A 69,683-nucleotide genomic window follows, 5' to 3' on the forward strand; every position below is an offset into this window, starting at 1 on the left:
TTCTGGATTGACACACAACGGCTATGAGCCTTTTCATCCAAACCACTTGTGTTATTCAAATTGCTTTATTTCATTCATGCTCACCTTTGGATCGGATCTAAATTAACACGCATTCTGAAACAGAAAAGTAGTTTGTCCTCCAAGCCATCAAACTGAAATTTAGCATTCTATCAGAAGAAACAAAATCTCACTGCCCACTCTCCATCCACGATAAATTATCCCACCAGCATTTGGGCCAATCATTAGTCAATGCTGTAATGGGCCACCATTGAGTACAGAGTCCCTTCGGCGGGCTTGCAAGTTCATTTATTACCTGCTTTCCTCTATGTATACACACCTACAGTAAGTCTAATCTTAGGATAAAGTCAATGAATTTAAGCTTTAAAAAAAATAATAAAAACTTGTATAACAAGTTAACAGGTATACAATATATATAATTTTTAAACTTATTCATTTTACGTTAATGATGTAGGTAATGTTTAAACTTATTTATTTAATTTTAAATATTATTTAATTTTTATTTTTATTTTATTTTTTATTTAAAATATAAAAATATTATTCTTTTTAATATTAACATTATATTTAACTAATTTAATTTAATTAAATTTATTATTATGACTTGTTATGTTAAATCTCACACATTTATATCAATATTTTAATAATACTTGTTCCAACTTTATAATTTTTTACATTAATTCTTTTAATTTTATGTTGAGATTTTTCAGTTACAAATTTACACTATAATTATTTTTATCTTTTTTATTATTCATTTATAGATTAAAATTTGTAATCCATTAAATACTTTTAACTCTAAAATATAAATTTAAATATTTATTTTTATTAAAATTAGATTTTTTTTACTTAATTGACTTTTTACGTTAATTCTTACACATTTATGTTAGAATTTTAAATTTAATTGTTCTATCTTCATAAGTTTTCACGTCAACTCTTACAACTTTACATCAAAGACTTTTCAATGAAAACTTTTAACTATAATTATTTTTATACTTATTATTCTTTATTTTAAAATTAAAATTTGTAAATCGTTAAATACTTTTAACCTAAAAATATAAATTTAACTATTTATTTTTCATTAAAATTAGAATTTTTTTAATTAGTTCACTTGTTACTTTAACTCTTACACATTTATGTTTTTACGTCAAGGTTTTTCAATGGTAACTTATAATTATAATTGTTTTTATCCTTATTATTATTTATTCAAAATTAAAATTTGTATACTATTAATTACTTTTAGACCGAGAATATAAATATAAATTTTTATTTTTTATTAAAATTATATTTATTTTATTTAAGTGATTTGTTACGTTAACTCTCACAAATTTACATTAAGATTTTAAATATACTTATTCCAGTTTTATAAGTTTTTACATCAACTCTTATAATTTTACATTAAGGCTTTTCAATAATAACTTTTAATTATAATTATTTTTATTTTTATTATTTTTATTTTAAAATTAAAATTTGTATACCATTAAATACTTTTAGCTTGAGAATATAAATGTAAATGTTCTTTTTTTTCATTAAAATTAGATTTTTTTCATTTAATTGACTTGTTACATTAACTCTCACATAGTTATGTTAGGATTTTAAATTTGCTTGTTCCACTTTTATAACTTTTTACGTCAACTCTTACAATTTTACGTCAACTCTTATAACTTTACGTCAAGGTTTTCCAATAGTAACTTTTAACTATAATTATTTTTACGCTTACTAGTTTTTATTTTAAAATTAATATGGTATATCATTAAATACTTTTAGTCTAAAAATATAAATTTAAATGTTTGTTTTTCATTAAAATAAATTTTTTTTTACTTAATTGATTTATTACGTTAACTCTCACACATTTACTTTAAGATTTTGAATTTTCTTGTTCCACATTTATATATTTTTATATCAATTTTTACAACTTTACGGTAAAGAGTTTTTCAATAATAATTTTTAATTATAATTATTTTTATCGATATTATTCTTTATTTCAAAATTAAAATTTATATATCGTTAAATACTTTTAACCCAAAAATATAAATTTAAATGTTTGTTTTCTTTAAAATTAGATTTTTATAACTTGATTGATCTCTTACTTTAACTCTTACATGCTAACATTAAAATTTTAAATATGTTTGTTCTACTTTTATAATTTATTACGTCAATTTTTACAGCCTTACATCAAAGCCTTTCAATGGTAATTTTTAACTTTAATTATTTTTATCTTTATTATTATTTAGTTTTAAATTAAAATTTATAAATCGTTAAATACTTTTAACCCAATAATATGACTTTAAATATTTATTTTTCATTAAATTATATTTTTATGACTTAATTAACCTATTACATTAACTTTCACACATTTACGTTAAAATTTTAAATATGCTTATTCCACTTTTATGAATTTTTACATCAATTCTTCAAGACTTTTCAATGGCAACTTTTAACTATAATTATTTTTATCCTTATTATTATTTATTTTTAAATTAAAATTTGTTAACCATTAAATACTTTTAACTAATGAATATAAATTTAAATATTTATTTTTCATTAAAATTAGATTTTTGTAACTCAATTGACTTGTTACATTAACTCTTACACATTTAGGTTAAGATTTTAAATATGCTTGTTTTACCTTTATGAGTTTTTACGTCAATTTTTTCAACTTTACGTCTAAGCTTTGCAATAACAACTTTTAATAATAATTATTTTTATCCTTATTATTATTTAGTTTTAAATTAAATTTGTAAATTGTTAAATATTTTTAGTCACAAAATATAAATTTAAATATTTATTTTTTATTAAAATTATATTTTTATGACTTAATTAACTTATTACGTTAACACTCACACATTTAGGTTAAGATTTTAAATATGTTTGCTCCACTTTTATGGGTTTTTAAATCGATTTTTACAGCTTTACGTCAAGGCTTGTAATTGCAACTTTTAACAATAATTATTTTTGTCTTTATTATTATTTATTTTAAAATTAAAATTTGTAAATCATTAAATATTTTTAGTCTAAGAATATAAATTTAAATATTTTTTTCTACAAAAATTATATATTTTTTTACTTAATTGACATATTAGGTTAACTCTCACATATTTACATTAGGATTTAAAATTTTTTTTTTATAATTAAAAAAAGGGAGATTCGAACCCTATTCTTTAGACAGGAAAATTATGTATTAATCAATGAGTCAAGTGCTCGGATGCACATTAGGATTTTTAAATTTATTGTTCCACTTTTATGAGTTTTTACATAAATTCTTACGTCTTTAAATTAAAAACAACTGTTAACAATAATTATTTTTATTCTTACTATTATTTATTAGAGAGTCTTTATCTCCTTAGACTTTCTAATTTTTTTAATCTTATTTTTTTTATTAAGCAGTTTAATGGGTTTGCTTGTTTCTTTATTAAATTTAAATCCATGGCTGCAATTTAATCTTATAGATAAGATAGTACTTATTATTTAACCTTACAATAAGGTAAAAAATGATGACTTTATTGCAAAATTTGCCTTAAAGAAGTCTTCAAGTTGAGCCGACTCTCAATTGAAAGACAACTCATCAAATGAGGTGTCGAGTGATTAATACGTGTTATTTTTTTTTTTTAGGGAAAGAAAGAGAATAAGGAAAAAGAGAATCTATAACTTAATATAAAAAGAAGCCTCAATGGGTCTCTTAGACAGTCTCACATAAGCACATTAGCAAGAGAGTGCTGCAGGTTAAAAAAAGTAATCAAGTTTTCCCGTGGAGCCATCAAGAGAGAGCTGTTATAATATTTGATTTTGGATAAACCACATTACTAATGACTTATATAGATAGTGGATCGTAATTGACAAGACTTGTCAAATCAAATTCTAATTAAAAGAGAAAATGTGAACTTAGTGTGGTAAACCATAGAGGGAGCAACACATAAGTAAAAACAGAGAGAAAAGCACTTAATCAAAAAATTGTTAGTAATAATTTATAGTATTTATAATATTTATATAATATCATTTTAGTCATAAAGTGTCACTTTATAAATATATAAAAATAAAAATTTAAATATATTTTAAAATTGTGAACATTTATTTTTTAAAATTCTCAAATTTAAATTTACTTATTAATCAGGTAATAATATTTGATTTCACTGATAATATATAAATTTTATATAATAACTGTGTGTATAATTCATATGCTAATGACATCAACTTGTGTAGCTGATAACTAATATGGATTGTGATGAGATTTGAGCATCGAGTTGAGCTTTTTTTAAGTTTTACCTTTTATATGTTTACCGGCTTGAGCTTTGATATTTGGGTCTCGTAATGGAGCTTAGTTTTGGGTTGATGGACGGCTTGGTTAGCCTAAAATGCTTTTGGGCTTTTTTGCATGAATAAAAATAGTTATGGCTTCTTTTATAATGTTGTGCTTTTACCTCTATGTTTTTAATATTTTTTTAATTAAAATATTATTAAGTATTACATGTCTATCAATTTCTATTTTAAAAATATATATATATATTCTATCAATTTATATTTTTAAATAGAGCGAAAAAGATTTAAGTCTTTTTTTTATATTAAACTTTAAGTCTTTTGGCAAAAGAAAAAGAAAGATTGGGAGAGAAAACAAAATATGAAAATATTTTATATTGTATTTTTTTCCAGATTTTAATTGCTTCATTTTTAGATATTATTTTATAATTTGGAATAATTAATTTAAAAAATTAATCAATATAAAAATGTATTGATTTATATATTTTAAAAAAGAAAAGATTAGCATCTTTTGCAATGATGTGCAAAGATTTTTCAGATTGTAGTAAATTTATAAATCACAAAATTTAAATTATTTTTGTCTAACAGACCAAATCACATCAGCCGACTTTAAAAAATATCGAAATACTAATATTTCTTTTTTCTTTTATTTTTTTACGAAACATGAATTAAATTTGGAAAAATAACGTGCAATATACGGCCGAGTATATTATAGTCTTAACTAATATGATGTGACGGCTACCTCCGTCTCGTATTCATAAATCCTATTTATTTTATCATTTTTAAATCCCGACGTTGTCCCCTTCTCTCCCGCACGCGCCACACCAACCCCCACCTTCCCCCCCACCCCACACCCACAAAAGAAAAAAAAAAAAAAGGAAAAAAAGGACAGATCGCTTTCTCTCTCTCTCTCTCTTTAAAAGCCTCAACTCCGGTTTATTAGTACTTTTCTTTTTCTCTGTTTACTCTTCCACGATAAGCAGCAGCGTCACCACTACACCAGACACCACTAACAACAGCTACGCTCCTCCAGTCAACGGCAGCAAAAAGGAAGGACATGTTGTTGCAAAACGCCATAGTCTTAGCTCGGACAATCATGACGTTATCGCCGAACGACATCCTCTTCGAACCGGACGACATCCCCTTCGGCTCCGTTAAGTGGTTCGTCTATGCGGGATTCTCCTGCTTGCTTGTGCTCTTCGCCGGGATAATGTCGGGCCTTACCTTAGGCTTGATGTCCATGAGTCTCGTTGAGCTCGAAATTCTACAGAGAAGCGGCACTATTACTGAGAAGAAACAAGCTGGTAAACTCCCTTTCAGTTTTTACTTTCCTTTTGTTCGTCAACTGTAACAGAAAAACTAGTAACAGTTACCCAGTAATAAATTTGCTGAGTTTACTGTTTCAAGTTATAGAATTACAAAAAACAGACACCCAATTCCCCTTTTCTTTTTTTGGTATAATTATTATTTATTTATATCACTATTATGTTCCATTTTTTCCATTTTATATTAATTCTACTTCCTGTAGTGCAGCTACTATCTTACCAGTTGTTAAAAGGCAGCATCAGCTTCTTGTGACTTTGCTTCTGTGTAATGCATGTGCCATGGAGGTGAAAATATATTTATCTGTTGGTATTACTAAAATTAGTGATAGTTTTAATGATCCTTTTTTTGAAGACGCAATAGCATTTCCTTGATTTATCCTTATGCTCATGATTTCTTTGTTCTTGCAGGCCCTTCCTATATCCCTTGATAAAATTTTTCACCCCTTTGTTGCAGTGTTGCTGTCTGTCACTTTTGTTCTGGCTTTTGGAGAGGTATATTTATTGTGTTTTTAATGCTTCATTTTCAGCTATTTAAGCCTTTCGATGGGATTTATTTATTTTATACCCATTTTGGATCAGATTATTCCACAAGCAATATGTTCAAGATATGGACTTTCTGTTGGTGCAAATTTTGTGTGGCTGGTGCGCATTTTGATGATCATTTGTTATCCAATTGCTTACCCTATTGGAAAGGTAGTATCCCAATTTAAGTTTCTTTGTCCGCTAGTATTATTTAGACAACAGGGCAGCTTGCCATATGTGTGCAGACATCAGCAAGCAAACATCCATGTTTGGTTTAGCGGAATGCGTATGGTTCAATAAAGAGTCAAACTTTTAGTGGGTATTTTAGGAGGATTTGCATTGGGCGAAGAAAAAGGTTCTGATATATTGAGCAATGATCAATGTGCCATGTCACCTTAGTTATATGGTGCTTAAATCTGGATATTCCTTGATCTCCATTCAAACAACCCTATTAAGTTTGTGTTTGAAATACCCTTAGGTATATGATATTTCTTGAGGACTGTGGTTTTCTTGGATATTATATTCTGTTTGAGGTTTTATACCGATGCTTTTGATATGGTTCAGCAATCAGGATGTGCCATTGGTTAGTGCTTTATTCTTTTCTGAGATTGCTCAAATTATGTATTGCTTATCAAATAATAGTCCTGCATTCATTGGCTTGGCTTTAGGTTCTGGATGCTGTAATTGGCCACGGTGATGCTTTGTTTAGACGGGCTCAGTTGAAAGCCCTTGTCTCTATCCACGGCCAAGAGGTAACTGCTTGAACCAGATAAAATAATATTGCTTAAGCAAATAAATTTGTCTTTGTTTCATTTGAACTTCCACTAATTGTCATTTCTGTCCTTATAGGCTGGAAAGGGTGGTGAACTAACACATGACGAGACAACCATCATTAGTGGTGCGCTAGATTTAACTGAAAAGGTAAATGCTGTTATTGAAATAGCATTCCATGAGTCAAAATGGCATGTCTCTTTATATCTCTGTCTATAATAGAAACTTCCAGTATTCAGACATGTAAAAGATGAATGTTGTTCTCTGACAATACAAAATGAACAAATATACTCAGATCTGGATCATATCTACATACACACCTATATAAACATGGTAAACGCACTGACTAAAGTTAGCCAGTTCCAATTATGAAATTGTAAGATGTACTACTTGAGTATAGTAGCAATAGCATCACAGTTAAAATGGTAAGTTTGTCTGTGCAAGGTTGTGATAGGCTTCTAAGGGGTTTACAGCAGCTTCCTCTCTCTCTCTTCCCTTTTGAATTCCTTGGCCATTTTAACCTAGAAGTCTATTTGGTTGTTATTGCTTCAAATTATCTAAGTGCTTCATCTGTCCCAGAATCTGTTCGTTTTACTTCCAATTTTCCACTTTGAGATAGCTTAGAAGCTGATAAGAGTTCATTGCACTGTCTTTTATAAAATGGTCGCAATTCTGATGTTTCTTGGAAGATGCAGACTGCAGAGGAGGCTATGACACCAATTGAGTCGACATTTTCCTTGGATGTCAATTCGAAATTGGATTGGTGAGTTTCAGCTGGATGGTATTCTTTTTTTTTTTTTTTTACTGCATCATTTTTGCTTCTTCATCTTGCAGTTAAAACAAGTTAGAAGTGACCAAAGCTCCCAATGTTCTGTTCAAGATTCAGGAAAGCCAAAAAAATATCTGAGGCCCATTCTATCTGTAATTTTTTAGGAAAGGGCAGAATATAATTTGTCTCTTATACTGGTTGGATAAAACTAAGTTAATGCTTGAGTTTTTTGAGGTTTTAATGGGAAAATGAATATTTGGATGAGTGATGGATCTTGTGACAGGTGGGGAAATCTGCTGGTTGGATTCAGAACTTGGAATATTGCACTGATAGGCTTAGCTTAATAATCCTATCCTGATGTAGAGAATACTGTTTTTTCCTCTTTCATGCGACACCTGCTGCTCCTTTTAGCATGATATTATAGGAAACAAGATTGACTTTAATGATAATCTCCTGTTAAGTGGTAAAGTTCTAGTGAATAAAATGATCCCTACCCTCAAAGGTGGTTTATATATGAAGTACTTCCTTCACTACTTCTGTATTAATTTAGTGTCATATTAGGTCATGAATGAATTTATTTGACTTTTAATGCAGGGAAGCAGTTGGAAAAATTCTTGCACGTGGTCATAGTCGTATCCCGGTCTATGCTGGGAATCCGAAAAACATCATTGGGCTGTTACTGGTGTGTTTAATAACCCCATTGGCTTTCCTATGGTTTCCTTTAAGTTGAAAGTTTCTTGTTAAATGTTTCTAGTGCAATGTGGAATTAATTTTTCCTTCTTAAATTCTTATGAATTCTCTTTTGTCTTGATATTTAGGTGAAAAGTCTTCTCACTGTAAGAGCAGAGACAGAGACTCCAGTCAGTGCTGTTTCCATCCGAAGGATTCCTAGGTGTACACATGTTCTCCCCATTGGTTTTTATGTTTCTCTCTTTATCTAAAAGTATGGTTTCTCATGCATGCACATCTCAGGGTTCCAGCACACATGCCTTTGTATGATATCCTCAATGAATTTCAAAAGGGAAGCAGTCATATGGCAGCTGTAGTGAAGGTCAAAGAAAAGACCAAAGACCCTGAGTTCTTTGATGATGGAGAGAAATTTGACGAGCATAGAGTTACCAATGGGAATTCTCAACTAACCACCCCTTTGCTGACCAAATATGACACTAAATTAAATAGTGTTGCTGTTGATGTTGAGAAACCTTCAAGGCCTATCACTGTGAAGAAAACTCTTCAAGAAAATGGTGTCACAGCAAATACCTTGCATCATTTTACAGAGGATATTGAAGATGGGGAAGTCATTGGTATCATTACCCTAGAAGATGTTTTTGAAGAACTTCTCCAAGTAAGTGCTGTTTCCATCATTTTCATCCGTCTATCACTTTTTCAAACCTTTGGCTCATCCATGTTCCAGACTTGTGGATATACCTTGCCAACTAAATTCTTCTGTTGCCCTATCTTAATCTTCTAACTTCAATTAATTAAGATCAGTGATTTTGGCAATTGATTTTGTGAAAATGTGTTTTATCATGGAATTTCCATCCACATTGTTTCTCTTCACATACGTGATGCAAATTGGATAGATGTTACTTGCTGATCCATTTCTGCATTGTAGGAGGAAATTGTAGATGAGACTGATGTATATGTTGATGTACATAAAAGGTACAATGCTATTTGGCTTTCATAACTTTTTATACACTTTCAGTTGAGCTAATTACTTAATTGAACATGAATTAATCTTGTCTTCTATTTTTTCAAGGATACGTGTGGCTGCTGCTGCGGCTGCTTCATCTGTGGCCCGAGCTCCATCGAGTCGTAGATTGATTGGCCAAAAGCCTTCAGTAAGTACACAATGTTTGTTTCTTAATATCAGGTGTGTCTTACTCACATCATTAGATCATTAGTGAAGTAACATCTAAAACCAGCTTACTGTGGTAATATGTGATCTAAGAGATCATATTAAATTGTTTGGCATTCTCCATGTATGCAATCTCTTCAAACCTTTGATTTCAGAGTTCACCAAACCTCTGCATTGGAGATGCATGTCATGAGACATCCCCTTTGAGTTTTTCTGTATGCACACGTCTTTTTGACAGGCAAGAGGTTGACAAAATACTTTGTCCTATCGGAGACATTGCCAAATGTGCTAATAATATGGAAAAAGCACAGATAAGCTTTGGAGCTGGGCTTAAAATTATGTGGAATACTTCACAAGTATCATGACCCATGAGAAATTTCTATTAATCATCAATTTTCCATTTGATATCTTTCAGGGTGTTCAAAGTAAGCAAGGACAGATGACAAAGAAGTCTGTGGAGGATGATTAGCAAACAGGGAGATCTCCTCTTCCAGGCAGTATCTAATGACATTAGCTGGGCAAAATAGAATCGAAGTGATGCGTTTTTCTCTCTTGCCATCTGTTGTAAATTCTCAAACTAGGTTGGTTAAATCGCAGCTCATGTGTGTGGTTCAGACTGAGAAAACAAGGCATGCTTACTGTACAAGAAAATTAGGGAAAAATTTTGTTTTTGGTAGTAGTTACTAGTTCTACTAGAAAACTAGCTATTTCTAGGTATGAATCCTAAATATGGCTTGTAGGGAGTGGATTTTGCTAGGATCATTTTGTTTGGAGCAAGGTGCTGAAAACACAAGTAGTTTTTAATTGCTACCAACCGTGGCGATCAATTAGGACATAAGCAATGTGATTAGAGACAAAAATATGCTTGTTATGGTAAGGATTGAAAGCTGTCAGATTACTCCATGGATGTTCTATTTCCTCAAACAAAAATTCCCAGCATAACTTAATTTGACCAGAACAAGTAAAAACATTGCTTCTACAACATAACTTACATGTACTAGTAAGCAAGACATTTAACCTATGTTTGAAAAAAAAAAGATAATTAATCATTGAAATAATAAACATTTTAGAAGGCAAAAGTATTAACGCATTTTAGTAAAATTAAAAATGGGACGAATACAACAACATAATAAATATTTTTGGGAATATAGTAGTAAATTTTTACTCAAGTAATTACAAAAGAATAGCGTAGGGTAAATGGTCCAGGAGTCCAGGGTGGGGGAAGCTTCCCTAGTCACGTACAGCCACTAAACAAAAGTGGCCCAAAAGAAAAAAAACTCGGATCCTCCAATCGCAACGACCCAAACGACTTGCTTTATATTGCCACCATGCCAAGGCCGAGGGGGCCAGTCAACGAAGGAAAAGGTGTATTAATTTGACGATAACACCCTCAACGAAAATCTATAATCACGGTGATATCCAGTTCCTTAGCTGCGTAGTTCTTATGGGTTCTCTTCCCCCTTCCCCCACAACATATCTTTCATAATATATCACGAACACCCAAAAAAGAAAATAGAAAAAACCCTCCCAATCTCGCCTTCTCACTCTCTTTCTCGCCTGAAAAGGTCAGTTCTTTTTGTTTTCTTTTCTTAATTTTCTTCTCTCATTTTCCTGTAAAACGCTATTTTTTTTTTCTTTCCAACGGTCAAATTATAATCCATTTTTGATCATATCTTCTTTTCTCCGCCGCCAAACAGAGCATTAGTTTCTAAGTCACTTTGCTTCGTTGCATGTTAGGATTCCCTTCGGATTTTCTTTCTGCTTTTATTGTTATATTCGCTTTATATATATATATATATATATATATATATATATATATATATATATAAATTCAAATAAGAATCTAGTGTTTGAAATTCTTTTTTTTTTTTGCCTTTTAATTTGGCTTTGTTGTCCTTTTAACCATCGAACAGAGCGCTAGGGTTTCTACTTTTGATTTATATAATTTTTTGATTAATTGTATTCTGATCCTTAGGTTTTCTTTCATCATTAATTAAATGAAAAATCGTGAGTTGATGGTTATTTCATGTACTAAACAATTTTTCTTTGTTTTCTTCAATTCCGTTGCAAAAATAAAATTCTGTGGTACGCGTATGTTGAGCATGTTTATAATTATGATTTTTATTGAGACTATTTTTTTTTTTTTAGTTTACAATGTTGATTATTAATATTATGTACATTTTTGTTGCTGTATTTGCAGGTCCATAGCTTTCCAATATGGGGTTTAATAAGGTTTATCAATGCTTGATGAATATATTTCCGCAGGTACTTCCTTTTACTCATTTTTAATTCAATGCTGTTATTGGATTTTGTTTTATTGTTATATAAACACACAATGTTATAAGTTGGAAATTTTCAAATTTGCTTGCTATCCCTTTTTAGTGATTTTGAAATCATCTGGTTAGAGTTTAATGGATTACTTCAGCTTTCTGGTTTCTGGATTATATCTGAAATTGTACTCTATACTCTGAAAATATAACCATCCAGTAAAAAATATTTTTCTTTCACCTTCTGCACAGGTTGATTCACGCATTCTAAAAGCTGTTGCTATTGAGAACTCTAAGGATGTTGATGCAGCTGCAGAGATTGTTCTGTCTGAGATTCTTCCTTACCTGTCTAAACAAATCATGGCTGCTAGTTCTTCTTCACAAACCCAGAGTCCTCAAGTGCAACCAAATGAAGGTAGCTTTTTTCATGATTTACCATTTGAGTTGGTTTATTCTGCACTGTGTTTACGCTATTTTATTTTCGCGGATTTGCCTAAATCAACTAGTGTATGGAAGGTTTAGCTATTTATCTTTCACTGCTTGTTGTTGTGGATTAGAAGGTAACCGCTATTTTGTCTATGCATGTCTATTAGTGGCTTGTTGGGTTTTATTCATTGATTTATTGACTTGTTCAATGTCATATATTGCTTGTTGAGCATGTAGCTGTAGATGAGGAAGAAACCGATCAGTTGAGGCGGCGAAAGGTATTATTGGGGAAAAGAGCATGCTCTTCTACAGAACCATTGTTGGAAACAAATGAAGTTGGTAGAGATACTCGTCTTACAGGTGCTGCCAACAATGTGAATTTTCTTGAGGCATCAAATTCAGCAAGTACATCAAAATTTCATGAGAACAACAATAATGAGGCTGCTAATATTGAAACTGAGGAATTGATATTACTGGGCAACCCTCTGGAAAACACTGCTGAAATTGGGAAAGATAAGTCTAGTGTCATCTTCAATGCTTTAGGGATTGAGAATGCTCTGCTAAGTGCAAATCTTGAAAGCAAAGAGTCAGGTTCGCCAAGTAAAGACCAAGCCATAGACATTGAAGATGGGTTTGTTAGGAGTCCCCATGTTTCACCAGTCACTTCGGCTTATGATTATACCTCACCTCTGGAGAATACTGGTAGTAGTGAAAGCTCAAATGATGATTTAAATCTTGATGGACCTCTGGATTTGAATGCAGATTTATGCAGAAACAGTTCATTAAATGGCACCATGGTAGGGGAAGAAAATGCTGTGTCTCTGCTGGTTCCATCATCTTCTCAAGAACAAGTACCAGAAGGCCCAAGCGCTTCTCGTCATTCTGAAAGTGGTTCTATGATTCACTCTACTGATTCTGAGAAACAAGGAAGTTGTTCTGTAGAACTTAAATCCCAGCAGGACTCCATTAGTGAAATGGGTGATATTGAAGATGATACCTTTGATCCTGTTGTCAGTAGATCTGGCCAAACATGCAGAATTGATCTACTTGAAGAGATAATTGAAGATGCCAAAAATAACAAGGTTCTCTTTGCTCTAAACTTTTTACTTTCTTTTGTAAGTTTTGGAGGTTATTTGGGTATGAGAATGAATCCTATGCAATGCTAACAATACTACCAAGTTTGTTGTGTCATTCAATCGTGGCATGAGGAATAAAATATCATGAGGTTCTGATGGTATTGCTGCTATATATGAAGCATTTTTAATATGAAAAGTTGGTTCATTGTTTCTTTTGTTTCTATTTGGTAGAACAGAACCTTAACTTATCATGTTTTGGTGCAGAAAACCTTATTTCAGGCCATGCAGTCAATTATAAACTTGATGAGAGAAGTTGAACTTAAAGAGGAAGCTACAGAACAAGCAAAAGAGGAAGCTGCTAGGGGAGGTTTGGATATTCTTGTCAAGGTGGAGGAACTTAAACAGATGCTGCCACATGCAAAGGAAGCAAATGACATGGTTGAACTCTTGTTAATAACTTGCATTTTTAAATTACCAATTATAGAATGTGGTTACATGATTTTTGAAAGAGCATGAAAGCTCAGTCATTGGTGTTCCTTTTGCAGCATGCTGGAGAAGTATATGGGGAGAAGGCAATTCTAGCTACTGAAGTGAGGGAACTTCAAAGTCGCTTGCTCAGCTTGTCAGAGGAAAGAGATAAATCTCTTGCTATTCTTGATGAGGTATTCTTGGAAAAAATTAAATTGGTCATCTAGTAGATATTCAGTATAGAATTTGATTTTGATATCTACTGATAGAATTATATGCTGTAGAATGTTTCATTTGGCTATTTAGTTATCTGTATGTCATAATTTGTCTTGATCCGGGTTTATCAATATGTTTATTTATGTGGTGGCGCATACTGAGAAGTTGTAGTTTTCGCAAAACACATATTGATTTCATGTATTGTGCAAGAAACTGATATTTGGTTGAGTTTCTTAATCCTGAGATAAATAAGCACTTTGCTTGAAACAGATTCATGACTGAATATTTAGAGATTTGTAATAGATCATCCTTGGAATTTTATGATGCATTTAACAGGAGCATAATATTGATATGGATGACTTTGAGCTTGCTGGAATTTTATGGTGAATTTGGTTTTGATATCTACTGATAGAATTATATGCTGTAGAATGTTTTATTTGTCTATTTAGTTATCTTTATGTCATAATTTGTCTTGATCTGGGTTTATCAATATGTTTATTTATGTGGTGGCGCATACTGAGAAGTTGTAATTTTTGCAAAACACATATTCGTTTCATGTGTTCTGCAAGAAACTGATATTTGGTTTTCTTAATCCTGAGATAAATAAGCCCTTTGCTTGGAACAGATTCATGGCTGAATATTTAGAGATTTGTAATAGATCATCCTAGGAATTTTATGGTGCATTTAACAAGAACATAATATTGCTATGGATGACTTTGAGCTTGTTGTATTCTCATCTTATACTTCTATACATTTTACCACAGATGCGTCAAACCCTTGAAGCTCGACAAGCTGCAGCAGAGGAGGTGATGAAAACGGCTGAGCAGGAAAAGTTGGAAAAAGAAGAATCTGCCCTTAACGCTCTTGCTGAACAAGAAGCCATTATGGTGAAGGTGGTTGAAGAGTCTAAGATTCTACGGCAGGAAGCAGAAGAAAATTCCAAGGTAGCCTTCATTTCTGTGCACTCTGTACTAGTGCTTAAGAATTTTAAACAAAAGTTATAATAGATTACTTATTTTGGACTTATTATATTATATATTTTTGCTTCGCTGCAGTTACGTGAGTTTCTTATGGACCGCGGTCAGATTGTTGACTCCTTACAGTAAGCTTCATCATCTGATTATTTATTTATATTGATTTGCATCCAGCATGTTATCTTATTTTAAGTCTGATTTGTGAGTTTACTGGAAAATTGTTGACTGGTGGGAGAGGTGAGCCAGTTTTGGTTGGTTGTTTCAGTTTAGTTGATATGTTGTCAGTAGTAGTATGAATGTAAAGTGGGGGGCCAAATAATTGAAGCACTATGTATATTATGGTTATGCCTCTGGTATTCAGGATGAAGTCACACCACTTGATATCCAACTCCATGTGGTAGGATGGAGCAATACATGCTTGATATTATTGTTAGTGGATATATTTGAAACTATGTTCTGATAAACTTAAGCGATTTAAATTTACTAGCTCTGATTTGTCATTAGCACGAGGAATTAAGTAGTAATGAATGAAATGGTAACATTTTCCATTTCATAATTTTTGCAGGGGAGAAATATCTGTTATTTGTGAGGATGTGAGATTGCTTAAAGAGAAGTTTGATGAGCGTGTTCCACTAAGCAAATCTATATCCTCGAGCCAAACCAGTTGCATCCTGGCCTCCTCTGGCTCATCTCTTAAAAGCATGGCATCTGATCTTGGTTGTGAGCAGGGGGAGAAAGCTAAAACCCCAGAGAAGAGAAGCCCAACCCCATCTGTTAATGGGCAGTCACCAAAAAGCAGATCATTAGAGGAAAGATGCAAAGCTGATGGCAAAGAGCTTTTGGATGATGGGTGGGAAATTTTTGATAGAGATGCTGAATTTTGAATTGTACAGCGAAGCTACATGAATCATCAATGCAACTTATGAACATCAAAAGGGTCGCCTCCAGTTATAAATGGCTGTTCGAAGTCTGCAATTTTATTTTAATAACCATTTCCTAGCTACTAGGATCTTGGATTCAAGCACTTTTGAGTGACTTGGAATTTCCTTATCATATATATAGGCATTTTCTTTGAACATTATATTGCTATATTAGTAACAAAATACTATTGCAGTACATTTGTACAGCATTAAGTAACGAATAAGTGAGTGCATTTATGCAGGTGCCCTGTTTTGTGTGTATATGTTTAGTGGCCGACCCACTGAAGATCGTGATCATTTAATCTTGTGGTGAATTTAGTTGGTAGCAAACTTGGGAATGCGTAACCTTAGTCATGTCCTGCGTCTTGCTGTATACAGTTGGATCATTTCATGTTTTAAGAGGAGAACCAAATTAACTTGAACAATCAATCATCCTGGCATGACAAACCATTGCGTTGGCACATAAAGAGAAGCTTGTAGGACCGAAAGAGCAAGTGCACTATTTACAAAAAATTGTAGTAGCATGTTAACATATCCGCTCTTTCTTCTGTAATTCATGTTAAATTTAGGCATCGTTCATCAATCAGACAACCCCTTCTACGTCTAATTTCTCTACCTCCTAAAGAAGAAAAAAGAAAACAAACCAACAAACCAAAAAAGCCCCCCCACCTCCTCCGCCTCCCTAATTGAAAGCGTGATTTCTGTATCTAAACTATACACCACCTCCACCTCCCCAAGACCCGACTCCTCCAGCCTATTGAGAATTGGATTCCAGATTGAATTGAACTGGACCCAACCCCAAGGCTAGTCCTGCCAACACAGCAGTAACACAGTGCATCGCCATATAATATAAAGCCTTCCCCGCTGCTCTCTGATTTGCTTTGAACACCTTTGCCATGACCGACCCTTCGTACTCCTCATTGAAAAAGAGCTTTCTGCCATCTCAAAAAAAAAAAAAAAACAGAAGCAGAAACGACAACTGACTACAAGAGTGGAAGCACCTGAAACCCTTTTTCTTTGTAATTCCTGCAAGTGGCTGAGAGTTGTGTTTGGAGGTTGAAAGTTGAAAGGCTGTGGAAGATTTTGAAGCCCAATTTATAGGAAGCCGAAGCAGTCGAAGATATGAGTGGAGCAAATATGTGGCGGGTGACAAATGTTGGCCCCTGGTTGGGTCTTATGGCATTAGGTCCCACTGTTTAAGTAAGAGGACAATCAGAGGTATTAGCTTGTCTGCTTGCCAAACTATCATGAAAAGGACTTATCATCAACTTCCCCCTCTCGGAGAGTCATCTCTGTCCCGCATGCATCATCCATTCATGCTTTACCTTACCTTCATTCATGCACTTGTTACCAATCATCACACTGTACACCAAGTACAAAGTTTGTAGTAGTTAGTTGTTACTTGTTTATTTATTCAACCCAAATTTTGTTTGTTCTGTATTTTGCCATTATTGCTTGGGTTTTCTAGAGTTTTAGGAGGAAGAAATTGGAACTCCGAACTCTGTTCTACTCCCTCCTTTAAAGCCTAATTACAAACCACTTGATGATTAAATCGTGGGGGGGACAGAAAATCAGAACCATACAAAAATACGGGTGCATCAATCAACCATTGTTAGTTATTAATTAAATGTTTATTTCTTTCAGCATGAGCCAATAACACGTAACAGCAGCTTTAAATACGTTGCCGGGGTCATATGACTAAAGGTATATTTTAACCCACAAAATTGCTGACAAAATCAGCATCATTGAAGGAATAATGAAAGCGAAGTGTCGTTGAACCTTTTTTAAAAATGAAATGAATGTACACCTAATCTCTTTTATTTCTTAATCAAAGGCCAGGTGCCTGATGAGTCAATGCCACAATCGAGTCCAAAAAGACCACTACGCCCTTAATAAGCTGCTTGCTAAAGGAATGGGTGCCTCTCCGCCCTACAGTACCCACTAATATTAGCCCTCGTAAATGGTGTTAGACCTATCCAGCGACAAACTCAATACTGACTGGATTAAAATTTGAAGTTTAGTTTAGGTCATACTAGTATTTACAAAAATTGATCACTGCGCCAACAACACTCTTGCTACTCCCCGCTGTCACGTGTGCGGTGTCGGAGATAAGGCCAACCGATGCACAGTCCTAGTCAATCCGACATGCCGGCCACCTATCATTACCAGCCGTGACAAACCAGTTTAAAAGTCAGTTTTACATGCACCCCATGTTTCATAAATTGCTGTCCTACTTATCCTCAAGTGGGGTGCAAAGTCGTGATTCCTCCCTCTCAGCAACAACTTCACAAGCCCTCTAATGGTGAACACATCGGGTCATGTTGGTCCATCACTTTCATGTTAATGGGCTGAAGCGTGCCACATTCGTTCTTAAGAGAATCGTCGTCTTCGAAAAGGAGATGATTGATGGTTCCGTATGCGGGTCCGGCCCACGTGAGAAACTACCCAACTGTTGTGGTAAAGATTGGCATGGGAAAAAGGGTTTATAGCTACAAGCTTATCCGATTAAGAAAAGCAGAAAAGAAAAATCAGAAGACAATTCTTCTTTCCGGTGATATAATCGTGACCAATATGATGCAACTAATGTATGCTCTCAATTTCATCGGGATTTAAGCTGTGCCCGTGGTGATGGTGACGGTGATGATAAGGAAATGCGCTCGTGAGAAAGCAAAACAAGTGGGGTATTGTCGACAAAATGGTTTCCAAGTATGAGAATGTTGCCGTAAAATATGAGAAAAATCCTAGTTGTCGGGAGAGATTTTCTTGCATTGTTATGATCAAGATTCATAGGAACAGTGAGTTGGTCAAATATAATCAATGCAAATTGCGAAGACCTTCGCTACACGTCTGGAAAAGAGAGAGGAGTTTGTTTGTGTTGTGTCCACCAATGTGATAAACACCCGAAAAGTTTTCAACGTAACCAACAAATTCTTCCATTACTATTAACACCAGCTGCTTGATGTAACCTTTGGGTAAAAGGTTATGTACTGCAACTGCATATAAGCATAAACGTGACCAGCTGTTTTTTTAAGGAACCGCACCCTCGGTACGGTCTGCAAAGTCGTATAAACTGGACTTGATTGTAAGCATAAATGTTGGCTGTTTTGAGGAATCGAGCAATCGGCAGATGGTTGCTTCTGTTCTGATAATATAACCTTACTCTGAAGTGGTTCACGGCTTGGAGTTAGGTGTTGATGTTTTAGAGAGAGGGCGTTATATGGTCGTCAGAATCCGCAAATGATTTTCCCTATACAAAATGTCTGGGAACAGTTCTAAATTGGTGCTATCAGCCATAGGTGACAGAGAAATTCCAGAGAGGAAATTAATAGCTTAAATGCAGCAAAGAAACTGTCTTAATGACAACAATGGAAGACAACTAGTTTTTAACTAAAGCAGCGGATGTCATTACATGAGGCACCATCAATATAGATAAGTCTCAATAGTCAATCCACCAACATAATAGCATACATTATCATGGGCATGGCTAACACTTTAATCTCTACATTTTCTCTAATTTTATCTTCCCTTCCAACTCATCCTGTATCTTTCATGTATCCACTCCCAATGCTTTCTTGATGTCAGCCTGTGCCAAGAAGCAAAGCATGAGAACACTTCTATTTTCAAAACAACATAGAAATTAATCTCTTATGCCATAATTAAATTGCACATGTACCAGGAGAAAGGGAGGAGGGAGTACCTCTATGGCCAGTGGTGCGGTGGTTGGGCCATAGCGACCCAGGACATGGCCATTTTTATCAACTAAAAACTTTGTGAAGTTCCACTTTATCCTAGATCCCAGGAATCCAGATTTGTTTGATTTTAAAAACTTGTAGACAGGTTCCGTCTTTGGCCCATTGACACGAACCTATATATGAAAGAAAATTTAGCAGGAAACAGTAACCAGTTCTCATAGAATGCGAAGTCCAGAACATTATATGTTGATTGAAGATGCAATAAATAAAAGAGAAAATGATGAAGAATAAACTTCTTCATAAACTCAATTTAAAAATATCTTTCACTATAATTTTAATTATTTTTAATTAATTTTTTAAATAACTTGACAACAATACCTTTTAAACAATTTCAAATAAATTAAAATGATTTCAATTTTCTCTATCCCGCCATCTAGATAAAAATTTCAAAATTAAATCTTAATTTCTCTCTTATCAAATACTGTCTATTTCACCATCTCAAAGAGCAGAGATGACATCAAGATATGTGCTTTAGGTTCTTAAGTGTATTGATTTATTCATAAAATCTCAAAGTTAAAGGTTCAAATTGATTAGACATATTTATAAATTAAAACACTATCATACTTTGATAACTTACACCTGACTGTGAATAGGCAAATCAATTAATTATTAAATATTATTTTTTAAGCATTGTATCTTTTTAGTCATTGCGTCACTGATTTTTAAGAATTGCGAGATTAGTTTTTAGGCATTACATAACTTAATTATTGTGTCTCTGATCTCGTGTGATTGGTTTTCAAATATTGCATGATTGATTTTTAGGCAATGCCTAAAACTAGTCACGCAATGCCTATCAACGAGTCACGCAATATCTAAAAATCAATCACACAATACCTAAAAATTAGTAACGCAATGCCTAAAAACTAGTTACGTAATATCTAAAAGCTGATTACGCAATGCTTAAAAACAACCAAAACTACTGAATTTTATTAACAAAATTAATAACTTCAGACAATACACTATATTTCATTTAACAACATAATCTACGAATATACCTACTTGACAAAGAATACTCAAAGATGTTTTTCCATATCAAAAACCATCCCAAAATGCTTAAAAATGTTAAAAACGCTCAGATTTTTTTTCGTGTATCAAAAATCACCCTAAAATACTCAAAATGCTTAAAAGTTTTTCTTTCTGGTAAGAAATACTCCAAAGATGAATAGTCTGGTGATGAAAGCTCAAAAGATATAAATCAGTTTAAGGCACAAACCTAAACATATGGATCGATTTCATTAAGGGTAATTTTATCCAAAATTAATTTCTCTTGACTAAAAATAATTAAAATTATAGAGGGAGTTATTTTAAAAACCAGCTTACGTATGAGGGGTATTTTTAAAAAAAATCTTAAATAAAAAGCAATAAGCATGATGAACAGCCAAGCTACTGCTAAAATTGCAGAAATAAGAGCTCTATTTTTTCTGAGAAAAGCAGAAATAAGAGCTTGAATCCCACTTGTAAATAATCAAAGCAACATGACAAGTATTAGAACTACTGAAGGTGCTAAAAGAAAATAGAACCATCTTCATTAATTGGCTAGTGCATTCCCAAAAAGTCAAAAAAGGCTCTACGAAACCTTTATGCATTCCTCAGAAATTGTATGAGTTAGACATATGTATAGAAGTACGCATGAGTATAAAATTTTATCATCATAATTCTTCATAAATGAGTTTTGTGATTATATCTTTCATGCTCAATATGAGCAGAATTCGAAGTCTCAGAGTCTCATACAAACTACCTCACATGTGGAGTCATGCTCTCAAGAACAAAATGGAAACATTATTAGACCTTGCAAACTTTGCCTAGGAGGGCTATTAATCAGAAGTCATTGGACAAGAAACCTTTTTGAAAACTTTGCTTGCAGAAGGATCAGATTGTGTAACTGAAATCCTGCTTGGACTATTGATCATAGAAATTGAGCTTGGATTACCAACCTCCAGTTGAAAACCCAAATATTTTTACATTGGCCACTCCCAAGAATATTAACATTTGAATCGTGACCTTTCAATTCTATATAATATCAGCTCTCAAATGTACCAATATCCACCCAAAGGAAGCGGAGGACTCTGGTCAGCCACTTCCAATCTCATGCTTTTATCTCAGCTGAGAGCAAAGGCCAAAGTGACTTTGAGTCTATGTGTTACTAATAAGATTTAGAAAATCACATCTGACCCTGGAAAAGAACATTTCCTATCAAATGCACAAACACAAACAAAAGATATATCAACGTTAAAGCAGACTCGAGTAAATCCTGACTCCTGTTTCTTGCAGCCAGAAGACAATTAGGCTTCAAGAACAGTTTTTCTTGGAAGAAAAACAACAGTTTCCAATTAATAGTCCAGCATCTACCATATTTTGTGAGTCTATATGTTACTAATAAACACTTTAAGAAATCACATTTGACCCTGGCAAAAAACATTTCCATTTGATAGTCCAGCATCAATCAAGCAGAAAAGGCCGTTAAATGTAGTTCAAAACAGCTGCTTAAATCTGTTAAGACATGCTTGCTCAGCTCAAAAAGAGTGTTGTCCAAAATTGAACACAGTCTAAGCAAGAACCATACACAATGCAGCTTGCATTGTGAACATAAAAAACAAAAAGTCAATAAGCTTCTTTTAGAAATACGGTTCTGAATGTGCTTTGTCCTCCATTCCAATCAACAACAATCACAAACAGGTACAGCACATTAAGGAACTTCAAGATCTGAGTAAAGATTTCATATAAGTGAACAAATATTTGAAGAAGAAAGTCGTGAGATTGTCACAACTGATGATGTTCAGGCAACTTTCAAATACCATTCAAAATTAAGATGCAATGTTAGAAGCTCTGAACACATATAAGGCCTCTATTCTTCTACTATTAAATTTGTCAGGAGTTGAAAAGGAAACAGAGTATATTTAAAAGGTACATCTAAATGGTGGCAAATGCCTGAAGCAGTATAAGAGAGAACCATTGAAGTCCTATCAACAGTTCACCTATTTCTATATTCTTAAAGTAAGCAACATGGGTTGTTAAGGTAATTTGATAAAGGCAAAACCGATCAACAAATGCAACCACAATTAACCCAACCAATGGTCAAATTCAAGTAACTCAAAGCAACATCTCACTTTGCCATTGAGTAAATCAGATATTACTTCTAACAAAAGACATCTGTTATCCAATGTTAAATATATTACATTACCTTTCGAAAAATAGGATATTCAGCCTTGTATCTTGTACAAGCGAATTGTTGTACTTCTTGCTCTGTACCAGGTTCTTGCTTCAAAAACTGATTGCATGGGAATGCCAAGATCTCTAGACCTTCAGTCGGAAAATAAAAGCATCTTCAAGTCTCAATATATCTTGGGCAGAAAATTGTAACTAAAGTTAAAATTCATCCACCTGTTTCATATGACCAAATTGCCTAAACTGATAATTACAAAACCAAAACATCATATCATCATGGAAAAGGTTGTGTACAGCGCTATGAAAAAGAATAAAGCCACTCGGGAAATAAAAGGAAAGAAAGACAAGGTCACAATGGCAGCCTTTGAAGACCTTAAAAATACAGAAACGAATTCAAGAGGGGTCTACACAGATACAAAACGAAGAACATAATCATGCATGATTGGTCTATTAATTTCCACTTTTTTTTAGAAAAAAAGAAGGAAAGAGTAAAGAAAAGAGAATAAACCTTGATCCTTGTATTTGCTGTAAAGATCAGTCAACTGGGTATAATTCGAATCAGTAAGCCCACTGTTCAGAATCACAAATGTATAGAATTCAGATAGAAAATCAGGGAAAAGAAGAACAAAAGAAAAGAAAAGTTAAAGAAGGAAAAACAGAAAGAGAGAAAAGAACCATTTAGAAGCAACATTAACCACAAGGAGAACTTTTCCTTCGTATATGCTAAGGTCCACATCCTGACCTTTGTTATCCTACCACACAAACAACAGAGTAAACCCCCCCACAAGGAAAGAAATAATCATCAAAACCATTTCGTAATTTTAATGGTAGAAGCAGGACAAGAAAAAAGAACCTTGACAGTAAATTGATGGATTGATTTCTGAGGGACCGATTCAGAAGCCCCCATTTTGGTTTCTGATAAGAAAAACAAAAGGAGCTCCCTTTCCTATGGGATTGAATGGTTCCTAAAGTTTAACGAATTAAAGATTTTTGGGTATATTGTGCATTGCTCTATTTGTCTTGTATTTTGTCTTCTGTTTCTGGGCGGTTGGTTAAAAATAGACGAAAACAAAAGCAGGGGAGAGATTGCCTTATCAGCTGGGTATGTAAAGAAGCTTCTACAATAATAACGACAGCGATTATTAATAATCAATATCTTCACAAGGAAACTCAAGTTCAAGATTTGAAGCAGCAGTAATATATGTATATATAGATTACTTGGGTTTGAGAATAACCAAATCCAATCTGAAACGCCCTTTGAAATTTTGTGTTTCCAATGATTATTATTATTATTATTATTATTGATTCTTCCTCTTTGATCTTATCGAATCACGCGGTGTTTTTTACTGTTTTTAGTTTCACTCACCTGTAGACATCGCAATCCCTGAAACTTTCAAATCTGGAAATGTAAAATATAGCAAACTACAGCAAAATCCACCCGGTACTCCAAAGGAAATTCTTTTAATTCACTGGTCAATAAAATGGAAAATTGCCCCACACTGACAGAGAGAGAGAGAGAGAGAGAGGTTGTGGCCTCTGCCTGCACGGGTGGCACTAATTCAGTGCACAACCAACGATCAAATTAAAGACAAACACCGACTTGGTCAACCATCTCCTAGCCGCATTTATAATTTTTATAATTTTATTGCAAAATAAAAGCAAAAAAGAAATGTGGGCATAACTAAAATATTTTGGATTCTATATTGCTGAAAATGATACACTCTACTCATCCCTCTGGAAGAGAAACCATTGTCGCTTCTGTCTTTTCCACAACAATAATAAATCGGCATCCAGCTAACTAGATTATATTCAGCTCATTCTGATCCACTTAAACCACTGAAATTCTGCCAGTGTATTTGACAAAATGGACTGTTTACAGCCAAAATGGGGGTTGTAAATATCAAAAGCTAAAAAAAATATGGTATCTAAGCAATGGCCCAATAAAAATTTTGCTCGTGTTCCTATTGGGGCGTTGATGAAATAAATAATGCAAAAAAAAAAAAAGAAAAATAAAATAAAATAAAATTTTGATACATGACAGCCTAGAGTTAGATTACAGCTCTCCCCAATCTCTACAGTAAGGCACATCTCACTATCCTTGCCAGTTGCGGTAGAGGTGATAGGATACATATTTACAAAACCAGCATGCCGACGTGCTGATCATCGGCTCCAAAGCCGTATCTGTTGTATATCTGTTCCTTGCATCGCAAACAATATAGGGCCAGAAAAGCACTCAACTCTTTTCAACAAGCCGCACAACCCAGGTCAAAAAATAGGGTTTATACCTAACAATAAGTAACCAACAAGGATTTTGATGAGCAAGTAAGCATTTGAAAAACAAAACTTCAAAATAAGTAACGGCAATTACATACCAATTAGAGCAGCTCGATAATATTTGGTCATCTTGGCCACCAACCGCTCGGAGCTGAAACACAAAAGATATTAAGAACCTGCCCCTAACAAACACCTACCTAAATGCAGCGTCTCTAGTGATCAATTGACCAAATCAAGATGCATTCTAGCAAGCATGAAAATGCATGCGTATGCTCTGTTTTTAACTTTTAAAGCAGAATCTCACAGGAGAAATGCACACCTCTTGATCCAACTGGGACCACACCTTCTGGAGGTGGTCTGACAGGAAAGGAGTTTCTATGATTCATTGCAGGGGGGTGGAAGCCCCATCCTTGGTTTGGCAACCTTGTTGGCTCACATTGGGGTCCACCATATGAACCATGGCCATATGATGCTTTCACTTTATCAGCATACTGCGGACCTAATAGGAGAAAAGATAACATAATATACAATCAGGTATGATCAGAGAAACTGAGGCATTAACAGTAGACTATTCCCCATCACCTTTGGTACAAAATATATTTAAGAACATTACCAGAGAAGGGTTGTGGAGGAAACCTCCAGCTCTCTCTAAGTTCATTTGGGGCCGGTTTCATTCTCTCATGGCTATTATAATAATTTCCACCATCAGTGTTCAGAGAATAGTATCTGTTGGAGTAGGGAGGAGGTGGGGCATCCCTCATCGAATTCATATGCTGGCCTGAATTAACATATGAGAACTGATTTGATTGTGCAGGATGAGGAGGTCGTGGAGGGTAGGCATTGTGATGGAAGTTAGGACCATCAAGTTGTTGAATATTATTCACTGGATGCACTGGGTAACTGTTGAAAGAGGCATTACAATCAGAAACCTGCATAGGGCCTGGAAGATCTCTAGATTCAGGTCCATGATAAGGGGCTGCATTGGTGCACATTGCTGAATTAATTCTGGGTGCAACTGATGGTGGAACTGCAGATCGCAAATCATCTTGCCTATTCTGCAAACATAATCCAAACAAAAAGAATGAAATAACATATAATAATAATGAAATCACAAAGGCAATACAAACAAGCAGGACCTACATGTACACTGGTATGACTTGTTGAATCAACACCATTAGCAAAGGCATCAGATGTAGGACAAGGAGGGATGGGAGGGGGTGGGGGTGGGGGTGGGGGTGGGGGTGGCGGTGGAGGTGATGATGGCAGTGGTGGTGATGATGGAGGCACATCGTGAGGTAAAGGCGGGGCAAACGGCAATGGGAAATGCTGATCACACTGCTCTAGTGAAGTTTGTGCAGTATTCACTCCAGCAGCACCACTGGTTGAGCTCATTTCAATCTCAGGAGCAACATCCTCCATTTCAAGTTCACCATCAACATCTTCCAAAATATGTCTGCGCTTTTCAATTACAGGGTTTGCCACTTGTTCTTCAGGGGTTCCAGAATAGTGTTCTGGAGTAACAGCCTCAAAACTCCCTCCATCAGAATCACTACCTTCATCCTCATCCTTGAGCATTCGGGGCATACAAAATCCAGGAAGCTGGAAACTAGAATTGCTGAGGCAACAAAAAATATTTTACAAACAAAATTCTAGAAATTTTTAAAATTAGTCATAAGTTAAAGAGATTCCATAATACAGACCTGCCATACTCATCCACAAGCATACCCTCCATGTCCCTGACAGGATCATCCAATGCTCTCTCTGTTCTAGCTGAGCGGCGAGAAAAGGCACCACCAGAAGATGAAGCACTAAGTGAATCAAGTTCTCGTATATGGTGGCGAACAACAGACTCCGGAAGGATTCTTCTTTCCAGCCAAAGTTTCAAAACCTATACAAAAGAAAGTGGGTGAGTGGCCCCCCTCCAAAAAAATAAAAAAAACAGCTAATATCACTCACCTTTAAGCACTGCCGACGATTTTCGTGTGCACTCGGTCCAGGGGGAGCTGCAGCATAGAGTAGACGAGGCAGTGTCGCTTGAATAGCTGAAGGGTAGATGCCACCAACATCACCTGGACACCAAATAAAAACATAGCCACATTCATAACTCATATAAACTAAACACCTATCATACTGCTAAATGGCATCTTCACCAAGTCATTAGTGAATAAACACAAATCATACCTTTCAAACCTCGGGAGCACTGAGTAATGGAATCCACAAGAAAGAACAAATCCACTCTTCTGTGTAAGCTTGACTCACGTTCCAAATTTCGAGTAACAATTTCTACAACCTAGGTTTAAATGAAGAAATCAATGCATTTCAAATAAAATAAGATCTTTTAGAATATGAAGATATATCATCTGTACATATGCTCTCAGTTCACAAAGCTCTCTTTCAGCCTTCACTATAATACACTTTAAGTCTTAATAAAAGTCCTATAAGGGGGCATAAACAACTTTTAATGCCAAAGTTTACCTATGTCTAAGTTCAATTTAAAGTGCTGACAATGAAGGAGAAATGCCTTTGATAAACACTTACATAATATAACTAAAAAGAGAACTTTAACAATTTTACCCCAAACATTTAACTACATTAACTTCTGCATATAAAAAGATATACAAGCTATTATAAAACTCAATTGTCTTTATTCATCCTTAAATAATCACATGGACTTGAAACAGATGATTAGGGACAAAAGGCTTTCACATATAACGAGCAGTGACATGTTGAACTAATCAAGATAACCATGTCAAAGGTTGTATTAAGTGTTATAGGAATGTAATTAATTTAAGAGAAATAACTCTCAAGAATAATACAAAAATCTGTAAGTAAAGGTTATCATCATTACAGAAACAAAGGGCAAAACATCCAGAAACGCAGATCTACAATGAATTTAATGCTTCAAAAAGCTGATAGATTACAACTCACAAGAATAGTCCAGTAGTTCTTTTATACTACACAGCAGTACAAGAAATTCAATTTAAAAGAATAAACTGTTTTTTTGGATCTTGAAATATATGAGAGCAGTAATAATATTAGTTTATCACTAAAAAATGAAAAATGCTTTATTTTCAATATGGTTTTCCCTTGCCTCATATTCTGCCAGACCAAACAGAGTATTATAACAACACAAGTTTAAATAGACTTACCATTGGAATTTATTTGGCTTGCCCTTTACATAATTTTTGGTTTATTAGAATGACCCTTTTTCCCAAACCTAACAATTATGAAGATTCCTAATCTAATTAGGTTTATGAGTCACCATCTTTTCAGACTTGAATAACTTGCCAATTCTGGAAAATTGACTATTAAAAAATTCATGTAAAATATATGAAAACGAAATTATCGGGTTTTTATTCTGTGCTTTTTCATTCTTAACTAAATATCAATCACTACAATGTCCTTGACTTTCCTTCCAAAACTAGATTCTCTACCACAGTCCAAATAAATCCTCTTCTGGTATCTCACAAATCCCTCATGATTTTTAATGCAACTACTATCCAAAGATGTCATTGAAACCCTAATGTTATAGTGGCAAGAAGATTTCAGTGTTAAAGAACCTTCTATGAAGCCACATGTGTTGACATAAAACATCAACATATACAACCCTAGTTGGTTCCCAAATTCATAGTTTCTCTTACTGCTGCAGTTGCAGAGCATAGCCTTATAAGAGAAATTAATCAAATATGTGCTAAGTTTGAAAGTTGGAGGAAGATTAAAGATTGCCATATAAGAGAAAAGCTTAAACAGAAGCAAGGGAAAACAATCCACCCAGATTTCCTTTAGATGATAACAATAATATAATAAAGGGCCTATGAATATTAAAGTTGATCTCAACTTCACATAAAATGACTCCACTTTTGCACAATTGCAGCACTTGAGCGAGAATAATCTTTAATGTACTTTTGCGGACCTGCATGACAACTATAATTCAAACAAAAAAAAATAACAAAAAGGAAAGCAGAGAAATATTACCTTAGCAGAGACACCAAACTTTGCACAATCAATTGCTATGCGTGTTGCACGAGCAATGCTCTCCTTTGTCCTCGTTAAGGTTGCAAGCATATTTTCAAAGGATGACAGAGCAGCATGTGCTTCGGTGTAATTACTGCACTTACTGACAGATTTTGGTCTTTCAGAAGCAGCAGAGTCAGCTTTACCTTCATCGTCAGCAATTGAAACGCACAAAGATTTGTTGTGACAAGAATGCACATTTGGACTGCAATCCCCATTGCTTCGAATAATATTAGCACTCTCTGAAGTAGAAACATGGCAAATTGAAGCATTGGAAGGAGAGACCTTAGCAGGAGAATCTACCCCATCAGCTGAAGATGAACTTAACTGGACACCTACAACATCCTTGTCTGAATTGTCATTACAAATCAAACTAGAAGTTGCCTTCTGCCTTTGTTCAGGCAGGAGCTCTTCCATAACCTCACACCTAAGTCAAACAAGAAAAAAATTAAAAAAACATATTTAAGACAGGACCCTTTGGAAAATTCAATTCTGTTATCAGATTTATGTTAATATGAGCATCATGACTGTTTAATTTGCTTGCTATGGTTGTGCTTGTATTCCAAAGGGCTAAATTAAAGAAACCACTTTCACGATTGTAGGTGCAAAGTATGCAGTTAACTGTTGAAATTTCATGTTATATCTTTAACAACAAAAATAACCCAATATTGTTTCACTGAAAAGCTGTAATAAAAACAAGGCAAATATGCTTACATGCCATTGACTAAGCTGCTGTCATCAGTTTGAGACTTCAATGAATCACTTTTCTCATGACTGGTATGCTCAAAAGTGCACTTAAACACATTTGAACCATCCTGAGGTGAAACTTTACCAGTTTTCTCAGTCCCTGTGACAGGATCTGAACTCATGTCAGCATGTTCTGAAGTATTTAATTGTTCATCAGGATTTTCTGCCCTACAATTGCTCAAGCCAACAGGTTCAGCATCACGATCATCCTCTGAAGGCAACTGCTGATCTGTAGAACCACAATTGGGTCTGAAACTAGCCTGGCTTTTGTCAGGATTAGGGGATGGGTGTTCTAAACTTTGGCCTATATGACTATCACAACTAACATGGTTCATAGGCTCCACAAAGACATCTTTATGGAAATCATGCTTTTGATTTTTAGGACTCTTCACAGGTTGACTGCAAATATCTGGTTCCAAAGAAGATTTGGCACATTTTTCCCACGGTATTGAGTTTGATCTAGAAGAGATGCCACAATCACTATTCAAAAGCAAATCCATGCCACGTTGCTCCAACCCATTAGCTTCTTTGTCGTCAACAGCTGTATGAGAGCAACTCCTAATCGGAGAACCATGACATCGATCATCTAATGTTTCCATGGTTGGTGAATGTTCAGCACATGCCTGAACTTCTTCAGCAGCATTAGCTGACATAGCTTCCAAAGCACGATGGAGGCGTTTAGATGGAGGCAGCGCAGCTTCGCCACCTGCCAAACAGCCTAGTTGATTTCTCATGACTTTCCAAGGTTCTGGCCCGCTTCCTTGAACTTGAGTGTCATCCTTTGAAGGTGATATACTAACCAAAGCTCCCTTCAACACTAAAGAGTCTCTATCAGCAGGAGAATCATTGCGACAGCTTGATGATGGACTCATCTGCTCCAATAAATTGACAGCACCTTCATTAACAGGCTTTTCTTCAGTTGGTGAAGAACTAGTGAACTCCTCTTCAGCAGCTGACAGTTTGCCCCTGCGAACCCTAGCTCTTTTCACCAATGGTAGATGCTCATCTCCATCATCTTTGGAATATTTCTCATTTAAATTTTCACATGTATTCTGCAAATTTTTCCGAGTATCATCGATTCCTAAATTCAGATCTGCTTCTGCATACATTCTAGCAGGACCCTCAGCAGAGTCATGATTTACTCGCTTTCTAAGAGGTTTCCTTTTCTTCTTAATGACAACTGTCTTTATTTGGAAATCAAGCCCTTTGCTCAACTCAACATCTCCCTCCAAACACTCGACAACGGTCTCAGAGTGTTCTGGTTTACAACTAGAATCCATAGTGCTGCCTTCGTTCAAGCTAACAGCATCAGAATCAACAGTGGCAATTTCAGACCCATTATCATCAATGCTACCATTCGACATTAACGCAGATGAGTCCACATCATCACTTTCAGAAGCATCTGTAGACTTTCTGACTCGTTTATTCCTCCTTAGGGATCCATCCTGGATCACATTAGCTGACACATCAGCTGCAGTCCTAACATCATTAGATGACATCATAAAATTCTGGAATCTAGAGGATTCCACCCTTGATGAGCTTCTAGCCCTTCGAACTGATGGTGCCTTCTGCTGTGCAACAGATTTTTGAGATCGTAAACCTCCAGATCTTTTTCTTGATGAGTACGTAGTCAATACGGGTGTTTCTTTGACCAACATCTTATCCAGAGGTTGCTCTGACACAGATTCTTTTTCAAACAGAGCATCAATTTTTGCCTCAGCTGGAGCAACCTCAGTTGCATGACTTGGATCATTTCGATTTGTCACGGCATTTGAACTTTTTAATCGCAACTCTACTGTTGCCTCACAGGTTTCAGTCAGATCCTTTGATGCAGATGAGTCCACTGAGTTCCCATAATTCACCTGAGTAACTCCATCAGCAGAATTATAATCATCAACCTGATCCTGTTTCTTTGACTTCTCATAACTGTCAATAATTTCCTGGACTGCACGAACAAAATCCGCACCCTTCCCCTGACGTTTGATCAAAAGAGATTGTTTCTTCTCTTCAGTAAATGCTTCAACATCAGCAGGATTACAGAAGGCTCTGCTTGAGAAAATATCCATATGAGAACTAACATAATCCAAACTAAGCTAGGGGAAATTATATATGAGGAGCATAAGGATATAGATGAGTTAAAACAACCAACAAGTAGAAATATCCAAATAACAAAGACCAACTGAGAAAAAGGATTACAAAAATGTTACAAAGTAACTATTATAGTTCCTATCAACAATATATTAATAAAAAATATAGTAGCTTTAATAGCACAATAGAGTTCCATGCATCTAATTCCCAAGCGCAGCCGATTCAAAATTTATTCAAATAAATAAATTAGTATACAGAATTCATTGGATAACTCATTCCATACATACAGGTGCTACACATAAAAAGGAAACCATTCCTGTACATGCCCCCCCCCCCTTTTCATTTTTTTTAAAAGGTTTCACAAATCTTTCACATCAAAAATGATACAAATGCAATACCAACAGGTGCAAGCATGTTAAGATACAGCTGATAAATATGCTAATGAACTTCCGAACCCACGTTATCAAATGGCTAAAATTTTTGCTAGTCTATGTAGATTTCTGAATTTAAAGACTACATCTTACTGAGATATATCGCAGATGACGAGCCCGTTTGGCCTGGCTTTTTTCTAACTTAAAAGCTATTATGAAGCTCTTATGAAAAATAATAGCTTTTAAAATTAAGCTAAAGTTGTTTGGTAAATTTTTTTTTATAAGTTCTTTTTTATAAATTATAATTTTTGTTAAAATTATCATAGATGGTATTTTTTTTTTTAAGAAGGTAATATTGTAATTATTTTAAACAAATGAAGATATTTTTGGAACAAAAATAAAAATTCTCTTATATTTTTAAAAAAAGAGAAGAAAAAGCTCCTCCTTGGAACTTTTTTTTAAGCTCTTTTTTTAAAAATTTTGTTCTTAAAAAAAAAGCTACTTTTTTTTTAAGAGCTTCTCAAAAAATTATGTTTGGCCTGGCTTTTGCTTTTAAGAGGTAGATAAGCTGAAAAAAAGCTAGGCCAAACATGCACAACATCAACATCATCAAATAACTAGATGACTTTTACTAAATCTGAAGAACATTAGCAGCAATGTTTCCAGATACTTCATATTCTAGGAATTGTTTTCCAGCATGTAAAACTTCCTTTTCAAGGTATATCTATTGAGTACAAAAATGTTACAGGAACAAATGTGAAAACCATCAAACAGAAAAGATAAATGAGAATGGCAGCATCCCAACTAAGTATAAATCATGTCCAGATTTGAAAGCCTCCAAAAAGTCTGTTTTCAGATTACAGTGGCTCTACCCTTTGAAAAACCATGTATAGGTCTTCTACATGAAAACTTAAAATTCATCATCATGTTACATATTCTACAATAAAGTGGGAGAACCAAAGACAGCCCAAATAAAGCATAAAGCTGATAATTAGAACAAAGAAAAGAAGATCCAATTTACAATCAGCACAATACCACTCATATAACCAGTTATTGAGGTCTACCAGCTTTAACAACATAATCTTTGACTCAATATTACAATAATTTGCAGTAATGAACTAAGTTCATAAGGAGTTTCAAAATTTTTAAAATAAAAAGAATATATATATGCAAACTTCATATACAGATGCAGCAATGCTCCAGTGAAGAGTATTTGATTGTAATTAGAAGGATTATCACCACCTTGCAAAAGACAATAGGCAAAACAAGAATTTTACCAACCAATGACCAACATCACTCAACATAATAGAAAACAGAAAATGGAAACTTATAACTACTCTCTTCTTGCATTCCATCCCTAAATGAAAAACAGAACCTATTGAATGAGGGGATTGACTACTGCAAAAAGTTAAGAAAGCAGTTGAAGCAGCAGTGAAGTGAGAGGATGGTATTTGCCCATTCTTGAGCACTTCTGAATTGCAGGGTTTTGGGAAAGCAACATCACTAATTTTAGATCAATGCCACATGTATCATACCTTATTTCTCTATGTATTCCAACACTAGATTTAAGTGGTCTAAAATGAGGTTTTACTAGCTCTATTTTGAAAGGTCTCTTAGAGAGATTTCCTTTCTCCTTTGCCTCATCAAATTCAGCATTTTATGAATTCAAATTCCCACTTAGCTTCCATATCTCACCTTCATCCTACATTTGAGCTTGGTGTGTTCTATACTATATCAGTGATTACACTTCTAAGAGCTCAGGAGCTATCAGAATGATTTCAAAATTTGTTATATAACAGTTACCTGCCGTATCCTCACCATATCTTCATCCTACTTTTAAACAATGCCAGTTAACTATCATAAATTACTAGTGTTTATGTTTACTATAGCCCAGGAGCTATGAGAATATCCAAAATCATTGTGCAAGCAAAAAGGTAGATCAAAAAACTCCTATCCACTACAACAAGAACCTAAAAGTCAATAACTACTACCACAGTGTAATAGCTGAATGTATAACCTAAACCTCAACTTTAACATATTATTCTATGTTGGAGTCAAATATGCATAAAGCTTGCTATACTCTAAATAAGTCAACAATGACATTGGAGTTCAATAGCACCTAACAGCTACCTCCAAGAGTAATTACAGGAGAGGATAGTTTAAATTCCTTTCACATTATCAAAGTATATACCGCATCAAAGGTCAACATGCATTCACCCATCCAACACCGCAAGTAAATTCACCTCTACCAAGTTTATAGACTTAATGGTTTAACTAATTCAAATAAACAAATTAAAAGAAATTCCCCTTGAGACAATTTGTTTGATAAAAGAAAATAAAAGCACGAGAAGCCGAGAATGTACATTCTTCCATAGTTGCAAATATTTTATAAATACATCAACTTAACTCTAGACAACTTCCTATCCTACAATACAAACTAATACAAAAAAAAAGTCCAATTTAAAATGTTTTAATTGAGCATTCAAACACCCATATCTGGCTGCACACACAAGCACCCATTACTAGATCATAAACATTCAATTTAAAGATAGATGACTATCTATAATTTAAAAGATACCTTATAGATTTACGTATGGACAGTGAAGAAAGGAAATTAATTCATCCATCTCCGAATGATTATGCTTTTCCCTTGGTAACAACAAAATATCGCCACCGTTGATATGGGTTAGGTGGTTAGCACGCTGGGGAAAAAATATTACTAAACAATGGATCCCTCATCATATAAACATACTGAAGAAGAAGAGGAAATGAAAGTAATGATGATGATAATATGTTGTCAAAAAGTTGAAACAATAATCTTAACAAGAATACCCAAATGCTCGTAGACATCAAGGACATGGCCACTGAAATTATATTACCAACGCTGATGATGACAATGGATTGTCAGTAGAGTTCAATAAATCATCTAAACCTAGAATGTCACATGCTTTTACACATCAAGGACATGGTGAACCCAAATTATCTACTGACGATCATGATAATGACATATAGATCAATAAATCATCTAAACAAGAATGCCAAAAGATAATCTACAACAAAGACAGAGGCCACCTACAGTATCTTCCTTTGAGAATAAAATCACTCAACTAACATAAGTCACCAAAAAAATTTGACCATATTACACAACTATCAACAAGAAACACCAAAAACTAAGACCATAGAATTGCAACTACGCATGACTATTAATAATTTAACATAAAGACAAAAGGGGGCAAAAAGAGGAACACAAAGCAAAAGGATGAACTGAACAGACTAATAATCTTGAAATGTGCACTTACATTTGCTGGGTTCCAAAGAAGTAAACCAGAACTTTCTTCCAATCAGATGAATAGCCCCACTTCTCTGGCTCGCTTACCTGCCACCAGCAATCAGAAATATAAGCCTAAAAGTAGTGATTATACAACTGAAAGAAACAAAAATAAAGTAAATAAAGGGGGAGGAGGAAAATATAGAAGAAAACAAACAGCAAAAGGACTACAGGATAGGTTAGTAGAAGATAAAGATGACAAAACAATCTTAAAGAGCAAAAGTTAAATCCACAGCCTCTAAGTAGAATTTAGAAACCAAGGGTTCGATTTTGCCAAAAACAGTTCTGCCAACAGAATTTCTTATTTAATTTTCTAATAAATGCATTCGAGTTTCTATTTTAACAAAATCCATGCATATCATCTCCTTCGAGTCACAAAAATTAAATCAAAACTGGTCAAACATTAAATATGCAAAAGAAAAAGAAAGCCGACAAAGAGTTCCTCCCTTTTAATCAACGATCAACAAAGAAGCAAACCCTAAATAGAAGAATCAATCATGCCACCAATATAGAAGATCATTTAAACCTCACATGCAACAAACACTACGGCAACATCATATTATACAACATAACAAAGATTTTCAAGACATCAAAGATAGAAAAAGGATAGTGATAAAAGTGTAGGCCTACCGTGGCAGGCCAAGCAGGGAAGCCTTTGACTTTAGCAAGGACAAGATCGCCGACTTTCCATTGGCGGCGTGCGGCGGCGGCAGCGGCCGCCTTACTGGCGCCCTTCCTTCGGCTGGGCGCCATCGCAGAACCGATTAAACTATTATCCCGAACTCAAAGGCACGCCAAATCGCCCGAAAGGCGTAACAGTTTGGCACTCTCTAGGGTTCCGGCGCAACAATTTGGCACGAAATTTTGAAGGCATTTGAAACGCCCCCCCGATTAAAAGTGAGTGAGCAACTCAGTCTGTTAAAAAAAAGAAACCCTAATATTTTGTTCAAGAAAAAGGAGTGTTAATGTTTTTTTTTTTTTTTTGCTTTTTCTTTTTTTGGTTTGTTTGGGTATTACTGGGGGTTTTTGGGAATAAAAAGATAATCACACAAGGAAAATGCAAAGATATCGAAGATTTGAAATGGCGAGGTGAGGAAAGTGCTAAAATACGCAGGTGGGGTGTAGGTTAAGAGTAGGAAGGGGGAAGTGCTAAAGTGCACGGAAAGGGGGCGGTGGTGCAGGTTAAGAGTGAGTGGGGAATCTGGTGGGGAGGGTTGGGGAAGGCGTATGCAAATCCACGTGACTTACCCAACTGACAGGAGGCAACAAGGCGATGATCACTCAAATCTTAAAGGACCATACTAGGGAGTGGGCTCTCCCCCCCCCTCCAAAAAAAAAACAAATCCAAAGAATATTCTTACTATGAACACAGCTGCGGTTTGGGTACTGGGCCTACTGGCTTTTTAAGGCCCATTTTTGTACTTTCTGGTTCTGAAAGGCTGGTTTGGACTACTGCCCACCGCCATTCCTTCATCATTGGTTTATAATGCAAAACTGAACAATAGTAGACGTGGTCAACCTAACACAGTGGAAAAGTTCGGACGGCGGCCAACATCCATGTCTGAAAAGTCAAAACATTTTAAACGCGTAGCTGGGTCTCCACCGCCATTGCAAACTAGTTCATTGCCAATTGACCTCTTATCAAATGTCAACCTTCTCGGCTCTCGCATTAATACTCTCCATACGCTTCAACTCCCAGCATTTTAAGCAGGGAAAAGTCTGGGAAAGCCAAAGAAAAGTAACGATGGTGATCTTGCCAAACCCAAATCCCTGCACTATCAAATTGCAGCCAAATAATAACCCTTTTTCCATGTCCAGTTTGGTGTCCATTGGCACGGGGAAACATGCACCAGCTCGCATTGCCATTGTCTCAACCCTAAGTATATCGTACCAAACCAAAAGCCTGGGTCGGTTCATCAACGGCAACCGTGTTCTTGAAGAACCATCTTCAAGGCGGGGATCTCTTTTTGCGGATCAAACTTTGACAACAAGAGATCTTGGAGAGAATGAAGGCAAAAGTGGGTATTCAACAAAGCTGAAAACCAAGCAAAATGATCACGAAGAATTCGAGAAAGAGGTCGAAAGTGTTATCTGCAGGCTGAAGGCAGCTGTAGAAAGGATTAGAGAGTTGGAGATACAAAAGTTAATGGGTAGGTTTAAGGGAAGAATGTCAGATGAAGATAGAATATTAGTGGAGAATACGAGTAGAGAAATTGTAGACAGGTTTTTGGGGCGGCCCCTTCATTATTTGAGAAGCGGTAATGGAGATTTGAAGGAGAAGTTGAAGGACTTGAAATTGCTAATTCGTATGCTTGATAAATTATGCATCGAGGGAAAACCCAGACCTACCAACCATGTTTTATGATTCTTTATTCTTTCTTCTTCTATTCCATTTTTTTTAAACATTCGTCAATCATGAAGAATCATTCAGTTGATTCATTCTTTTCTAGCAAAAAGATCATAGATTATAAGAAAAAATTGACAAGTCGTTTATTTCATCTACAATGCAAGGCCATGTCCTTTGTAAGAACAATAGAGAAATTATACACTGACATCTTGATTTATGGTTAGAACACTAGAAGAACAGTTGGTTTGCCTCCTTTCTTATTATTACTGATTATTAAAAATGGTATACAGCTGTGAATCTTACCATGATATTTCACGTTGGCTTAAAAAGTGGCTGCCATTCCCATACAAGATATGTAGATTGTAGACTGGTGCAATGCTTGCGTGGGTCAAATTTGGTCGATGATGAACCTTTGTGTTTGAAATTTATTGCAAATCAGTAGACATTCATTTGGCATGACCCTGTCATGCATGAAAAGTCATATACATATGTTCTAAACGACTCCATCTCCGAGCTTAAGTTCTTTTCACCTGATATCCCTCTCAGCTTTTAATTTAACTTGGATCAAAATCTGATCCAAAAAACTTCGATTTCAATTAATCAAACCTGACCCAATATATGCAGTTAGTAGATTTATGCACAACATTTTGGAGAACAGCCTTTGAAATCAAACTTTTCATTTTTCCTTTAAAAAGACAAGCTTTTCATTTGTTTATGAAGCATGTCAATGATGAATTCTGTATGAACTCCACCCACCACAAGAAAAACTTTTGAGCTGATTTTTTTTTTTTTTTTTTTTTTTTTTTTGCTTTCAGTGGAACAAATCTTTTCCTTGAATTTCCTTCCATGATTCAAACACTTTCATAAAACATATAATAGGATAAAATTGAACTTTGCCAAATTGCAAACATCAATTGAAAAGAAGACAACGACCAAGAAATTGTTTAGTTTCAAGCTGCATTCTGAATTTTATATATCCATAAAGACAATATAACGTTCCTTATTTTTATCATGCTTGATCTTTTCAACTTTCAAGATCAAAAAATTTACCTCCGTAAGCTGTACCATCGAAAGAAACAGATCTTCATATGACGAAAACGGATACATAACCTTTCCAAATTGTAAGAGCGATACCAAAATGCTGCTTATCATACTGAACAAACTACCTAACTACATAGAGCAGACCCAGAGTGTGCACCAGGTGTATCCATTCCATAAGCTCATCTTTTCTGCATAATGTATGGGTCTAATATCTTAAAGAGATCATTGCCTGAAGAGAAGCTCCAACAAAGGATGCTGTACTTTCAAAGGTGGCTTGTGTTTGTTGCTACCTTCCTCTTTCCCCTACAGGTCCATGTTAGGATTTCCCTCCCATACTTGCACATCTTTTGCAGCCAGAATCAAAATTCAGCTGTTATAGCTGTTTTCTGGTCACTCTGTTTCTTCTTCTTTTCATTTTGCTTCTGTGACTTATTCAAAGCTTGGTCAGCCTTTGAGACAATTTTAGAGACTGTGAATCCAGCTTCTTCAAAAAGCTGTGCTCTATGAGGAATCAAAGCATTGCGTAAAACAACGTCAACTCCATCATAGGTCCAAACCCCTAACACTGCCTCTCCATTAAGTCCAATAGCAAACCAACCAATACCAGCGGCAGCAAGGTCCACTGAACTTGAATCCCAGCTATGACCAGAAACATGGAATTCCTTTCTCACCCAACTGCCAAGCTCTTCTACTCGTTCCTCCCCAATTGGGGGCTAAAGCAAGCACCAATGCAGAAAGTGTCAAGGGTACCATTATACACAACCAAAATGTAGTAAAAGAAAAGTGATATGAAACATGTAATATTCCAGGTAGAATATGAGTGATGCAAAGCAAAAACTTGAGATAGAGAAGAATGGCAAAAAAGGATTTCTACAGTGCATCACTTATATCAAGGGGAAGATATTACTTCATTTTAGCTCACCACACCTGTAACTGACGACCAAAATGATCCTCTAGCATTCTGTGTGCATTTTCAGTTCTCCCCATGTGTAATGGTAGATAAGGAGATGCCCAAACTGTAACATACAGAGATTCCACAGATGACTCTTCAATATCCAGCCTCATGAGTCCAGCAATGTGAACTGTGTGACCTGCCTGTCACATTCAAATGTATGAACATTAGCCTTAGCCACAAAGCACGAAAATATAAAAGGAAACAAAAACTGAAACCAGAATTTTGTAGCAGCATGCCCCCATTTTCCCATTAACAAGAGAACATCTGAAACTCAAGCAGCAAAAAAAAATAAATAAATAAAGAATCTAACCTGACCAAAACAAGAAACAAATTCTATTTACAGACCATAACAAGAGCAAATCTCTGGCTGAACAATTTAGGCAGCTAGGACTTTTGACAGGAGAAATTATATCACATGTTGAATAATGTCATTTTGAGACTAACCTTGATTCTATACGTCCTCGGTTTCAACTCCTTACTAACATAAACAAGCTTCTGCTCCTCCCTAGTCAACCTAGTTGTCATTTGATGTGGCTGCAAAAGCCCTGGAGTATCAAATAACTTTGCCTGCCCTGGCAGCACCCCTTCCACTCTTACTATCCCCAAAGTTGTCCCAGGCACTGGTGCCTCTGTCAAGAAACCAATCTTCCCACCAACACACTTCCCAACGGCATTGATCAATGTACTCTTCCCAGCATTTTGGGCCCCCACTGCCCACACAGTCCCTCTAGGCCCTGCCATCTCCACAACATCCTCCACCAAGCTCTTCACTCCCCAATCCCTCACAGGACTCACAAAATGCAATTTTGCAATCTTGCTAGCTCCACCCTCCCTCGCTCTCTGCCTCACCCAATGTTCATATCGCGTAGGTGACAAAGAGCTTGGTAAAAGATCAATCTTAGTAACTACAAGCACAATCCTAGGCACATTTCCAGATTTCCCCTGTTTCCAAGCTGTGTAATTCTCTTCAGTTACATCAGATACAAGTTTCGCTACTTTTCTTGGAAATGACCCATCAAAATCTGATGCATCAACCACCATTAAGACCACTGACCGAGCTCCTGACACTGCTCCCAATCTCCTGCCAACGGTATGATCAAAATCAAATTCTGGCAATAAATTCTCCACTGTTGGATCCCTCACCTTGCCATAATGGCGCAATGAGTGGCATCTAGCGCAAACCACAGGCTTTTCAGGCATTTCTTTATCTAGGTTCTCTTCCTCAATGTCAGTGCTTTCACCTTTTTCCTCCAAAAGCACACCTTTCTTGAGAAAGACTGTGAATTCAGGTTCAGTTGACACAGGTACCAAGTAGCGGGAACCTGTTTTGAGCATCAGGTCCTTGGTCTTCGTTGGGGGCTTGATGAAGAAACCAGGGTGTTTAGGGTCTGAGCCCTGCATGTGTACCCCACATCCTGGGCAAACAACATTGTGGGGGGTGGCATCATCATAGTTTCCATCTCGGTTCAGGGTCAAAGATTTAGAAGAAGAGGACTCCTGCTTCTGCTGGTGTTTTTGATACTTTTTTGGTGGTGATGGTGTGGCTGTAGATTGAAAGGTGAAATGGTTGGTGAAGAAGAGGAGGTGTGGAGTCTTGTTGGAGATTTGGGGCTTAGTCATGGGTAATAGCGGAATTGAAGTTTTGGCTGCTGTAGTGGAAGTGAAGGGTTCTGTAAAGAAGAGGGAGAGAGAAGAGAGAGGTTTGAGTTTTGATGGAGAAAGATTTCTGGCTCTAATGATCATTTCTCGTTGCTTGCAATTGCTCTGAGTTTCTTCCTTTTCTCCGTGGTACTAATTAAGGACCAATGTGCATTGCACATGAAACCTTTAAAACAAAGGGGAAAAATGTTTATGGCCTGAACAATTACAAGATATAAAGAATAATAATGTTGAGATGCAGTCCATTTTTACCTCATAAAAATTTTTCAGTAATTCATAAATCTCTTTCTAACATACAGCTCCTCTATATAATGTCTGGCAATACTTAAAGAACAATGTAGAATAACACAGACGACACTGAATAGCACCAGATACCAACAGAAACAAGAAACATTATATCGCTATTAATCTTCATATTTTCCATTGAAAATTAATCAATGCAAAAACATAATTGAAGCTAAAGCATATGATCACTAGATCAAGTTTATAGTGGTTTTGACTACTTGGAACCTATTTTTATCACTCCCTGAAGCAGATGAGCAATGTTAATCCCATTTGTCCCCCAGCAGATAGTTACCGGTTGCAGAAGCAAATCATCAAATATATTTCCAAGCTTATTGAGCAAGAAAGTATCCAACAACTAACAGACACAACAAAATCCTACTATCTCTTTGTAAGGCCAACGATAAAGAACGATGAAACTCTAGATTGATAAGGATTTCACCTTAAGTTTGAAACTTGAATAGCGAAATGGGAAGTAAACTGACTGTGGCCCCTTATTATTGATTTTTTAAAGAAACGAAACAGAGAACAGCAAAATAGAATTTAAAATACGAAATCAACTGAACCCAAACCCAACAAAAAAAAAAAGGAATAACATAGAAATTAATTGCAATATCACAGTGATAACTAAAAATAAAACACAAGTAGAATAATAAGAAAACAATTCAAGAATGAATCCTCACCGCTTTATGGAATAAATCGAAAATTTGGAGAGTGAAACAAACGGCAGGAAAGAAGAGATTTTGTCTCGGATGAGGAATGGCGAAGAGGAGAAAATAAACGGAGGAAATGACTGTAAGGGATGGCTGAGAACAAGGCGGCTGAAAAGAAATGGAGGGAAAATGGACAAAGAGCGGAGCGGAGAGGGAAAGAGAGCCAGAGCGGCTAATGTGAGAACGAACTAGCTCCATTTGGGCTTCCACTTACCAAACATTGTCTACGTATAGTGGCATTGTTGTAATTGTGACAAAATTTATAATATAATCTTAATATTCCATTAGGTTTTAATATAAAATGGATTACCTTAGAAAGTATAGTGAAATATTTAAAAATATGAATTAATATTATTTCAAAACAGTAAATTGCATCAACACGCACGAATATTATGTACCTCATATTTTAAGCGAACAACCATCTTTTAGTTAAAAAAACAAATTCTATTCCTCAGTATTAGGTTGAAAATTGTATAAAACAATTAGTATATGCTTATTTACATGATGGCAATATATTAATGCACATATTAACAATTATATAAAATAAAACATGTCCATTAATAAAGATTATATAGTATTTTATTACCAAATTGTGTACTTCATTAATATAAAGACTTGAACTGCAAATTCTTATATTTGGGTGTTGCCATGTCTACTCTTATTAAACTAGATATTAGTTAAATCTCAAAAAATGAAAATTTTAATCTAATATTATACCTTTTATATTTGAAAGAGCTAAGTTGCTTATTAATACAATTAATTATTTAATTAATTTTTTGAAGTCATTGCAAAAAAAAAACATCACTGTTGTTTATTTATTTGGATATGAATATTTTTATAACTACCAATGTCTATCAATCTTTGGAACTCGTGCTATTTGAGTAATTTAAAATTTAGTAAGTTAATTATTACTCATTAACTTAATTTTTTCTTGTGTAAAATTAGTATAATTAAGTCTTGTATATACATTAATTTGGTTGGTTTTTAGAATTTTAAGAAAAGGGAGATTATTTCAAAGTGGAAGATTAATTTGTGTCATTTTAAGTTTAAAATAAATAAAAAAATTTAAAGAAAACTAACACTCAGTTAAAAAAATCAAATCTATAAATAATTCTAAATAGTTCAATTAAAACCATGGACTAATGGTGGTATTTGATTCTAAGAACAAATATAATTCAATATTTAAACTAAAAATCATATCCAGAAACTTTAGAACTTGGATTGAGTTAATCAATTAAGGTTTTAGCTAGCTACAAAATGCTAAATTGATCCTAAGAAAAAACAAAGATATATGAAGATGAATTGAAGAGAAATGATTATTACCTTAGAAAGAGCCTAATAATAAGAGATAATAATTAAATTAATGGAGATGAAAGGGATATACAATGAAAAATTGAAAAAGAAATTAAAATGAATAGTAATTTAGAAAATTTTGGTTTTCTACTATATTATTTTATTTAGGGACGGTGCATAATTTTATAGATTTTTCTAAAAATGAGAAACTAACCATATAAGTATTTACATTTTAGCATTTCTTATCAAAGCAAGTTTGTACCTTCCTATATAATATATAAACATGATGTGCATGATATGATTAAATCATGACCTGGCTCAAACTTAAGTTGTAAGCTATAAATCCAAAGCTTAAATTCCAATCGTAATGCTGAGGGCTAAACGACTATCAATTGTCACGAATGACGAAAATTAGGATGGTGAATATGAATTATGTTAAGTGGAAAATCCACCAAGGGATACGAATGATTTGCTTTCTACCGAGAACTGGGCCGACACTGCCAACCCAACCGGACTGCATGGACTTGGTTGACCTCCATATTGAAATGGAGCGTGGACCAGCCTAGGTTCGATTTTCAACATCCAAACAATGCTACATTTAGACTTGGGACGGATTACCCAACTTAACCATGCACCTCCAACCGCAAAGAAACGACAGAGAGCATCTCTTTATTATTATTTTCTCCCAGTACAGATTAGATAGCGGTGCAACAGACATCGTCCGATGGTGGTCCATCTTGCTTTTCCATTTGCCACGTGTCCCGACAAGAAATTCGGACTACCGACACGTGTCCTAAAGAGCACTATGGACAGTCACTTCGGTACTTATAATAGTACCCAATTTGAAGATGCTAATGAATGCCACGTGTGTCTTTTGTTTGTTTCTCCGACAGAGAGATGAGCGTCGTGGGCGGTACGCGCACTACCAAATCATATGATTGACAAGCCGAGGTCTTGTCTCCCTCTTACTGACAAAGACAGCCTGCTTTTGGTTCTGGTGACTTTCCGAGTTTCCTCCCTTCTCCCGCAAAACGCGTTTGATTAATTCAATTACTCCGTTACGTTTGAGCCAAAGAAATTGTGTTTTTTTTATATATATATATATATATATATATATAGAATAAATGAATAATGAAAGAAAATTGTTAATTTTCTCTTTATCAATCCCCCCATTTTGTTCGATAAAGATCTCCTAAATAAATTTAGATCTCTCTAAGCAAACGCTGACTGCCACATGTGCTTTGCTGTTGATGTTGGAAAGAAAGCACCAAGACTGTTGATAATTTAAAAGGAGACAACTCAAAATATCTACCATAAAACTAATAGATTTGGGTATCTGATTGTCAATTTGATGTCAAAGCAAAAGACTTTGTTAGTTTAATCTGTTGTACATTATCGTGTGAAGTTGACTCGTGGGTCTCAATTTATTCCAACCTGTAAATTAGCTGGCCAACAAGCAATTTACCTAGGAATGTCTGTCAACTTTCATCATCTTTAGGCGTTCCCCCTGCTCATCTTGAAAAGCAACTGTTAAATTTACCAACGTATTTTCATAATTACATCTTGGAATAAATTTACCACCGTATTTTCATAATTACATCTTGGAATTGAGTGTAAAGATGGTATATATCAATAAGGTTATGGGCTATAAAAGAAGTAGGCTCCAGTATCCTCAACAGCAACAAAGTGACAGACTGATCATTGCCTCAAAGCCTCAATTTGTGCTTCTCCTGACAAAATACATGTTAGTTTCGCAGACAACAATGTATCCTAAGCAACTGCTATGTTCTTTTACCCTTTCACCTCCCTCATCGGTCATGAATCGTCGTCTCCTTGTCGGTCCATACCCCAGAGACGCGGACCACGTGCTCACACATCAGAAGGACCTTTGGATAAATGAAGGACAACAGTTGTGCTCTTGACGTCTTTCCACGTGTATTGCTGCTACTTGCTGGGCTCGATTTCTTATTCTGAAAAATAAACTAAGGCGCACGCGTGTCCCGTACTCAACACCCATCCAGCACGTCGAACCCTCTAGATATTTTTGAGCCACGAAAAAGATATTTCAGATTTTGAGAAATCTTTGAAACGTGGCGGGTGATCCCCACTCTCAATCTAGCAGCTGACGTTATTCCTATATTCTCCAGCACGGCATTTCAGCAATGCTCTATTAACACGCGTCTCCCTCTTCCAATTAAGTCCCAACACGTGTGTCTCTTCCCCAGCCCAGGATCTAGAGCAGTAAACCATCCATTTCTTGCGCGACACGTGTCCTTCAATTGAGTTCCGGACACTGGTATTTAGGTTCTTTTAATTACCATCGCTGTCCCGTGTTTGTGTTCTCCCAAAAAATGAGTTCCACCCAGAGACGCAGACTCAACCCACCGAGTCAGGACTCCGACTCGGATGACTCGGGGTTCCTTGATGAGCGTATACTCCTCCTCGTCCTTGAGTCCATAAAATGGGATTTGCAGGTCATTTGCTTAACTGCCTCGGTGAACCGCAAGCTTCGAGCTACAGCGAAGCGCTTACTGTGGCGAAAGCTCTGCGTGTATCGCGCACCGCGCATGGTAGCAACATTGGCTAATGGTGCGCCCAATGGAAGAATAGGTGGCGGGTGGGACTCTCTCGCAAAGCTCATGTTCTACTGCTGCGGTTGTGAGTCAACTCGCCATTTCAAGCTGAGTGGGCCGTCTCCGAGTCACTTCGCGATAGCTTCTCGATTTTCGAAGACCTCGGGTCGGAGCTTCTTGACCAAGAAGTGTCGGGGTGATTTGTTGTTTGTAAGTGACCCGTGCGAGCATCCAATGGGGGATAAAGAAGATGATTTGGGGATTTATCGTGGGGTATTTCGGGGATTTATGAGGTCCAAGACGAGAGCTTGCTTGATTAGACGACAAGTGGCGTTTGAAGAGAGAGTGAGATGCCCTTATTGTGGCACGCGCGTGTGGAGCATGACGACGGCTCGGCTCGTCCCCAAGAGCGCGGCTAGGCGACTCGGGTCACGTGACGGTAGGTTGGAGTATTTTGTTTGTGTGAACGGGCACTTGCATGGGACTTGCTGGCTCGTGCCTTTGTCGTCTGATGAAGAAGTTTGTGACCAGGAGGAGGATGGTGATGGTGATGATGATGATGATGGAAGTGAAGAGATCGACGGGAAAGCATATAACCATCAGACAGTGACAAATGGAAGCACGAGCTCGTTGGGGGAAGATGTTTTAGGAGATGAGCCCATCAATTAATTGCTAAACGTGTTGTAAGTACAGACAAATTATGATTACTCAGCGTATTTACGAAAGAACGGATTGGCTTAGTATGCAAGTGGATCAGGTTGGGTCTCTGTCTTTTCTTTTAACTATGACGTGTCGAGAAGAGATTGGGTGCCAGAGCTATGGGCTGGCCTGAAGGCTCCACCTGTTGATAGAAACTGATTTTCTTGGGCTTGAGAAATGAAAACTAATGCTGACGTGGATTTTCATGAGAGAAGAATTTTCTATGAAATGTATGGTAGGAACGGCGGCTTGGGAGACTTGGGATAATTTTCTATGAGCTATTGGTTGCTTTCATTGCATGTGAAATCCATTTGTTTGCATGTGCCTTTGTTATCTTCATTTCACCCTTCTTGTTGCATTGGTCGGGTCATCACTTTCTTGTTGTACTCATTTCATGTAATAATGCTATTGTAATAAACTACTATTTCATAATTCTTCTCCTTTATTTCCTCTTCTATTTCCTTTTTGGACATCACAATTGGAAATTTTGCAACTTTCGGTTTAAATCACGACCACGTGACCACATGATCCAATATTATTATTACATATAATATACCAACCCTTTTAGATTTTTTAGTTTCACATTTTCGAGTAGAGTTAGAGCCTGTTTATCATGTTTTTTTAATTTAAAAATTATTAAAAAATTTTTAAAAAATAATAAATTTTAAAATTAAATTAAAAGTAAATTTACTTTTATAAGTTATTTTTAAAAATAAATTGTTAGGTAAAATAATTTATATAAGTGTTAATCTTAGTAAAATTACCATAAAGATATTTAATAAATAATTTTCTATTAATCATGAATTTTTTTGTTAACAATGGGAAAAGAAGTTAATTTTATTTTTTTTCTATTTAAAATAAAATTTTGAAAATATAAAAAATATTTTTATATAATAGAAAATTTATAATTAACAATAAAAAAATTCCACAAATAACCGATTGAGAGAGGATGGGTATTTTTTGAGAGGGTAATATTGAAATTATATTCAATAGATGAGGACATTTTTGAAAAAAAAATAAAAATTCTCTTAAAAAGCTTATGTATTTTTAAGAAAAAAGAAAAGAAAGCTCCTTTAGGGTTTTTTTTTAAGCTCTTTTTCTTTAGATTTGTTTGATCTGATTTTTTTTTTAACTTATATATCTCTTAGAGACTGATTGGCCTAACTTTTTTTTAGCTTAAAAGTTAATATTAAACTTTTATGAAAAATAATAACTTTTAAAATTAAGCTAAAACTGTTTAATAAAAAAAATTATATAAGCTTTAATTTCGATTAAAATTACCCTAAAGGGTATTCATGCTATCTTCAATCACCTAATAAGTTATAATGTAATGCTTCAAGTTTGTATATAATTTCAGATGTTAAAATCGAAAAAATTAATATAAAAAAGAAATAATTTTCAAACTTGTATAGTAGCAATAGTATTAGATTTTTATTGATCTAACAAGCAATCGGATCATGATGCTTCAATTCCCAAAAAAGAAGAAAAAAGAGAAAATGATGTATTTAATATTAAAATCCTTTTTGGTGAAAAAGAGAGAAAATCTTTAAATAGTATTTGAATGCAGTTTTGAATTTTAGATTTTTTTTTCTCTCAATCTTTGTAAGAACAAAAAAATTGTAGATTTTGATATTCTGTTGTTGGGTCTTTTGTTTTTTATTAGTTTTTGTAGAGAGAATTAGAAAAGAGGAAAATCGTGATTTACATTAAAGAATGGTAATTTGTAGAGGGAAGGAGAAGAGAGAGAGATTAATTGAGAGATGGGTATTTCTTGAAAATTAATGTATTTTTAAAAGAAGAAAAGAAATTTTTTTAAGCTCTTTTTTTAAAAATTTTATTCTATTATGAAAAATAACTTAAAAGAACAAATAAAGATAATTGAAAGAACAATTAAAGAAAAGAAAAAAAAGTATTTAGGAGGGAGAAAAGAGATTTTATTAAAGTGTGTGTTTACAAATGAACTGAGAGGACCTATTTATAGGTAAATAACCCCCTTATCTTGATAGAATTTACAATATAAAGATAGCACTTAGAGATTAGATGGATTAAATCCTAATCCAATCTAATTTACATCAAATCTAGATATAGATAGAATAAATGGATATTCACAAAAATATTCATAACACTCCCCCTTGAATATCCATTGTATTAAGAATATGCCTCGTTAAAACCTTATAAGAAAAAAACCTCATGGGAAAAAATCCGAATAAAGGAAAGAGAGTACATAATTCTTTTCAAGAATACGCTTATGAAATATTGCCTCATTAAAAACCGTACCAAGAAAAACCCAGTGGAAAAAACTTTGATAAAGAAAAAGAGTATAATGCGTATTTTACTCCCCATTAACAACTGCATTATTTAAGATCTTTAAAACGGCACATCCCAATCTTTTGTACCAACTTTTCGAATGTTGCAGCAGGAAGGGTTTTAGTAAACAAATCTGTTAGATTGTCACTTGAACAAATTTGTTGAACACTAATATCACCATTTTCTTAAAGGTCATGAGTGAAGAAGAATTTTGACGAAATATATTTTATTTAATCGCTTTTAATGTATACTTTCTTTAACTGTGTTATGCAAGCAGTATTATCCTCGTATAATATTGTTGGAATTTCTTTCTTGGTTGACAAACCACACATTTCTTAAATATATTAAGTTACAGATCTTAACCAGACACATTCACGACTTGTCTCATGAATTGCTAAAATTTCTACATGGTTAGAAGAAGTAGCAACTATAGTTTGCTTTACAGAACGCCATGAAATAGCCGTACCTCCATTTGTGAATAAGTAACCTGTCTGGGATCGAGCTTTATGTGGATATGATTAATATCTTGCATCTGCATAACCAATTAAATCTGATTTTAATGCATTTGAATAATATAAGCCCATATCCATTGTTCCTCGAAGAAAATATATGTTTAATTTCATTCCAATGCCTTCGAGTTGGAGAAGAACTATATCTTGCTAATAAATTCACAGCAAATGAAATATCAGGTCGTGTATTGCTAACAAAATACAATAATGCTCCAATTGCACTAAGATATGGTACTTTAGGACGAAGAAGTTCTTCATTATCCTCACGAGGTTGGAATGAGTTTTTTTTCACATATAATGATCTTACAACGATTGGTGAACTCAATGGATGTGCTTTGTCTATATAAAATCGTTTTAGCACTTTCGTTATATAATTAGATTGATGGACAAAAATTTCATTTGTCAAGTATTCAATCTGAAGACCCAAACAAAATTTTATTTTTCCAAGGTCTTTCATATCAAATTCTTTCTTTAAATAATCCATGGCTTTTGATAACTCTTCAAGAGTTCCAATAATATTTAGATCATCAACATAAACAGCAATTATCACAAATTCAGATCTAAATCTTTTTATAAAAACACATGGGCATATTGGATCATTTTTATAGCCTTCTTTCTACAAATATTCACTAAGGCGATTATACCATATGCGTTTGGATTGTTTTAATCTGTATAAAGATTTATTTAATTTGATCGAATAAATCTTTCGGGATTTCAAATTTTGTGCTTTAAGCAATTTAAATCCTTCAAGGACTTTCATATAGATATCATTTTCAAGTGAGCCATATAAATAGGCTGTAACTACATCCATCAAATGCATTTCAAGCTTTTCATGTATTGCCAGACTAATTAAATATCAAAATGTAATTGCATCCACTATAGGAGAATATGTCTTTTCATAATCAATACCAGGCTTTTGGATAAAATCTTGTGCGACAAACCGTGCTTTATATCTCACAATCTCATCTTTCTCATTTCGTTTCTGCACAAATACCCATTTATATCCCACTGATTTTACCCCATTTGGCGTACGGACTACAAGTCAAAAAACTTCACATTTTGCAAGTGAATTAATTCCATTTTGATTGCTTCTTTCCACATTGGCCAATCATTTCTATATGTACATTCTTCAATAGATGTAGGTTCAAGATCCTCATTTTCTTTCATAATATTAAGCGCTACATTATATGTAAAAATATCATCGACGTTTATTTCATTTCGGTTTCATCTTTTTCCCCGTCATGACATCATTTATTGAGATATCTTCATTTTCACTAATTTCAGGTACCTGAATTTCTTTTGAAATTATGTCAAGGGTCTCTTCTGGAGTTTTTGTTTCCTCTTCTTGACTATCTTGAATATTTGCTCATTTTCTTTTTCGAGGATTTTTATCTTTGGAACCAATTGGTCTTCCACACTTCTGGCGTGTCTTAGACTCATTAGCAATAACAGATTGTCCTATATCAATTTTGATTGGAGCATTTGCAGCTGGTATGTGAGATTTAATTACTCTTTGTAGGTCAGTAAATGCGTCTGACAACTAATTTGCTATATTTTGCAAATGAATTATCTTTTGAACTTCTTGTTCACGTTGATTTGTACAATGATCAAAACTAGATAATGATAATATATTCCAAGATATTTCCTTTTCCAGCTTCTTATTTTCTTCCCTTAATGTTGGAAAAATTGTTTCATCAAAATGACAATCAGCAAACCTTCAGTAAATAAATCTCCTGTTGAGGGTTCTAGATATTTAATTATAGATGGAGATTCATATCCAACATATATTCCTAACCTCCTTTGAGGACCCATCTTTGTTTGTTGTGGTGGAGTAATTGGAACATATACCGCACATCCAAAAATTCTTATATGAAAAATATTTGGTTCCTGACCATAAACCAATTGTATAGGGGATAATTTATGATAACTTGTTGGCCTGATGCGTACAAGTGTTGCTGCATGCAAAATGGCATGTCCCCAAGCAGAAATTGAGAGTTTGAATTTAATAAGTAATGGCCTTGCAATCAGTTTAAGGTGTTTGATAAACGATTCTGTTAGACCATTTTGTGTATGAGCATGACTAACAGATTGTTCAACATTTATTCCAATAGACATGCAATATTCATTAAAAGGTTGAGACGTAAATTCATCAGCATTGTCAAGAAGAATTGTTTTGATTGCATAATCAGAAAAATGTGCTCGTAGACGAATTATTGGTGCAAGTAATCTTGTAAATGCCAAATTGCAAGTTGATAACAAGCACACATGTGACCATCTTGTTTATGCATCAATTAAAACCATAAAATATCTGAATGGTCCATATGATGGATGTATGGGTCCACATATATCACCCTGAATACATTCCAAAAACATAGGGGATTTAATCCCATCTTTTGCTGGTGATGGTCTAATAATTAATTTACCTTGAGAGCATGCAACACATAAGAATTCATTAGATTGAAAAATCTTATGATTTTTTAATGAATGATCACATGAATTTTCAACAATTTTTCGCATCATTATTGATCCGGGATGGCCTAATCGGTCATGCCAAACATTAAAATTATCAGTAAACTTCTGGTTTATATAAGTTTCAATCATTTTAATTTTTGTGTAGTACATTCCAGAAGACAAAGCAGGTAATTTTTCCAATACACATATTTTACCCAATATAATAGATGTAATATGAAGATATTCAGTGCCTCTTTCATTTGTTGTCTCAATATGATATCCATTCAAACGAATATCTTTAAAACTTAATAAGTTTCTTTGAGACCTTATAGAAAATAATGCATATTTTATTATGAACTTTGTTTCTCCAGGTAGTGAAATATTGGCTCTTCCAGAGCCTTCAATTAATCTTGTACTACCAGATATTGTATTATCATTAGCTTCTTCTATTATCAAGTGGGAAAAATATTTCTTGTCTTTAAATATAGTGTGCGTTGTAGCACTATCTATTAGACAAATATCTTCATCATTGATTTTGGATCTAACTAGATGAATATCCATATTTTCTTCAAGAAAATAAAATATATATAGTAAGAAACTTATATAAGAAAACATTAAATATAAACTTTGTTACAAAAAAAAAAATTTCCTAATAGACATATTAAAACACATTAACTTCTTAATAGAATTATACTAAACATACCATGTTCTTAATAGAGTTGTACTAAAACACATCAACAAATAATTTAAGAAATTTCATTATTGGGATTTTCATCACCAATCAAATGATCAATTCGTCATTTAGGGTGGGCAAAAAAATCAGCAACATCCAAGTGTGTTATATCAACTTGGCTATCATCTTCAACAAAATTTGTTTCGATATTTTTTTCTTTATCTTTTAGTGATGCTTGATAAAGTTCAACAAGATGCTTTGGTGTATGACAAGTACGTGACCAATGGCCTTTCATGCCACATCGATAACAAACATTTTCTGTATTCCTTTTACTTTGTCCACCTTTATCTTTTTCATGTATCTCTTCACTATTCATTCACTTCTAGTGGGTATTCTTATTATCAGAATAATAATTTGTGTAACCACCACGACTGTGATAATTATGACGACCTTTTCCACATTCATGATTACGACCACGACCACGGCCAGAATTTCTAAATGATGTCGCATTCACTTCAGGGAATGAAGCAGAACTAGTTGGTCAAGATTCATGATTTTTCATCAATAGGTTGTTATTTTTTTCAGCCACAAGGAGACATGAAATCAGTTCAGAGTATTTCTTAAAGCCTTTTTCACGATATTGCTGTTGCAAGAGTACGTTTGAGGCATGAAAAGTAGATAATGTTTTTTCTAACAAATCAACATCAGTCACCTTTTCTCTACACAATTTTAGTTTAGAACTAATTTTGTATAATGTTGAGTTATACTCACTTACAGTTTTAAAATCTTGCAATCACGGATGCATCCAATCATAATGAGCTTTTGGTAGAATTATTGTTTTCTGGTGGTCATATCTCTCTTTTAAACTTTTCCAAAGATTGACTGGATCTTTTATTGTAAGATACTCAAATTTTAATCCTTCATGAAGATGGTGGCGAAGGAAAATAATTGCTTTTGTATTATCCTGATTGAATGCTTTATTTTATTCTTTGATTGTGTCTCCAAGACCCATAGCATCTAAATGGATTTCAGTATCTAGAATCCAAGATAGATAGTTCTTGCTAGTAATATCAAGAGCCACAAATTCAAGCTTTGTAAGATTTGACATTGCGATAGCTTAAAAGAAAAACGTAAATGTTAGTATTACACAATATAACGTAATTGGCAGGCAAAACAATAAATTGACTGATGAAAAAATAATTAATATAAAATTAAAGATTGACTTATTATATATTGGTAAAATTTGGGCAAAACACTGAAGTGATAAGAAACAAAAATCACCTAAAGAAAAATTGAACTTCAACTTTGTGAAGTTTAAGTGTGAGAGATTAGAGAATCTGCTGATAACGTGTTATGAAAAATAACTTAAAAGAACAAATAAAGATAATTGAAAGAACAATTAAAGAAAAGAAAGAAAATATTTAAGGGGAGAAAAGAGATCTTATTGAAATGTGTGTTTACAAATAAACTGAGGGGGCCTATTTATAGGCAAATAACCTCCTTATCTTGATAGAATTTACAAGATGAAGATAACACTTAGAGATTAGATGAATTAAATCCTAATCCAATCTAATTTACATCAAATCTAGATATAGATAGAATAAATGGATATTCACAAAAATATTCATAACATGTTCTTAAAAAAAAAACTATTTTTTTTAAGAGCTTATCAAAAAATCATGTTTGGCCTGGCTTCTGCTTTTAAGAGGTAGATAAGGTGAAAAAAAATTAAGCCAAACATGCACTTAGAAGCCAAGCTAAATGGGATTTTTGAGAAGTTTTTTAAAAAGAATAATTTTTTTTAAAGAACAAAATAAAAAAAAACCTTAAAGAAAAATTACAGAGAAAAGCTTTCTCTTAATTGTTTTTTGAAAAAAATACATCAACTTTTCAATAAATATCCTTCTCTCTCAATCATTCGCCCTCTACTCTTTCTCCTTTCGCAAATCACCTTTATCCAACACAAAATCGAAATTTCCATCTTTCTACAAAGACTATTAAAAAACAAAACTAGCAATAGAACAACAAAATTAAATTTTTTTTTTGCTCTTATAAAAATTAAGAGAAAAAAATACATAAAACTTAAAGCTGCATTTAAAAACTTTAAATTGTCTCTTATTCACAAAAAAAATTAATACTATTATCATTATATAAGTTTAAGAGTTATTATGTTTTTTATGGATTTTTTTATTTTAATATTTGAAATTATATCCGTTTTGATTTATTAAGTAATTGAAGATGGCATGAATACTATTTATGGTAATTTTAACTAAAATTAAAGCTTATATAATTAATTTTTCAAAACAGCTTATCTAACAGTTTTAGCTTAATTTTAAAAGCTATTATCAATGCCAAACAAACTCTTAAAAAGAACAATTTTTTTTAAACTTCTCAAAATCTTATTTGATCTAACTTCTATTTTTAAAATATAGATAAACTGAAAAAAAAAAAAATCGAACCAAACAAGTATTTAGTAGACAATAAAAAAGTGGTTTAACTTTCAAACATCCATTAAAAAGAGTGATTGCAACTTAAAAGCATCAAGAATTTCCCAGTAACAAAAAATGAAGACGATGGAGGATTTCAACTTCCTTTGTTAATGCACTTGGACAAATATGTTCATGAAGCTTGTATTTTTTGCTAAGCTTAATGTTGAGGGATTTTTTACTTTTTTGTGATAGAGAGAGAAGTAGGGTTACAAACAAGTAAAACAGATATATTGAGAGACAATAAAGAGAAAGATTAGAATAGTCCCTCGGGAGGGTTTGATGAATAAAATGTAGAGAATAACCAGAGAGATGGCAAAACAAGTCAGAGAAATGCTAAGTAGAGAAGAATTTGAGAAGGCCAGAATAAACTTAAATTTAATTGAGAAAGGATGTGGGTGTTCCTATACGTTGACCAAGTAAGAGCATTACTTATATTAAAGCAAATGAGAAGGAAGTACTGTAGTCTTACTTAAGCTAATCGAAAGATACAAATTGAGAGATGTGGATGCTGCTAGTAACTAAAATAATGATAATAATCTTATTGAATGCCTCAATCTCGTGATCTACAGGTAAGATTATTCCATGCTTTGTTTCGGGAAAATTGCTGTTGTTTGAGGTTCTAAGAAAAAAATAATCAGATTCGGTGTAGAGAAGAATTAAACGTAACAATGTGTATTCAATATATAATTTTAGATGAACCGAGAGAAGGCCATTATTATAACCATAATTTTTTTCCCCAATTTGTTTTATTTACGAAAATTTGAACTCCAAAAAGGAAAGCGTTTCCCTGTTTTTATTGTCAATTCTGTTGTAAGGATTCTAATGAGGCTATATGTAACTGTTGGTGGATTAGAAGAGATAGTTCCACACTTCCTTCTTATAAGGTTTGATGCTATACGAATATGTATAGGTACCATAAATTTTCAAATACTCCAATAATTTTGATTAAAGCTAATTAAGTAAGAGAAAAAATCAATATAATATAATAATATAGTATAATCACATTATCGTTTAAAAGTAATGTAATTTTATTTTACCATTTGCTTGGTAAAGTAAAAAAATTTGATTTGCTAGTATCCTTTTTCCTTCAACAAAATAGTCGAATCTATTTCCCATTCTATTCTAAACCGAATACATAACCATTGGTCTCTTCCTCCTCCTCCTCCTTTTTTTTTTTTCTTCTTTTAACTTGAAATCTGAATGGATTATTTTGGTTTTGAAGTTTTTATTGTTGAAATCAATGTAATGTACTGTATTTTAGTAAATAATGAGGAATTTTATGATAACCAGATTTCGGCAATATCTCCAATTTTGGCAAGTGCTAAACCTACTAAAACTAGACATTTGGATATTAATAATATCTTTAATCGATTTTAATTTGCATGCTTGAACCATATCAATCTAGCCATTAACGCACCCATATCTTATTCTGCTATGCTTGCCAGTTGCCTCTGATTATCTTGCAAGCAAACGCACACAAAAGTAATTAGTGCAAGAAAAGAAAAGAAATTAATATTAACATTAAAGTAATGTTTCAAAAGTAAGGAAAGAAAATAAACAAAATAATATAATTTGTGATAGAAAACAAAATGCACAATCAATTATAATGGGAAAAAATGTATTTGATGGTATTAGCTTAAATTGAAAATCAATTATGAATTTAATGTGGAAGGTCTTAAAATGTCAAAAAATGGTCAAAGTGTCAAATGGGCAATTCTGTCATAATGGTAGAAATTTTCAAATATTTGGCTTTGGGAGTTGATGTGAGTTGTAACGACACCAAAACTGGTTCCGTGCTTTTTGCCGCCATATCACTTGCACTCTTCCGTTTCTCTCTCTCTCAAAACTCTCCGATCTCAAGAAAAGCCAACAAGAAAGACAACAAAAAAAGAGGAAGGAGAAAACCCCACCTAATTTCACCTCCGTCTGCGAAGACGATCAAATCCAATTTTGTTCATTGCTGAGTTTCCTCGATTCAGTTTTCCATCGAAGGTTCAATTCAAAAAATCCACGCCATTGTCAGGTCAGTTGCTTCCTCTGTTTTCTCATTATTTCCAAATCTTTTAGATGGTACCTAACATTTTTATGAATTTTGGTTAGGGTATAAGGAAGGAAATGGCGACTCTTCAAGACATTACTGTCTCAGCTGCCATTAATCTTCTCTCTGCATTTGCATTCCTCGTGGCTTTTGCGATATTGAGGCTTCAACCGATCAATGATAGGGTTTTCTTCCCGAAATGGTACCGTAAGGGGATAAGAAGCAGCCCTACACGATCTGGAGCATTTGTAAGCAAATTTGTCAACTTAGATTGGAGGACATACATAAAGTTCTTGAATTGGATGCCTGCAGCTTTGAGAATGCCGGAACCTGAGCTCATTGATCATGCTGGACTTGACTCTGTTGTCTATATCCGAATTTACCTTCTTGGGTCAGTTTTTAAATACCCGTTCGATTGTTATTTTGCTATTTGCATTTTGCTTTCGGAAGAAAAGTGTTTCTTTTTCGAGTATCAAATGCATGATTTTACTTTACACTCCAGAATTATTATGTTAGAGTTAGTGCAGTTCTTACAGTTTCATACTGTTGTTTGCTATGATATAGCAGTCTAATGTGACCACATTTATGTGCAGCTTGAAAATAACTGTCCCCTTAGCTGTACTGGCTTTCTCGGTTTTGGTCCCTGTCAATTGGACAGGGGGGACATTGGAGCATATTAAGAATTTAACGTTCAGCGATATTGACAAGCTCTCAATATCAAATATTCCAGATGGATCAAAAAGGTCAGGAACAGCCTTTTTTCTTCTTTCACTCTTTTCTTATCCAATGCAATAATCTGGCTTCCATCGGGAATTTACAAAATTGGCAAAGATAGGAGTCTCAGTTTGATTTATACTTGTACGACACCTACAATCAACTTCCCTATAATACTAGTGATGTAATTTTTGCTCAAAGATGAATGTGAGACAGGTATTTACCATTTCAATAGCTGTGCTTATAGATACGCAGCACTGATGGAGTGGGTTGCAAACTATACTAAATACTAAGTTATTGTACACAAATTTTCAAGTGTTCTGAAATCTGATTTTTACACTATTTTGGTTTGTTGCTACCTATTCTCATAGTCCTCATGTAATTACTTACATTCTTGGGTTGAATGGTTCAAACCTCTGGTGCCATCATTCTAATATCAGTACAAGGCAAACTCTTACCGCCATCATTCTATCATTTTTGGGTTAAATTGTTCAAGCCTCTGACGCAATTTTATAAATGACTAAAAGAAAGAGTCATATGTGCATGAGGGGGCATGTTAGAGATAAAAATCCAGTTTTCGGACTCTCACCTAAATAATATATTACCTTGTCTCTTCTGCTTTTCAGCTTTTGCACAAACCAGAGTATTATTGTATATTAAAAAGTTGCAACTCAAATAAAATTATCTGTTTCATATCTCAGTTTGGAGAAAGTCTAAACTTGCCCTTTTCAGGTTGTGGGCACATATCACTATGTCCTATGTGTTCACCCTTTGGACGTTTTATGTGCTATTTACAGAATACAAAGCGGTAGCTGCTATGAGGTTGCGATTTCTAGCATCTGAAAATCGTCGTCCTGATCAATTCACAGTGAGTTTTTGGCTCTGTTCAGTGCTTAATGCCTTTATTGTTGTTATGCACATATGACTCTTTCTTTTGGAAATCTAATCTATTTACAACTGTTGACTATCTTATATGGGTTGATTTATTGAATGCACTAGAATTTCTGACTACCAAGGAAAAAAAAAAAAGAATCAACTACATACATAATATCCAAATACTGGCACCATATATCTAAGTTAAACATTACAAATAATTGGAGTGGATAACTAGCCATAGCTTCAAAAGGCTGTTGTTAAAAGTTCCAATCATCTTTAAATGGTATTTGGTTCTCATTAATTGCAGGTTAAGATTTTTTTTTTTCCATTTTGATGAAAAATTTCAGAGACATGCAGACGTCTCTGACTATAACAATCACACATTAATATCTAATCAGATCTCAGATGTAAAGTTACGCTTTTTTACATATACATACAAAAATCATGCAATGAAAATGGAGAAAGTTTACTTAATATTATTTTAGCACATAGGTAAAGACATCCATCTTGTATAATGTGAACTATCATATACCTGGTTAACTGCTATTGCTATTGATCAGGCTGTGGTTTTTTACATGAACTATCTAATAAATTTGGTACTCATATTTGAGGTTTTTCCCCCTCTTTTCTCGTCCCTCAGCTATTTGGTGTTGCTGGATCGTTTGTCTATGTAATTATTTAGGTACTTTCCTTGTATCATTGCTTGGGTAATTGAAAATGTTTTTTTGGGTACTTAGGGATGCTCACTGAACCTTGGGCTACATGAGGGAAGTACCCCTCTCCCATTCGATAAACCACATCCTCTGATGCCTAAGATTCAACGTTGAGAGCCAAACTGCAGGTCCTAAATTATACCATTCTGGTCTCGTTGAGGACTTGTTCTACTTAAAGTTCATAGAATCAAAAGGACGTATGCTGTTTGTGTCAGATAGAGGGCAGTTCTGGCAGTTAGATGTAGCTGATGTCATGTTTGAAACAATCAACATACATGTGCATGCCTGCTAGAAAATTTTTGACTCATCCCAGATTTGCTGCTTAAATATAATTTTTCTTTCTGTTATATGTTTTGCAGGTTCTTGTAAGAAATGTTCCTCCTGATCCTGATGAATCAGTTAGTGAGCATGTCGAACATTTTTTTTGCGTAAATCACCCTGATCATTATCTTACTCATCAGGTGTGTTTCCTTAACAAGTTGTGTATACTATGATAATTCTAAGAAGCACTAGTGCATGAAAGAAGGAAAATAGGTGGTACTAAACAGGGAAATTTACAATAATAAGTTGGAATTTTAGGAACTGCTGGTGTCTACAATGTATTATATTTCTGTTTGCAGTGACATAAATTTCTAAAACATATTATTGCTTTACTACGTAACTTTGATAGGTTGTATATAATGCAAATAAGCTTGCAACATTGGTTGCAAAGAAGACGAGTTTACAAAATTGGTATACTTACTACCATAATAAGTATGAGAGAACTTCAAAGAGGCCGACCAAAAAGGTAATATCTTTGCATGAACTATCGACATATATTTGGCTCCATGTTCCTTTAGTGGAATAGTTTGTTTAATGCGTACAGAAAATTTCATTTACTGCTCCATGTTGATTTTCAGCAGTCTAGTTCATTATCCAAATTTCGTATTATTATAGACAGGTTTCTGCGGTCTTTTGGGCTCTAAAGTTGATGCAATCGATTATTACTCTTCCGAGATTCAGAAGTTGAGTGAAGCAGTAAGTTTCAACGCACTGTACTAAGGATTTTTTCTTTTTCATTTCATATGTTGTTTCTAGCTATGCTTTGTACCTGCTCTTCTTACTTCAACAATTATAACTATCTCTGTTTCTGGCATCATCATTCTTGGCATAATGGGACAAAAATTTAACAGTGTTAACATGAGTCCCTAGCGATGAAATTGTCATGCGGTGAGGCAATGTTTAGATGATTAAAGATTCAATGAAGTGTCTATCCATCGGCTATTGCTACGTTGTATCTCTTGGTTAATAAGCACACTCTCCCCCACATGACCCTTCCAAGCACACATATATTGACACATGAAAAAAAAGCTTTTACCTTCAATCATCCTATTCAATCAAGGTTAGAGAGTTAAAATAATTCGGTGCACCCCCTATGATTTCCGAATTGGATCGCGCGATCCCCATCGAGGATTGTAGAAGAGCAGAGATAGAATAAGGATAGAAATAATCTTAACCTGGAATAGAAGACAACGAAGTTGAAAGAAGAATTGGAAACGTTTGCTCCTTGCTCCTATCTAGAATCTGGAATTATCTCAACTGGTTGAGTCTTTTTGAGTTTTGACCCTCAACCACACCTTCAAGTGAAGGATCCTTCAAGGCTTTTAAGAATTTCTTTGAAGTCTGTTTAGTATTGACCAATCGGGGCATGCATTTGCTTAGAAAGAAGAGATTTATCTGAAGAAAGTGGTGAGGTTAATGATGAATAAGTAAATCAGAGATAACTATCAACCCAAAACAAAAGTACCTAGAGAAGAGAAATCGTGCAATTAGTTAAGTTAATCTTTAGAGAGTTTTGTTAATTGTTCTTTTAAGAGTTTCCAAAGCGAATTGGTGGAGGGTGGCGGTAGCGTTAGGGGTAGCAGTTTATTTCCCCAAAAAGACTAATTCCCTAATCGCTTCCAACCATTTATAATTTAATAAGGAAGTTAATTGTTTATTTGATAAAAAAATTAATTATTTTTATTATACTTGACATTGAAGTACATTGTTTATATATACAAAAAGATAATAACATATGTTTTAAAATAACATTTCACGTTCCGATTGATCCAATTTTGTTCTTACTAATTGAATGAATTAAAGAAGACTACATTATGAATTATGTAATGATCTGTATTCTGATTCCTCGTTCCACAAACTAAGACTAAGAATTGATAGGATGGAGGCAATGTAAAACTGATATATAGTTTACCATACAGGCAACATCGTATTTTTCCCTCCCTTTTCTTCCCTTTTAGAGTGTAATTTAGTTACTCATAAGAAAAGGTGTGATTTCGTTTTTGTAGGAAGCTGCAGAAAGAGAAAGAGTGATAAATGATCCCAAGGCCGTAGTTCCAGCAGCATTTGTTTCATTCAAATCCCGATGGGCGGCAGCTGTCTGCGCTCAAACTCAGCTATGCCGTAATCCTACAATTTGGTTGACAGAATGGGCCCCTGAGCCACGTGATGTTTATTGGAATAATCTTGCTATACCATATTTTGAACTCTCTATTCGAAGGTTGCTAATGGCTGTTGCACTATTTTTTCTTATTTTCTTCTCTATGATTCCTATAGCTTTCGTTCAATCTCTAGCCAACATTGAGGGGATTGAGAAGGTGTTGCCTTTCTTGAAGCCATTAATAGAAGTGTAAGTTCCTTGTCAGTGTTGTCTTTCTATTAACTAAGCATTTCCTTTTGGTGTCCTCAGTACTTTCCTCCATAGAAGGCATTGTCATCTGTTTCACCTGCCAACATGTATCCCGATTTTATACCTCCATCTTGTCCAGCCATTTTATCAAGCAGGATCTTGCTAGGGATGGGCATCTACATCTTCACTACCAAAATAAAATCCAGATGGATAGAAATAAGTTTTAAACTGTTTCTTTCTTGAACCTACCTGAAGCACTGTAGCACAGATTACTTCTGCTCCTATTCACAATTCACAGCTGGTAACATAGCCAAATTTCTGACTTGCCATGATGAAAAGTTACACTTTACTCTTTGGTGTAATTGCCATAATGATCTTAATCATAAGCCGATGTCAATACATAATCATTAGGTTTCCCCTATAACCTAGCAACTAGCAATGATATAATGAGACTTGTAGTAGCTAAAATTTCAACCGCTGGAAATTTTTTTTTATCAGGAAGTCTTTCAAGTCCGTCATCCAAGGCTTTCTCCCTGGAATTGTACTGAAGATATTTCTTATTATTCTTCCAATAATTCTTATGACAATGTCCAAAATAGAAGGATTTTCATCACTCTCATCTTTGGATAGAAGATCGGCTGGGAAATATCACCTGTTCATTCTCGTTAACGTATTTCTCGGAAGCATTATCACAGGAACAGCATTTCAGCAGCTTAAAAGTTTTCTTGACCAGCCTCCAACAGAGTATGTACCTATCTCTTCCCAGTAAAATGGATGGCTTAACATAGTTAATACTACAATATATACACATGCAGTTTGAATTCTGAAACAATTTTGTTGGTTGTTGTTGCATCAAGAAATTATGTTAGAGCAACAATTGGTGCATATCTCTGACAGAAATATGTAGCTACCTGCACTAAACTCAAATCTGTCAATTTACTGTTGTAGATATTCTTATAAATTTGTTCTTTCGGGTTTTGGCGACCAGAACTCAGATATACCAACCTTAAAAGTTCTTAATTGATGCTGAACCGCTGACTTTCTTCATCTTTTTTACCCTTTAGTTACTTCTATTCTCTTTTCACTTGCAGTGCATGCTTTTCTCGATTAGTGTTTATGATTGATGTTCTGCTGACTAGCATACCATCATGCCTGCACGCCAGAGACCTAGCTTTCTTTCTCATACTATTTATATCATGCAATTTTATCTCATCGTACTTGATAATGTAGAGGTGTGATTGACCAGAGATATTTTGTTACTTATGCAGGATTCCAAAAACCGTTGGTGTATCCATCCCAATGAAAGCCACTTTTTTCATTACTTATGTAATGGTAGATGGATGGGCGGGGATTGCTGCAGAAATCCTCAGATTAGTACCATTAGTCATTTTCCACCTTAAAAATACGTTTTTAGTTAAAACAGAACAAGATAGGGAGCAAGCAATGGATCCTGGTTGCTTGGACTTTGCAACATCTGAACCAAGGATACAATTTTATATCTTGCTTGGACTTGTTTACTCTGCTATCACACCTGTACTTCTTCCTTTCATCATCATCTTCTTTGCTTTCGCCTATTTGGTATTCCGTCATCAGGTACACTAGCTAACCAAATATTGTCTTGCATGTTTAAGCTACATGAAGTTTAATTATCTCCTCTTCATTCCATTATACATTAAATGAACGCTGGAAACATTTGTAGACAACTTTTTTCAGCCTTCCATCAACCGATGTCATATTAGTGTTTTTGAGTTGTGCCATGCTGATCAGCTAGACCAATTAATTATGGAGATATATAAAGTATCCTTAGTGATTAAATTGTTAAACGGACTGAATCCAAGGGCTAATTTCCTCATCTACGATTCAGTGGCCTTGCATCTATTAAATGTTAGGATAAAGATAAGAGTACTTCCCTTTGAGGTAGGACTGCATTTTGGCCCTTAAGTGTAGAACAGTGCAATTTCTTTTGCACCATATTGAAGATGGTTCCATCAGTCAGTCATTTTGTAACAATGAAGGTCATGAGACAGCCTCTCTTTTGGCTACATGAAGCATATTGCATAAATATTCAATATTTGTTGCTCTTATGGTCATTTCTAGGAAATGTTCTTATCTTTGTCTTTTTGGGGGGATAATTCAAATGCTTCATTCATATAATAAAGCAGGCCAATTCCTGCTACTGAGAATTACTAAATGGGAAATTCCCAACAAGTTCAATTACAACTGATTGACCAAAGAGAGAGAACAAAACCTCTAGCTAATAATAATTAACTATCATTAGTAGTACTAATAACAATGCCCCAACTTCTACATAGATCATAACTATCGAAGTATTCAATCTATGTTCTCATCTTGTGGTATAAAAAACTTGCCTGTTCTATGTTCACAATCTTGTTTCTTGCTGCAAGGTTATCAATGTGTATGATCAAAGATATGAGAGTGGAGCCTCATTTTGGCCAGATGTGCATCGGCGTCTGATTATTGGTTTAATAATATCTCAACTTCTTCTAATGGGATTGCTGAGCACAAAGAAGATCGATAAATCAACAATTGCACTCCTTCCACTTCCTATTTTGACCATCTGGTTTCACAGATACTGCAAGGGCCGTTTTGAATCTGCATTTGTAAAATTCCCATTGCAGGTGAGGAATGCTTTGAATTATGTATGATTTTCATGAAGCTTTAAAGAAATAGTTTGCAGAAGTTATGCTTGCTGAAACATTAATAAAAGGAATATATTTATAAGATACTGCTAAAATGTCATATGCACCTTGGAATTTTGAAGGATATGATGTTGTATGTTTGGTTGTGGCATCATATACCATGTCAAGCCATTTTATGTTGATCAAGGTTCGAGGATCACCCTTGATCCGATTTAGTTATAAGTTAATTTCAATAAAGGTGAGTGAAGCAACTGTAACCTGTTAAGATCTAGAAAATCTATGCTATTTAGGAACATCAGTCTGATGTTGGAAGCAGGTGGCATTGTTTTGGAGCCAGAATGGAATTGTACTTGGATTATCTTTGCTAAACTGATTAGTAATGGCAGGAAAATACTATGTATCTTCCTTGTCGCTGTGAGGACATGTGACATTATTTATCTGACACCTCAACATTTGATTTCACACAGGATGCGATGATCAAAGACACCCTTGAACATGCAACGGAGCCAAACCTGAACTTGAAAGCCTACCTTAAGGATGCTTATATACATCCAGTTTTCAAGGGCACGGACTTTGAGAGGCCGCAGTTAATTTGTGAGGAAGAGGACAACCCGCTTGTTCCAACAAAGAGGACCAGCAAACAGAACTCCGAAGCCGGTTCTGCTTCTGGTAGTTAGAGATACATTAGGAAACATTATCAGCATTTGGTCATTATCTTCTTCTTCTTGTACATACAACAAGATTTTCCTATTGCATGATTGGAATTTAGCGAGAAAAATCCTTCAAACCCCGTTGCTTGCTTATAAACGTTCGCGAATTAAGTTGTGAAAGAATTTATGATGCTTGTGTGGTGCACGAGAAAACTCTGCTGCTTTTCAACTTAAAGTAGGTTTGCTTTAGTAAATTTGATGCCTCTCTCATAAGCGACATTGCTTTCTTAGATTTTTCTTTCTTCTTTTTTTCTTTTTGGTGGTAAATTTAGATTTTTCATTCATTGGTAGGAATAATTTGTATGCTTTTTATTTTTTAAATATATATATATATATATATTATGTATACCTATATATGTATATTAATTTTTTCTGTTGCAAAAAAAATATATCAATGTTCATGTTATCAAATTCTTCCCATTATAATAGTGTAATCTTGAAAACAAATATCATTGAAAATATTATATTATATTATAAACAAAATTATTTTTAAAAATGTTATTCAATAGCTAATAAAAGAAATATACTGTTTATCATAATTTATGTAGATTATTTAAATGAATACGCATAAACATTTATTGTTTTTGTAATATAGCATAGAACAAATATAGATCTTAAAATCATTCACAACATTATATATTAATAATTAATAGCAATTGTATATTTTTTATATTTATACACAGTAAACATATTATTATTGTTGTAATCTTTCAATTATTTTTTAATAAAATGATTATTTAATCAATTACATAACCTTTTTGGTATGGTATACTTAAAACACCTCATTTGGAATTGGTTTTCGAAAATATAAAAATTTAATTTATACAAATTACAATACAAAAATCAAATTCATAATTTTAATTTAGAAAACTTGACCGGTGGGAAGCCCAATTTCTTCTTAACTTTCATACTGTTTTATAACTTCAATAAATCTTGTGGGCCAGCGTTACTTCTCTATAATCATAAAAGGGGGAAGGTGAAGGGTGATCTCTCTAGTGAAACGCAGCGTTTTAGTCAAAACTGCGCTTTAAGAAAAAACAAGGTTAAATCATTAGATGAATGTGCTGTGCGGTCCTGGGGAAAGCTATAAATTCCAAGCAACGACAAATCTACACTGATTGCACTCCACTTCTAATACTGCTGGCAACTCTTTTTCATTTGGGCTCTCTCTCTTCAACTCGTCATTTTTCTGGCTTTTCAGTAATCAAATTCAGCTTCTCGCGCTGATAGAATCCAATGCTGTAAGTTGTGTTTTCATTTTCGTTTATGCTGCTGCTGCTGCTACTACTAGTACTTTTTTTTAAAAAATAAAAATAAGAAATCTCTGCTTTAATCTGGGTTCGTTACTGCCACCATATGCTTCTTTATCAACTGGGTATAGCTCAATTCTTATCAAGTTCTTATATTCCAAACTTCCCATCCTTTCTTATGGTGCAATTTTTCAGGGGTTTACTTGGTTTTGTTTTTTCTGTTTCATTTTTCTGCATTCTCTATGTTCACGCTATGTATTTATCCGATTGCTCGTTCAGTGTGGGTGCTTGATGCTACTATTGCACATGTTAACATGGATTTTATTGCTTTCTGGGTCTGGATGTTTTAAAATGATCCCAGTATGGGAAAAGCTGGCCTCGGTATCAAAAACCAGTTGATAAGAGTTATGCTGTTTTAGGTTCCTTGATCCAGTGAACTAACTCTTTCCTAATTTCAAACAGAAAGCCATCTCAAATTCAGTAAGGAAAATTATCCCCCTTTCCAGAGAGGATTCTATTCTGCTCCCTGATTCAAAATCATTTTCTTCTGCAAGTATATATGGCAACTCTTCCTCCATCCCTTGCAATAGGGCCCCATTGCCTGAACAGTGGAGCCACTGAATTGTCTAAATTATCGTTTGTCACCCGTTATCTTTGTAAAAGCAAAATGGGACAGAGCCTTCAGAGAATAGATGTACGAAGAAAGCTTTTCTCTGGAGAAGTTGCACAAAATGTCATGCAGTCTCGGTATTGGAATCTTGATTTGAGATGCTTTGCTGCATCACGAGTTTCTGTTGAGCAAACTGAACAAATGTTTACAAGTACCCAAGTTGATGAACTTAAGAAGCTATCAACTTATCTGTTTAGGACAGAAATTGGTGGTCAGGTCAAAGTTTTTGTTAGAAAGAGAAGTGTCAACCATGTAGTAGATATTGAAGTTTCATCCCTGCAATTGTCCGGTGATGAAAGTCAGCTGGTGCTAAGTGGGGGCGTACACAGATCCGATCATGATATCAAAAACAGGATCATTGAAACCCCATTTATAGCAAAGTCTTCCAGTGAGTTGGCACTTGAGTTGGAATTTGAAGCTAAAGAAGCCCCATTCTACTTCTCATTCTTGCTGAAAGCCCCATCAGGTGCAAATTCAAGTGGCTCGGAAATCAGAACTCATAGGAAGACTAATTTTTGTGTACCAATTGGTTTTAATCAAGGGTATCCAGCTCCATTGGGCCTTTCCTTTTCAACTGATGGTTCCATGAACTTTGCAGTTTATTCAAGAAATGCAGAAAGTTTGGTCCTGTGCTTGTATGATGATACTGCATCAGAAAAACCTGCTTTAGAGCTTGATCTTGATCCTTTTGTTAATCGAACTGGTGATATTTGGCATGCTTCGATAGAAGGTTCTTGGACTTTTGTGAGGTATGGTTATCGGTGCAAGGGGGACACTGATGCATTTAATGCAGAGCGTGTTCTTTTGGATCCTTATGCTAGGATCATTGGGAGTTCCATTCCTAATCATCATGAGTCTGGTTTGCTCCTGAAACATCTTGGGCGACTATGCAAGGAGCCTGCTTTTGACTGGAGCGGTGATGTTTGTCCAAACTTACCTATGGAAAAATTAGTAGTATATCGGTTGAACATTCTACATTTTACTGAAGACAAGTCAAGCAAGCTACCTGCTGATGTGGTGGGGACTTTCGCTGGTGTAACTGAGAAGGTACAGCATTTAAAAGATCTTGGCGTCAATGCTGTCTTATTAGAGCCAATATTTACATTTGATGAGCAAAAAGGACCATATTTTCCATGTCATTTCTTTTCACCAACAAACCTGTATGGGCCTTCTAATGGTTCTGTATCTGCTATTAACTCAATTAAGGAGATGGTTAAGAACTTGCATGCCAGTGGGATGGAGGTCTTGCTGGAAGTGGTATTTACCCATACTGCTGAGGGTGGAGCCCTGCAAGGACTTGATGATTTATCCTATTATTACAGGAATAGGGTTCAAGATTTAGAACGAAGAAATGCTTTGAATTGTAACTATCCTGTTGTTCAACGGATGATTTTAGATAGTCTTCGGCATTGGGTGACTGAATTTCACATTGATGGTTTTTGTTTCATCAATGCTTCGTGTCTTTTGAGAGGGTTTTATGGTGAACATTTATCTCGCCCTCCCTTGATTGAAGCAATAGCTTTTGATCCACTGCTCTCCAAGACCAAAATCATTGCAGATTGCTGGTATCCACATGACATGATGCCAAAGGAAATTCGTTTTCCTCATTGGAAGAAATGGGCAGAAATGAATACAAAGTTTTGTACTGATATAAGGAACTTTTTGAGGGGTGAGGGTGCTTTGAGTAGTCTTGCTACACGGCTTTGTGGGAGTGGGGACATATTCTCAGATGGTCGAGGCCCAGCTTTTTCTTTCAATTATATTGCTAAGAATTTTGGACTTCCTCTTGTGGATTT

At 34.5% G+C, this 69,683-nt stretch overlaps 10 protein-coding genes across 11 annotated transcripts in view; 6 read left to right on the forward strand and 4 right to left on the reverse strand.

Moving 5' to 3' along the window:
* The first annotated feature begins 5,200 nt into the window (after positions 1-5,200).
* Positions 5,201-10,409, forward strand: LOC18613393 (CBS domain protein with a domain protein (DUF21)). The gene is made up of 13 exons (XM_007050603.3): positions 5,201-5,570; positions 5,800-5,876; positions 6,000-6,083; positions 6,171-6,284; positions 6,782-6,865; positions 6,963-7,034; positions 7,580-7,647; positions 8,248-8,335; positions 8,472-8,545; positions 8,626-8,998; positions 9,269-9,315; positions 9,413-9,494; positions 9,927-10,409. Exons 1-13 carry the CDS (start codon positions 5,324-5,326, stop codon positions 9,978-9,980), a joined length of 1,464 nt encoding a protein of 487 aa, XP_007050665.3. The 5' UTR covers positions 5,201-5,323; the 3' UTR covers positions 9,981-10,409.
* A 511-nt stretch (positions 10,410-10,920) lies between these two features.
* LOC18613394 (ELKS/Rab6-interacting/CAST family protein) lies at positions 10,921-16,119 on the forward strand. The gene is made up of 9 exons (XM_007050605.3): positions 10,921-11,076; positions 11,712-11,776; positions 12,031-12,193; positions 12,442-13,286; positions 13,545-13,718; positions 13,826-13,942; positions 14,729-14,908; positions 15,020-15,066; positions 15,504-16,119. Exons 2-9 carry the CDS (start codon positions 11,729-11,731, stop codon positions 15,820-15,822), a joined length of 1,893 nt encoding a protein of 630 aa, XP_007050667.3. The 5' UTR covers positions 10,921-11,076; positions 11,712-11,728; the 3' UTR covers positions 15,823-16,119.
* Positions 16,120-16,377: 258 nt separating this feature from the next.
* Positions 16,378-16,988, reverse strand: RTFL14 (ROTUNDIFOLIA like 14). Its single transcript, XM_018113955.2, has one exon. The coding sequence runs from the start codon at positions 16,798-16,800 to the stop codon at positions 16,663-16,665; it is 138 nt and encodes a 45-aa protein (XP_017969444.2). The 5' UTR covers positions 16,801-16,988; the 3' UTR covers positions 16,378-16,662.
* A 2,238-nt stretch (positions 16,989-19,226) lies between these two features.
* GPX5 (glutathione peroxidase 5) lies at positions 19,227-23,949 on the reverse strand. The gene is made up of 6 exons (XM_088809271.1): positions 23,629-23,949; positions 23,451-23,527; positions 23,284-23,345; positions 22,792-22,910; positions 19,556-19,723; positions 19,227-19,441 (listed from the first exon to the last, which is right to left on the reverse strand). Exons 1-6 carry the CDS (start codon positions 23,680-23,682, stop codon positions 19,406-19,408), a joined length of 516 nt encoding a protein of 171 aa, XP_088665397.1. The 5' UTR covers positions 23,683-23,949; the 3' UTR covers positions 19,227-19,405.
* Positions 23,950-24,603: 654 nt separating this feature from the next.
* Positions 24,604-36,854, reverse strand: LOC18613397 (protein HUA2-LIKE 3). 2 transcript variants are annotated; one of them, XM_007050609.3, is made up of 12 exons: positions 36,228-36,854; positions 35,569-35,645; positions 29,778-31,856; positions 29,025-29,490; positions 27,231-27,339; positions 27,006-27,118; positions 26,750-26,937; positions 26,190-26,664; positions 25,663-26,104; positions 25,369-25,548; positions 25,148-25,200; positions 24,604-25,060 (listed from the first exon to the last, which is right to left on the reverse strand). In XM_007050609.3, exons 1-11 carry the CDS (start codon positions 36,348-36,350, stop codon positions 25,175-25,177), a joined length of 4,278 nt encoding a protein of 1,425 aa, XP_007050671.3. In that variant the 5' UTR covers positions 36,351-36,854; the 3' UTR covers positions 24,604-25,060; positions 25,148-25,174. The 2 variants fall into 2 exon arrangements, with proteins under 2 accessions (XP_007050671.3, XP_088665395.1); XM_088809269.1 differs by lacking the exons at positions 24,604-25,060; positions 25,148-25,200 and having other exon boundaries at positions 25,215-25,548.
* A 403-nt stretch (positions 36,855-37,257) lies between these two features.
* On the forward strand, positions 37,258-38,082 carry LOC148764773 (uncharacterized). The gene has a single exon (XM_088804610.1). It carries the CDS (start codon positions 37,342-37,344, stop codon positions 37,960-37,962), a length of 621 nt encoding a protein of 206 aa, XP_088660736.1. The 5' UTR covers positions 37,258-37,341; the 3' UTR covers positions 37,963-38,082.
* A 793-nt stretch (positions 38,083-38,875) lies between these two features.
* Positions 38,876-42,792, reverse strand: LOC18613399 (P-loop containing nucleoside triphosphate hydrolases superfamily protein). The gene is made up of 4 exons (XM_007050612.3): positions 42,565-42,792; positions 40,385-41,765; positions 39,913-40,080; positions 38,876-39,698 (listed from the first exon to the last, which is right to left on the reverse strand). The coding sequence occupies exons 2-4, from the start codon at positions 41,681-41,683 to the stop codon at positions 39,345-39,347; spliced, it is 1,821 nt and encodes a 606-aa protein (XP_007050674.3). The 5' UTR covers positions 41,684-41,765; positions 42,565-42,792; the 3' UTR covers positions 38,876-39,344.
* Positions 42,793-46,161: 3,369 nt separating this feature from the next.
* Positions 46,162-47,591, forward strand: EDL3 (EID1-like 3). The gene has a single exon (XM_007050613.3). The coding sequence runs from the start codon at positions 46,239-46,241 to the stop codon at positions 47,127-47,129; it is 891 nt and encodes a 296-aa protein (XP_007050675.3). The 5' UTR covers positions 46,162-46,238; the 3' UTR covers positions 47,130-47,591.
* Positions 47,592-57,703: 10,112 nt separating this feature from the next.
* On the forward strand, positions 57,704-66,176 carry LOC18613401 (ERD (early-responsive to dehydration stress) family protein). Its single transcript, XM_007050614.3, has 11 exons — positions 57,704-58,017; positions 58,220-58,369; positions 59,073-59,208; positions 60,289-60,390; positions 60,600-60,716; positions 60,866-60,946; positions 62,257-62,597; positions 63,096-63,341; positions 63,866-64,190; positions 65,003-65,236; positions 65,725-66,176. Exons 1-11 carry the CDS (start codon positions 57,704-57,706, stop codon positions 65,932-65,934), a joined length of 2,256 nt encoding a protein of 751 aa, XP_007050676.3. The 3' UTR covers positions 65,935-66,176.
* An 882-nt stretch (positions 66,177-67,058) lies between these two features.
* The window catches only part of DBE1 (debranching enzyme 1), a 3,528-nt gene continuing 903 nt past the window's right edge, over positions 67,059-69,683 (forward strand). The window contains exons 1-2 of the mRNA XM_018123184.2: positions 67,059-67,208; positions 67,680-69,683. The exon at positions 67,680-69,683 is cut by the window's right edge and continues 903 nt beyond it. Coding sequence (XP_017978673.2) covers positions 67,777-69,683 — 1,907 coding nt within the window. The 5' untranslated portion in view covers positions 67,059-67,208; positions 67,680-67,776. The remainder of the gene's footprint in view (positions 67,209-67,679) is intronic.

This window comes from Theobroma cacao, chromosome 1 (genome assembly GCF_053813885.1).
Source record: "Theobroma cacao isolate CCN51 chromosome 1, ASM5381388v1, whole genome shotgun sequence".
Taxonomy (NCBI): domain Eukaryota; kingdom Viridiplantae; phylum Streptophyta; class Magnoliopsida; order Malvales; family Malvaceae; genus Theobroma; species Theobroma cacao.

Coding starts and splice junctions, on each gene's coding strand:
- LOC18613393 (XM_007050603.3), top strand. CDS start 5,324: ATGTTGTTGCAAAACGCCATAGTCTTAGCTCGGACAATCATGACGTTA. Junction 5,877..5,999: donor GTAATGCATGTGCCATGGAG/GTGAAAATATAT, acceptor TTGTTCTTGCAG/GCCCTTCCTATATCCCTTGA. Junction 6,285..6,781: donor TTGCTTACCCTATTGGAAAG/GTAGTATCCCAA, acceptor GCTTGGCTTTAG/GTTCTGGATGCTGTAATTGG.
- LOC18613394 (XM_007050605.3), top strand. CDS start 11,729: ATGGGGTTTAATAAGGTTTATCAATGCTTGATGAATATATTTCCGCAG. Junction 13,287..13,544: donor AAGATGCCAAAAATAACAAG/GTTCTCTTTGCT, acceptor GTTTTGGTGCAG/AAAACCTTATTTCAGGCCAT. Junction 15,067..15,503: donor CAGATTGTTGACTCCTTACA/GTAAGCTTCATC, acceptor TAATTTTTGCAG/GGGAGAAATATCTGTTATTT.
- RTFL14 (XM_018113955.2), bottom strand. CDS start 16,800: ATGGCAGAAAGCTCTTTTTCAATGAGGAGTACGAAGGGTCGGTCATGG.
- GPX5 (XM_088809271.1), bottom strand. CDS start 23,682: ATGGGGGCTTCTGAATCGGTCCCTCAGAAATCAATCCATCAATTTACT. Junction 23,528..23,628: donor TCCATCAATTTACTGTCAAG/GTTCTTTTTTCT, acceptor TTTGTGTGGTAG/GATAACAAAGGTCAGGATGT. Junction 19,442..19,555: donor CCGCACCACTGGCCATAGAG/GTACTCCCTCCT, acceptor TTCTTGGCACAG/GCTGACATCAAGAAAGCATT.
- LOC18613397 (XM_088809269.1), bottom strand. CDS start 36,350: ATGGCGCCCAGCCGAAGGAAGGGCGCCAGTAAGGCGGCCGCTGCCGCC. Junction 26,938..27,005: donor ATCGTCGGCAGTGCTTAAAG/GTGAGTGATATT, acceptor TCTTTTGTATAG/GTTTTGAAACTTTGGCTGGA. Junction 26,105..26,189: donor CAAGTCATACCAGTGTACAT/GTAGGTCCTGCT, acceptor TTATGTTTGCAG/AATAGGCAAGATGATTTGCG.
- LOC148764773 (XM_088804610.1), top strand. CDS start 37,342: ATGGTGATCTTGCCAAACCCAAATCCCTGCACTATCAAATTGCAGCCA.
- LOC18613399 (XM_007050612.3), bottom strand. CDS start 41,683: ATGATCATTAGAGCCAGAAATCTTTCTCCATCAAAACTCAAACCTCTC. Junction 40,081..40,384: donor CGAGGACGTATAGAATCAAG/GTTAGTCTCAAA, acceptor TGAATGTGACAG/GCAGGTCACACAGTTCACAT. Junction 39,699..39,912: donor ATTTTGGTCGTCAGTTACAG/GTGTGGTGAGCT, acceptor TGCTTGCTTTAG/CCCCCAATTGGGGAGGAACG.
- EDL3 (XM_007050613.3), top strand. CDS start 46,239: ATGAGTTCCACCCAGAGACGCAGACTCAACCCACCGAGTCAGGACTCC.
- LOC18613401 (XM_007050614.3), top strand. CDS start 57,704: ATGGCGACTCTTCAAGACATTACTGTCTCAGCTGCCATTAATCTTCTC. Junction 58,018..58,219: donor ATCCGAATTTACCTTCTTGG/GTCAGTTTTTAA, acceptor ATTTATGTGCAG/CTTGAAAATAACTGTCCCCT. Junction 60,391..60,599: donor ATCATTATCTTACTCATCAG/GTGTGTTTCCTT, acceptor TAACTTTGATAG/GTTGTATATAATGCAAATAA.